Source organism: Fistularia commersonii, chromosome 22 (assembly GCF_037954325.1).
Source record: "Fistularia commersonii isolate RoL2024-O1a breed Wild chromosome 22, RoL_Fcom_v1.0, whole genome shotgun sequence".
Taxonomy (NCBI): domain Eukaryota; kingdom Metazoa; phylum Chordata; class Actinopteri; order Syngnathiformes; family Fistulariidae; genus Fistularia; species Fistularia commersonii.
The window spans coordinates 12,721,895-12,793,983 of record NC_141305.1 but is presented as its reverse complement, the minus strand read 5'-3'; the positions used below and the strand labels follow the sequence as shown (position 1 = coordinate 12,793,983).

The 72,089-nt window shown below is 38.8% G+C and overlaps 2 protein-coding genes across 3 annotated transcripts; both read left to right on the top strand.

The window, feature by feature from the left end:
- The first annotated feature begins 7,981 nt into the window (after positions 1-7,981).
- Positions 7,982-14,583, top strand: cyb561a3a (cytochrome b561 family, member A3a). 2 transcript variants are annotated; one of them, XM_086169638.1, is made up of 7 exons: positions 7,982-8,000; positions 8,186-8,297; positions 9,489-9,686; positions 12,793-13,001; positions 13,111-13,265; positions 14,122-14,278; positions 14,388-14,583. In XM_086169638.1, the coding sequence occupies exons 3-7, from the start codon at positions 9,500-9,502 to the stop codon at positions 14,412-14,414; spliced, it is 735 nt and encodes a 244-aa protein (XP_086025764.1). In that variant the 5' UTR covers positions 7,982-8,000; positions 8,186-8,297; positions 9,489-9,499; the 3' UTR covers positions 14,415-14,583. The 2 variants fall into 2 exon arrangements, with proteins under 2 accessions (XP_086025764.1, XP_086025763.1); XM_086169637.1 differs by lacking the exon at positions 7,982-8,000 and having other exon boundaries at positions 8,086-8,297.
- Positions 14,584-21,022: 6,439 nt separating this feature from the next.
- On the top strand, positions 21,023-68,508 carry loxl2b (lysyl oxidase-like 2b). Its single transcript, XM_086169704.1, has 14 exons — positions 21,023-21,101; positions 25,647-26,000; positions 26,987-27,162; positions 42,606-42,817; positions 47,184-47,400; positions 51,926-52,109; positions 56,671-56,822; positions 59,481-59,648; positions 60,691-60,856; positions 61,966-62,206; positions 63,247-63,362; positions 65,416-65,552; positions 65,663-65,774; positions 66,239-68,508. The coding sequence occupies exons 2-14, from the start codon at positions 25,658-25,660 to the stop codon at positions 66,307-66,309; spliced, it is 2,295 nt and encodes a 764-aa protein (XP_086025830.1). The 5' UTR covers positions 21,023-21,101; positions 25,647-25,657; the 3' UTR covers positions 66,310-68,508.
- Positions 68,509-72,089: the final 3,581 nt, after the last annotated feature.

Genomic DNA, 72,089 nt, shown 5'->3' with positions numbered 1-72,089 from the left:
TCTTCCCTTGGTCCCAATTAAATTTAAGTGCCGAGTACAAAAATATAGAAGTCAAACAGTATAGATCAATTCTGCACAACCACACAATAATTTTAAAAGAATATTGATTTTTTATTTGTCTTTTTCTCACTCTAGTGGCATGTAGGTTTCTCTTGCAACATGGATTAAGGGGAACTAAATGTAAGCTGCCATCTTATCGTGGTGGAGGTGTTTGCATGTCCCAGTGATCCTGGGAGCCAAGTTGTCAGGATCGAGTTTCTGCTTTTTGCAGATGATGTGGTTCTGTTGGATCATCAGGCCATGATCTCCAGCTCTCACTGGAGCAGTTCGCAGCTGAGTGTGAGGATGAGGATCAGTACCTCCAAATCCAAGACCATGGTACTCAACGGATGGAAAGTTCATACCGGGTTGGGTAAGAGGTTCTGCCCCAATTGGAGGAGTTCAAGTATCTTGGGGTCTTGTTCACAAGTAAGGGAAGGATGGAGCGGGAGATTGACAAGCCGATCGGTGCAGCGTCTGCAGTGATGCGAACTCTGTACCAGTCTGTTGTGGTGAAGAAGGAGCTGAGCCAAAAGCCGAATCTCTCAATTTATCGGTCAATCTACATTACCACCGTCATCTATGGTGTCAAGCTGTGGGTAGTGATGGAAAGAAAGAGATGGCGGTTATAAAAGGCCGAAAGGAATTCCCTCCGCAGGGAAGTCATACTCTCCCTAAGAGATAGGGTGAGCAGTTTGGTCATATGGGAGGAGCTTGTAGTTGCAGCGTTTTCTGGCCTTTGCCACCTTCGCCCTGGGGGAGTGGCAGCACTGGCTTGAGGGAACAAAGCAGCCTTTCCTAGTGTGGACAGACCATTATAACCTGAAATACATCCAAACCGTGAAACGACCAAACTCCTTATTTGCACGGGAGTCATTTCTTCATTTAATTCAATTCCTTATAGACCCAGTTCCCGCAACGTCTAACGTGACTCTCTATCAGTAACAATTCCTTAACCCTCATGTTATGTTAAGGGTCAATTTGACCCATTGGGTCAATGGGTGAAAAGGGGCAAATTGACCTTTAACATAATATGAGGGTTAAGGGAAGAGGATGACATCATTGCTTCTGTCCTTGATAATCCTGTCTGCTCTTCTTAACCCCAATGTTTCCCTGCCTGACTTTCTGAGTGTCAGTAAAGTCTTCAAAACTTTTTCTCTGTGATGCAGAGTTGTCATGGTGCAATTGGGTCCATACACAGTGTGTTACATTGTTAGGTCAAATCTCGCCAGAGGGCCCGCCAGAGACGGCTAACTATCAGTGCGTTGGTCAATATGTCGCTCAATAAGCAGGAGCCACCAGAACCCTGGTAGAACGCCACCACAGGATTTTGTTACTGCCAGAAGCCATGTTCAAAACCTAATGCTGACACGGCAGGTTCCTGCTGTCCTCACCATAGGCTACATTTTTCTCCCCCTGCTCATGGTCTGGTATCTGATATATAACAGATCCTTTTTTTCTCTGAAGTAATGAGATTTGGATTCACTTAATCCATAAATATAATCTATTTGGACTAGGGCTTGGCTATGGATTATTTGATAAAGACTTTCTTTAACTTTTTCCTATAAAGATAAGGCAGTTGTAATTTGTCCCTGTATTTGTTTTTAATTGATTTGACACTGGAAACACGAAAACCCCCCATGGAAAATCAAGAGGAGTGCGAGGGCACGCCCTCGCAGAAATAAGCCAACTTGTAAACAACATGAGAAGTCATCATCAAGCATTAATTGGTGCTCTTTATTGAGATGTTGACATTTTTTTGGTTGTTGCACACCCATAATGGTCTTTGACTTTTATTTCATGAATCTTTTTAGGATGAGGAAATCACCACTTAAAGGCCTTCCTTTCATGAAATATTATCACTGTGGTGTAAACATTTTACATTTTACATCAGTTTCACCAGAAAGCCAAATATTCCCAAATTTTTTGTTAGAAGTATAAATTCTCCCCCTCCTTCCCCCGTCCTTTGCACTTAAATTGGAGAGCACAAAGACTAAGGCTCCATTCCTTGTGGCTCCACATCTGCTAGATGTCTCAACTATCTTGAACAGATGTTCCTTCATAAATGGCAAAAAAATGGACATAGAAAATCAATGAGTGCCAATTTGAAATGTGTTTTTGTCTTTCTCTCCCTATGACACCTGGAACATTTTGACTCCTCCAGCATCTTTTCATTTCATCAATCTGTCTGAAATTCTCTGTGATTATTGGTAAGATTTCAAAAAGCCCAAATGCCTCTCCAGAGAATGTATTCCCGTTTCATGAAAACAACATCATTGGCTATCTGCAACATCTGAGGTTTTCACACAGACAAATGCAAGGACCCAAACCCTCCAGTGTGTATGATGATAAACCAAATGGCCTCTGAGATGGCTTCCAGTGGCAAGATAACTATTAAGTTTCTTTGAAAAAAAGCACTCTGCAGTTTGTTCCCTTTGCTGCAGCACAATGCCCATGAAACAGCAAGTTCATTTCATACCCTTCAATTTAAAATCTCCATTTTCATGACCACTGTGCCTATGTTCATGCAAGAATAATAAATCAGACGTCTTATCACAACGCTCCCCGACTCCATTAAGTACTATTTCAAAGAGTATGTTAAGTTCTTGTTAAGTGCAATTTGGATTGAATAAGGCCCTGATTTTGATGAAAACCACAATGATTACTCCATATCAGCAAAGCAAGAGTATTAAACTGGTCTTCAGATCAATGGTTCTGGTAATCAGTGCTGAGAATTAGAAAAAAGACATAACCTGGACAGGTTTGTTTTTTCTTTGTGTTTTGTGCTCTCAACAAGCAGACCTGTAGAGTTGAAACAAAGCAAGACAAAATAAAGCAATGAGAGAAAGCATCATATATACCAGTTTCTTTATGAAAAAAAAAGATTTTCACTTTCCCTCCACCTTCATTTTCTCTGCTGATGTAAAATTCTACAGAGAATAAATTGCAAAATAGCATAAAAGGTCACTGTGACAGAATTCAGGATGAGTTTTGTAGAATATTGGAGTAATTTCTGATTCAAAAAGTCAGCCTTCTATTCACTGTCAGAGTGTGGCTCCAGGCTGTAGATCAGTATGACATCACAGAGTTGAGTCTCGACTCTTCCAATTTGCTTCAGGACAAAATTGTTCATCCCACTAATTCTGCCACACAAAACTTTAAATGTCAGAGTCAGTGGGGTTCCCGGCAAGGATCCTGTATCCAGATCGTGGTGCCTGGGCGTTCTGATCTGCACTTGCCTGCAGGCGCTCAGGTGCAGACAAATGACTAGTTGAATTTGCATATGTAAATATTTGTAAATAACAATTTAATGTCATGACTGGAAAGGACAGTTTTCCCTTGAATCCAAACTAATTCTATATGTCACCTGTCTCTTCACAATATGGAACATCCCATGAGGCTTAGATGCATCCAAACACTGGCTTCAGGACAATGAAAAAGCAACTTGAACATCATACATACTTTTATTATCTATAATAACAGATACAAAACATGCACTTTGTATCGTTCCTGCTCTCAATCACCTGAACGTGATATCAACAGCATTCCGGACCTGTCTAAGGTCACCGGCCTTAGACTCACCTAGTAACCATATTCTCGTAGCCCCATCTTTGTTGTTAACATCGTCATTTTTCGCATTGTCCCTTGTGATACAAAACTTTCTTATTCTATCTTCTGCTGGATCTCCAGGTTCTGATCCTGGAGATCCCGGCTTCATCTGCTCCCCTTGTTGGTTTGAACACTTGGTAACTCACTCTGTGCTTGTTATCTACCGTTATCTACCGTTATGTACCGTCAACCAATAAGATATTGTCAGACAGTGGTCATGATGCAATTGGGTACAGAAAAGCCATACTCGTGACACTTGGTGTGTTGTGGAAAATAAATTTACTCATTACCCTAAATCTCTCAACAAACAATATACTGTAGTCCTTGACTTTATCCTTGATGGTGTTGAGAAGGTTGCTCAAGGCAACAACTTCCTAATTTGTGAACCAACTGCATATTATAATGTTTCATTTAGGACTTGGACATGCAGTCTCAAACCCATCTTTTACTGTAATATAAGAAAACCTCACAATGATGTCCTGGGACTTAAAAGTAACTTAATTTCTCTTCACAATAGAGTATTATTGGTGAGTTTAAAGACAATGTTGGTAATTCAATTAAACTTAAAGACTTTAAATAGCGCAAAATAAAAATTAAAGAAGCTAAATACACATGTTGTAAATGCAGCTCATACAATGATTAAAAACGCAAGTGACAAATGTATAAATGCTTCCAATCCTTTTTCTTTTATGTCTGCGGAGGTTCTCAGCCCTCCAGGTCATGGTTACTTCCTGTCGAAATCTTCTTGTGGCATTTCTTCATTTATTAACGTTTCACCTGGGAGTTTCCAAATATAACTGCCAGGGTTTTGGGCTGATCTAGGTCATGGTGGCTTCTTGGTAAATAGAGTTGATCAGCAGAAACTACGTATAAGGAGGTTGTTATGCTAATGGGGTGTCATTCGTTGAGGACAAAAGAGCAACTTTTATGGAATTACGTGGATAGGAATGTGAAAAAGTAAAGTTAAACAAAGAAGTGAAACCTTGATCACATGAGCTGAGGTCATTACAGGGCCCTGGTTCTGGTGGTGAATCTTTCCTGGTTGTTTGGAGGGTGCAGATGGGCCTGGTCCATGTGTGCTAATCTTTCTTGGTATTGATTTTTCTCTTAATTTCCCCATTTCCCAGGGGTACCAGCATTTCGCAATATTTTTAAGAATCATTTATTTTTATTTAGCTTTTTCATTTCAAATACGTAGAAACCAAAACTGGATACATCATAAATATGAATCAATATTACATAGCTAATTTAATTATTTTCACCATTTTATTCAGTAAAATCAGTTGAAAAAAATCTTTAAAAGCCAAAGTTTTGGAGCTGAATGAAATTTTCAAACAATACATTCTACAACTGAAATGGAAAGAAACTCTCACAGAGATATATATATATATACACTGTGTATTGTATTTCCTTATCAATCTGACAGTAGGAGTAAGAAAAGAAAATGAAAAAGAATTTCTACATGTATATATCTTACTGCAAAATTTTTGAACCAAAATAATTGTTCTGTGATTGAAACTACTGCCTTGACTTTGGGCTACAATGATCATATTGAAAAATCTATAAAACTGGCATGTCCCATTATTTTTTCTTGCTTTTATCATTCCTCCGTAATGAAGGAGGAAACTTAGATGAACTGTCAGAATATCTTTGCAAACGCTGTCTTCAGACAGCAGATGTGTGTGAAGATAAATCCTGCCAGAGGAAAAATCTCACATTAACTAAGATGTCCTTAACAAAAATATGTCTCGCCTATAGACCAACACACAGGCCCATTCTACCCAAATATCTGACACCACTCATATATTTCAATAATGTCTAAGAGACTTTGGTAATAACGTATCAGGCAGGAACTTGCACTGCCTGGCTCCTGGATTCTGATGTGTTTGCAGTGTGTTTTAAAGAGTCATGTCGGAAGTCCATTCTGGGAGAGGAAGTTTACAAACTTGCCTCGGGGCAAGTTTGTAAACCTCAGAGAAATTAGAATGCCGTGCTGAGCCTATTGTTGAAAACTACTGTCTGAAGTATTCCAGTATCTCAATACAGGAGTAAAAACATGTTGACTTAATTTTGGAGGACTGGGAAACGATCAAATTAACGAACTCTATCTATCGATATATAGATAGTTATATTCTACCCAGACTTCTACCCGACTTCTACCCAGACTTTTTGTTGTGTTTTAAGTTATTTACTGTGCCATCTGGCTTATGATTAGGCAACAGACCAAATCCAAGATTACAATTTAGATTAAAATAGACATTCACAAGAAATAAATCACAATTGGCTTCGGTCTTATTTTTGTATTGTGGATACATTTTTCAAAGTTCAATGTCAAACTGAATCAGTACTGAAGAGAGAGAAGAAGAAAGCACTTTATTGCCACATTCAGTTATACATACAGGATAACATTAGTGAACTTTGACTTCTGCATTTAACCTCTCATTGATGAACCATAAGTAGAGGGAAGCTGTATGAGCAGTGCCAGGGGAGCAGTTAGGGGTTCAGTGTCTTGTTCAATAACACTTCGGCAGGCTAGGAGAATCATGGGAACTGCACCAGGAATGTTCGGTACTAAGACGTCGTTTAATCATGACCGCTATTTTCATTAAGAGACTGGTTTTATGATCTAGTTTCGGGAGTTTGATGTCTGTATTATTTAACCTACACTCGGCGAAGGAAATGTGGGCTTAACCATGAAATTAAACAGTTTAGCTGATAATCTGAGTAGGAGGGTTAATCTTGCTATAGGCAACTGAAGAAATTGTTTGGTAAACTGTACGTGGCAACATCAACTCTAATTTCTAGCAGAAAAAAATAGGAAAACTGTCCCAATTGAGTGAGGGAATGGTGTACGTCTGTTTATTTGGTCCTGCGATTGACTGGTGACTGGTGCAGAGTGGGATACCGCTTGCTGACAGCTGCGGTATCCCCCACGAATCTGGGTCAGGATAAGCAGGATGGGTGAATGAATCTGTCTTCAAGTTTGTGTGTTCTTTAATCTGTCCTCAATTCGATATGTATATTTTTTTGGGTGCTAAAAAGAATAAATATGTTTGGATTTCATGCATCGGTCTGAGTTAACAGTAAAAAATAAAATCGGTCACCAAAGAACTCTAGGCTAAGACAACTTATTTGTGTCTTGAAATATGTGTTGCACAAATAAATTATGCAGCATGAAGCTGTTCAAACAGAATGCGGACAAAATACTGTGGAACACTGCCTCCCGGTGGAGCTGAGAGCATGTAGACTAACAGGTTAGCTTTTCTTTGAAAGTAGCTTTAGTGGAGCAGATCTGTTTTCCCAGGTTTTCACCCACACACCCCATGTTGTCACAGGTAGCATCAATCTTTCCATTATTGTTGTCAACACAGGATGGAATTATTGCTTGTGTAAAGATAGAGTGTTAGTGTAGTGTTAGATATTTTGTTTCCTTTTGCTTTATTATTTAATATTGAATAGGTGTGTTTGGATTGTAATTGGGTTTCCTGAGACTGCTTTGAATTGCCACAGACTTATTTCTCCAACTTAATTATTCATTTGTCTTTTTTATGGCTGGATAAAGTAGAATTAGCTGGTTTCCAAATGAGATTATACAGTGGTATAATCAACACTACACATTATTACATTTTATTGTTCCTCAACATTTAATGGGGTATAATGAAGCAATGGTAATGGAGTTATAATTTGTAACACTTCTATTACAAATGTTTCAGGGCATTAGTTGGCAAATTTATAATCGTATTAAACATCTTTTGCAGCTACATTTATTCTGGGGTTGTTTTCATGTGTGTTATTAGTTATCCAGTCAGTCTTTAAAGTTATGCCCATATAATACTACTATTAATAATAATAATCAATTATTTTATTCAGAACGTGCTTTCCATCAAAGTGCTGTGAGAAATAAGAAAACAAAAAAAGAATTCATTTATATGATGGTCTTTCAAAAATGAAGCAAACCCAATATGATTTTTTACAAGTTTTAAATACTAAACAGAATTGTTTATTGTTATACACGTTCAGTACCACAGGAAAATAAAAGCTGACCAAATACACCTATTTATTTGGAATGCAATAGTACCAATAAAAACACAAATTCCCACAATGCTTTGCGCCGACGAACCGGAAACAAAGATCCCTCAAGATTTTACTTACGATTGTGAAGTTTATCGTTGAAACTTTGTTAGTCGTATTTATGAAAATGAAGTGTATTATGCCTACATAAAGTACATACGGTAGACTACCTTATATATTTCGAACACGAAAAATGATTATAGTCAATTCACATGCAATATTACCACAAGCATTTAATAAAACGTCAACTGGAAATCACATAACATGTATTTTGTTGTGAGGTAAAATGATCACTCTGCAAAATTAACATTAAGTGGCTTTTTCTATGTGATTTGGTGTTTGAAATACACGGTGTGTAATGATGTAACTTGGAGTGACCCGCGTCACGCGAGACGGAAGCGTTCGGGGTTATTCCACGGGGTTTCGTTTATCAGACAGTTTTACGGGTCAACTTTCTAACTTGCAGGCCATGTTGTCCTTCACCTCCAACCTGTTCGTCAAAGATCCTTCAAAGGTTGACCAGTGAATAAATCCTGCGTGGATCGAGGCTGTCAGTGCAGGAGCCACTCGTGGAGCAGGTAAGGCAGGAAACACTGCATGTAAACAAACTTTGACATGATGCAGATCCGATTGACGTTTGAGTTGTTTCATAATTCATAGCGTCATTTTGACACGTAGCCAATATTGGTATTTGATATCAGGCTACGACATGTGTGAAGGTTTAGCTTACTATTTTGCATTTCCTTCTATGTCGTTGTAAGGTGAGAAAAGAAGAAAATGTTCATTAATTTCCCCCCTTTCTTGATACAAACCATTTAGAGAAAGGTAGGTATATCAAACTAAATGTTAGACGTCAGAGTGTTTTTGGAAGAAAATAATTACTGTAAATAGACCTTTTGTTTTCCTGGGTATTTACACGTATCCATGCCTTCTACACTGTGGCTTATTTTTAGATTTCATACAGGTTTTGAAAATATAAATGTCCACATATAGTTGAAATACAGCAACATAAGCAAAGAGGTTGACATGGCATCTTTGCCCCTGATACGAAATCTTGTATGTCGGCAAACAGTAGCAACAGTTTGGGTTTAACCAATATATTTAAAACAACCATCTGAAAGTATATGCAAATGCATTCATTATAACATGGAACAGCAAGAGGAAAATATTATAGTTCCAAAAACCTTCTCAGCTCAATATTTACTGCACAAACTTGACCTGTAAGCATATGTTGAGGTACAATGACTCAGCATTTTTTTTACATCTGAAGAGCAAGCCTGTTTTACTCTGCTTTCACAAGCAAAAATTGAAAAGGGACTTTTGTGAAATTATGTTTTTTTTTTCTTTTTTTAACTGCCAGGGATTTAAAAGATTTTGGAATCTGCCAAAATCTAATGATGCCTTTAAATATAAATTACAAAGTGATTAAAAAAAATGCTTACAAGCTCTTTAAAATAGCCTTATGTTTTGTTTTTGTTTTTCAAATTTGCGAGAAAATTATTTAAAAGTAGAATCATATCAGAATAAGGAATGGTCTTAAACTTTTATTTCAAGGATTGGAACCAAAATTGTAGTAGAAATTCCCTGTTAAGGAGTGGAGTTTGATCTTTGTCATTCAATAACAACTGAAATACAGGTGATTTCTATTGGACCTAGATGTTATTATACAAAACGTAGTGATGACAGTATACAGACTAACTCATGTAGGACTGAATCAACATCATTAAAATTGCATGATCCACTCTCCTTTTCATCTCTTGACCATCCAGAACTCCTCAGAATGAGGTCGACGGTGAGCTTCTACTTGCACTACGTGCTTTGCGTGTCCCTGGGTGTTGCCTGCGTACTCTGCGTGTGTTTGTGGAGCAGATTGTGGCGTGGTGGGTTTGCCTGGGATGGCTCGACCTATCAGTTCAACTGGCACCCGGTGTTGATGGTGATTGGTCTTTTGGTTCTGTATGGCTACGGTGAGGATTGTTTTTTTGTTGTTTCTTTTTCTACAATCTTGTCACATACTGGCACTTCACAACTGTCAAGGAGTGTGATCATTTGATGCAACATTGCAGTATCAACCTAGACAGATTGCTAAAATCAGCTAAAATCAACCTTCCTGCTATAGATGTGCATTTTGTTCATTTTAGTAAATCATGCAGTGCAAATATTCATGACCTTTTATGACACCATTGCACCCTGTCTCAGTTGTGGTGCACAGGTTTTCACACACAAAAGGGGCTGTTTGCAAGTATAACTGCCTGACATCACTTCATAGCATCTTTAATGTCTCCTCTTCAATTTACTTGCTGGACCACTATAACAAAAGCTACTGTCAACTTATCAACACAGTTTAAAGGAAATTGTGTTTTTTTTTCAATTAAAAAAAACTCTTCTCAAGAGAGGCCTCATGGTGGTGCAGTGGATAGCGCTTTCGCCACACGCCATGAAGGAACCTGGTTTGATTCCCTTGGGGGGCCTTTGTGAGTGCCGTTTGCATGTTCTCCCTGTGCCTGCTTGGATTTCCTACCACAGTTCAAAAACATGCAGGAGGTTGATTAGAATAAACTGTAAATAATGCCCAAATGTGTGTGTGTGAGAGTAAGTAGTATCTGTCTTTATATGTGGAGCTGCAATTAACAGGTAACTGGTCCGGGGTGTACCACACCTCTCACCCAAAATCAGCTGGGATAGTCTCCAGCATCCCTGTGACCTAACTGCAGGAAAAGTAGTAGATAATGGATGGATGGATTGTCTTTCCAAGGCAAGTAAATTATTAAATAAGTTGTGAAAGAGATCAGGAGTGACCTGCAAAATATTTAAATATCCACATACAGTTTACAATTTCAGGCATTAGAAGTTACGCTCCAATGCTTAGTGTTGAACCAACAACAGGTAACATTAACCAACACAGACAAAACAAGGCAACGGTAAGCCTTGGTTATAACTAATTTTGCCTTTGCTGAATACCTAATAATGAAAATAAAAAAAAATTCTGGTATCCCTGGATCAATTAAAGATATGCTAACTTTAATTATCTTTAAATATATTTATTTTACTATATTTTAACATTATTGTATTTTTAAAATGTGTATGGATTTCAAATTGCGTGGAAAACTGAATTTGTCTGTTAACTCATCATTTGCCGTATAATCAATTTGCTCATAAATCATCCTTTAAACATCCCGCATGTTCGGCATCATACGTCACAATATTTTACAACTAATTAGGCGCTCTGTGAATATTATATCACCTTGGAGAGAATTCACTGATTGCTGGTGATTAAAGTAGACGTTTCAAATTTGAATAATTACTAAATCTTGCACAATTATTCTACATATGATCAATGCTGTCCAGATTCAACAGGCCCATAGACACGCTGTGCGCCAAAACTCATTCACCCTCCTGCAAAGAAATTAGACACCAAGCAAGAATTTAGGTTTCCAAGTTCATAAAACTCATCAAAGATTCTCTTTTGTCTTCAACTGAGAATCGAAAGCTCTCGATGTTCCGCCCAATGACTGCACAAAATCCCCCCTGACCCTCTGCTCATCAGTGGCAATGCTGCTAGACACTAAATCATGTGCCTGATATAGCTGTCAATAAGCTGAATTTGAAAATATATATATGCATAATCCAATTAAGTGGAAAAAGAATATCTGCATGAAAAAAGAATTAATATCGCTGCAGCTGTCTGCCCTACAAAATCTCACCTGGGCCTCTGAACTCGGTCCTGCTGCATGTCAGTGTGGGTAAACATGGCATCACTTTCATTAATTCAAGGAGAAATGTAGGCCAAACTGAAAGGAGGAGTGACAGCTTTGCAGGGAGTTCGGGAGCAGAGAGAGGGATTTGCGCTGCACAACATCCAGCTGGAAGTACTTGTGATTGTGGCTGTTAAACCAGCGAGAAATCAAAAATTTAGCCATCTTTTTTTTTTTTTTTTTTTTTCAATTATTGAATAACTTTTTATAATTTATCTATGATTGGGTTGTTTTTATCTTGAGTGAGCATTCCCTCTGTGTCACTCCAGTTCAAACAACATGGAGAAAGAGATTGATCTTTAAAAAAGCATCACTGTTTGGCATTATTGTATTTCTTATTTGTACTATATATTTGGACATATTTGTACACTATATATTTGTACTGTATTAATCTGTTTATATGAACATATTTGATGAATTGTACACCCCAACCAATATTTTAAATGTATAAAATGTTTTTTAAAAAACGCCCTGTTCATGGTAGATCTTGACAGCTACTTTGTCAAATTTGTAAAAGGGATTTAAACTACACCCCGGGATCCCACAAAACTCAGAGAAAGTGGTGACATCAGTTTCTTAAATTGTGATTTTGAAAGGTTGAAATAAAATTTACTAGTGACAGAATTTTTTTAGAGAGTTTGTCAATCTTAACGCAAGAACCTCACAAGAGTTTTACAATGTTCACTTCATCACTTCATGTTCACAGATTAACTTTATTTGTCATGAATCCTGTCAGCACAGAGTTGTGTGGAATAATCTGGAATCTGAATGACATAAAAACTCTATTAATTCAGCCATCCATATCAAGTTTACTCTGTACCTGTTTCAACACCACATGGAAATATTTAGTGCCATATGGAAGAAACAAGAAAACATGGGAGTTAAAACAATTGCACTAACTTTGGGGTCACTAACTTTGCAAGGATTGATATAAAGAATAGAGAATCATAAGGCAATTATGACGTTGACCCTTATAAAAGACACGGTGCGACTTTGTCATGTATGATTTCCCACCTTTATTTTCTAAATACAATTTTGATCAGGACCAAAGTATTACCGTGTTGTTCTTATTGCCTGGACAGGAAGAGGCTGCTGTGAATAAACCAAAATTTGTGGACCAGTAACTACATAACTGATTGAGGAGTTCAGTAAATTGGGATTATGAAATTTAGTCTGGACTGCTTCAACTTTAATATTTGTTTTTTAATCCCAGTTGAAGTGCTGGCAGGAAATAAATATTGATTTGACCTGAGGTTGTACAGCCATATATGTAATCCGTCATATAAATCACCATATTTTGTGTGCCCCCTCTTTTCAGGCGCTGTCCTGTACCGTCTCCCCCTGACCTGGGGTCAGAATAAATTGCCCTGGAAGCTGCTTCATGCTGCACTGATGCTCCTCGCCTTCATTGCAGCAGTGGTCGGACTTTGCGCTGTGTTCGGCAACCATAATGCTAATCACATCCCCAACCTGTACTCCCTGCACAGCTGGACTGGAATTCTCGCAGTAACTCTCTTTGCACTACAGGTATATAAACAGACACGATCACTCTGTGAGAGACAAGAATTCGATTTCCACCAGGCATGTCTATGTGCATCTGTTAAATAGCTAAGCTGAAATTCATGTGTGTGTGCAGTGGCTGGCAGGTGCGGCTGGCTTCCTCCTGCCATGTTCCCCCTTATCGCTACGGCAATGGATGAAACCTGTCCACGTGTGGATGGGCAGCAGTATACTGGTTCTCAGCGTTGCTGCCTGCATCTCTGGCATTAATGAGAAGCTCTTCTTTGTTCTGTGAGTTTTCACTATCTTAGTTCGCTCTGTTCTTTTTTTTTTTTTAGGAAGAAAAGTAATAAAAAGAAAAAAATCACTCAAAAATAAAAAAAGAAACAGGCAGAGCTCTCACTTTTCCCACCCAGTTAACCTATTTTCTCAGTGATATAAAACCATGAAAGAAAAATTTGAATTTAGTGGAAAACATGTGTTGTCTTTGATACATTTGTGAACTTTGTTTGAAACAACTAAATAACTGATTTCCTTTCTTTTTCGTTCTCATTAGATGGCCAATGAACAAAATAACTATCTGATAATGAACACTACGTGAAGGTCACTACCTTTTAATAAGCATCAAATGACATGAGATTTCCATGCAACAAAACATGTAACACTAAACAAAGACAATAGATTTAACATTGGAAAAATGACATTTTAGATTTTTCTTAATATTCAATTCCATACAAAGAAATACAAAAAGCAGGCTGTCATTATGAAGGTTAGAAATGTGCATTAGCAGGAAGAGGGGGAGAGAAGCATCAGCGCCTGACAAATCAGTTGGGATTTTGATCAGAATGTCCTGTTATTGTCCCAAAAAGGAGGAAACCCTACATTTTCCCTTCATAAAGAAAAAAATGTTCAGCTTCATGTAAATGCTTTTCATACTGACAGAAGGCAGCTATTGTGTGGTCTTGTAGCACCTCAAGCGAATCTGCATTCAGTGCCATTGCGGTAGAGAGAAGACAGAGGTCTTTTAAGATGATGCATTTATATAAAAAAAGCAATATTTCTATCCAAAACAGAGGAAATAAAGACATGGACGGTCCCTTTTAATTTTTTCACATTGAAGCCCAATTTTTTTTTTTTTTCCCCATAGGAACAAAAGCACCAACAGTACGCAGCCATATGCTAACCTTCCATCAGAAGCCCTGATAGGAAATTCGTTAGGCTTGCTGATTGTTGCCTTTGGCTTGGTTGTCCTGAAGATTTTGTCAAATAATAAATGGCAGCGACCTGAAGATTTGGCTTACCGGGTGAGTATATCCCTGCATTGGATTTACTTTAATTAAAACATATAATAATAATAATTATATTAATAATAATAATCTTCCATAAATAATAATTATCTGCACACTTCTACAGCTTTTGCCTCATGAAGAAAATGAATGAGTGAAGTTTCTGCTCACCAAGCAAACCCATCCAAGATTTCCGTCGCTTTAAATATTTAACACTCGCACTTTTTTCCCCAATGTTAATATTTATTTGAGATTATATTTGAGTATGTTTTCCTGTGGAACAATTAAATGTTGTGCAGAATAAAATATAGCTTTCTAGTTTTCCTCACTGTTTATTAATGTGTTTCAAATGTGGTGGTCTTTGTTTGTTTTTAAATAGAGGTGTACCGTTGTTACTGCTAATGAAACAGAAATTAAAAATAAAAGAATAAAAGTAATCAGAGAATACTCTTAAACGGTAATTAAACTAAGCTCACTTAACCATAACGTGTAACACAGTAAACCAGTGATGGTTAAAAAGGTATTAGATTGATTTTAATGAAGCAATATAATAACTAATGACATCAAATATATTAAATATGGTTGGATGCTGGAGCAGTAGCTTGCATAACTACACAGCAACATTGTTTAGGGTTCAATTCCAGTTGTTGACTAATATGTTCTCCTGCTACTTGTGTATGTTCTCTGGATTATCCACCTTCGTCCAAAAACATAGTTAGATTAAATGAACACCAAATAGTCGAGGTGAAATTGGGTTTGTGCGTCTATGAACCCTGATGGGTGACCCGTTTTTAGTTAAACCTCTGGAATATTCTTTGTGGTGGAAATAATTCTTGAAAATTTCACATATTTTAGACTGAACCGGTATTTATATAAGCTGGGCTAGCTTTCAAATTCTGGTGCTGACGCAGTCCTTTATAAAGTGAAAGTTACAAGAAAACATAGTCTCTTCTTGCCGCCTTGGTATTGTCAAACCAGCCATGCACTTTGATGCATAAATCATCTCTATTCATATGAAAGGATGTGTTTTAAAGGCCTCTCATTAGGTTCAGGCCATCTGCTGGAAGTTGATGTTTTTTGGAGGAAAACCATGGGAACCGCTTTCCTCTCCTCAAAAGCGAACAGCAGATAAACTAAGTGTCTGTACAAATTCTTCAACAGTGTTACAGGACAGACTTTAGACATGTTCAAGCTCTCTTTTTTTTCAGTTCTGGTATGTAAAAATCTGCATTCTTTGCACTGTTTATCTGGACTATAAAATGTAATGCGGCTTAAAATGCTTGACAGAAGTGAATATGGTCAGTGTGGTTTCTGAAGAAAATGCACAGAGTCCATGTGAGGAGACAGATTTTGGTTCTTGATGAACCCCTAGACTCCAATGTGTTGGTCTGATTCCTGTATTTAATTGCAAGATCCCTAGGAAACCGTGACTGCCAATTAGTTACCACACTTTCAAAATAATAAAATTAATAATAGAATGAAAAGTAAATATCACTTACAAATGTTGTTCTGTCTTCAGGGAACTTAATTGGAGAAATGTAATTGTGTTTTACATTAAATCAATCGCTATGCTGATCTAACGCCAGGAAAAGGGGAACTTTATCCACGACTGTTTGTATGTTGGCAACTCGAAGGATCAGCGATTGATATTTTACAACTTAATTATTTGGATTTTTGTTAAACTTAATAACTTATATGCATTTAGACTGAGTAGTTGCAAAATAGTGAAAATATTAATAAATTGGCAGTTAACAGTTTTTTTTAAAGTTTTAATCTTTTAATCTAAATACTTCCTTTGGGTTCACCGCCCAAAGGAAGGGCCATGGGGGTCGGGTGTGATCCAATCAGAAGCCGGCTCTAGGAACATGGAACATCACCTGTCAGGCAGGGAAGGAGCCTGAGCGGCTGCAGGAGGCCGAGAGGTTCCGGCAAGATATAGTCGGACTCACCTCGGCCTCTCGAGAGGTGCTGGACTCCTTCCACTCTGGAGTTGCCCCCTCGTGCGAGGCGCCGGGCTGGTTTGGGCATATTAATTGCTCCCGTATGTCAGGATGAGAATCATCAATTCCATATTCGACACTGTGGCTCTCGGCTGGAAACAGTTGAGTGCTCGCTCCGGGCGAGGGAGGAGGTACAGCCAGAAGTTCAGGTATCTCAGGGTCTTGTTCACGAGTGAGGGAAGGATGGAACAGGAGATTGACAGGTGGATTGGTGCGACATCAGCAGGGATGCAAACCCTGCACCGCTCTGTCTGGGGGAACACGGAGCTGAGCCAAAAGGCGAAGCTCTCAATTTACCGGTCAATCTACGTTCCTAGCCGACCTATGTTCACGTGTTGTGGGCCATGACTGACAGAGCAGTCAGGCGGATCCAAGCAGCTGTAATGAGTTTTGAGAAAGGTTGAGGAGCTCAACCATCCAAGAGAGCTGGACCAAGTGGTCAGGGAGAAGGAAGTCTGGGCTCTGCTTTGGCTGCTGCCCCCGTAACCCAGTCCTGGATAATCGGTAGACAATGGATGGGTGGAAAAATACCAGCATTAAGCCACTGAGACTCCTCTATGAAGCCTTATGAGACATGGCTTTGTTTTACTTAATATACACATTTTATGACTCAGCTCATGATTTTCCTATAATCAAACAAGATATAGGCTCTGATTTCATGATGCTCAATTGTCTTCAATTATGTTAATTGTATTTGATGAAGCCCACTCAGATGCTCTATTAAATAATGGCACATAGAAAGACCTTAATAAGGTAATCATTTTTCATCTTTTAATATGAACAAAAGCCATTAATAAATGTAATACTGATGATTAGATCAATTAATTGCTACTAATGCACCAGCAAAGCTCAACTTGACACAATGATTGAAGATTGAGACAATAGAAGTCTTACTTGCTGGGCTTTTTGGGAGGATTTTTTTTGTCTTCTTCTCTCTCGTGTATCCGGGTGCAGCAAGCCTCATCTAGAATTCATTCAGGGGATCAAACTGCCGCTCCCTCTGACATTGACAGTGCCGATATGCCTGACCAGGAAGGGCGTGTAATGGTCAATGTAAGCCCTGACAACAGAAAATTGAGGATGGGAAAATGAGAAGGGAGTATTGATCTGGCTCTGACACTGCTTGAGGTGTCATCTGCGTCTCGACAATGACGGGTCTGGCAGTGGAGGAGTAACTGTATTCATTGATGCAGTAAACAGGTGGAACAGATGCTACCAACCCTCTAAACTCTGATATGAAAATGGTGAGTAAAAATAAACATCACAGTAAGTTGTTTCAATCTATTTCTAGACTCCTGTGAAGCTTAATGTGTCTTCAAGATAGACTACACAGAAACCCAGAGACCCAGTTGATGGTGGCCTTGAACATTAACCCGAACATATTCTACTTGATCGGACCAAGGCTCAATATTAACCATGTTGCCGAACGATTATGTGAAAACATCCTGCACACGGGGGACCAAAGAATTGAATTCAAGCCTGCTGTGACTGAAAAAATGATGCAGTCTTGAACAAGGAGGGTGTTGAGATACTTTAAGGTTTAATTTATTTTTTTAAGGAATTAAGGACAAACGGTTGGCCAGAGACAGTCACATCATTATCTTATTTTATTTCATTTTATTTTGTTTTATTTTATTTTGTTTTATCTTATTTTGCCACCCTGGGGAAAGATTTGTCAATGCAGGACTGTCATTGCTAAATAAAACTGATAAAAGATATAAATAATATTTTAGTTGAACTGAGATAAGATTATCATTTTGTGTAAGAGTGATCTATTTCTTTTTATTTATTCATTTTCAGGAATGTGTCTATAAGAGGAACAGCACATGTTAGATGTTTTGGAGAGAAGGTCAGAGAAGCCAGACTGAGATGGTTTGTTCATGCACAAAGGAGGGATAGAGAATATATTGGTAGACGGATGCTGGAATTGGAGCTGCGAGGAAGGAGGTTTTGAGGAAGATCAAGGAGAAGATTTATGGATGTAGTGAGAGAGGAAATGAAGGTAGTTGGTGTGAGAAAGGAGGATAAAGGGAATATGGTTAGATGGAGAAAGTTGATTTGCTGTGGCGACCCCTGAAGGGAAAAGCCCAAAGGAATAGAAGACAGAAGATTTATTCATTTATTAGTTTAAATTGTTTATTTGTTTTGAACACTGAGATAGATTACAATTCTATACCCATGCAGTGTTTCTCAAATGTTTTCAAGGCTGTTTTCGGTATAGTAAATCAGACATCATCAGGAAATTATCAAGTAAATGTTGAAGAAATGAGACGGAATGGAGCAGAATATTTGTATGAAGTTATAAATTAAATCCCAAAAGGCTCAGAGTGATGTCCCAGATTTTGTTAAATGTTTTAATTCTTCATGTGGTTTTTAAAGTAATTCTCATAAATTCACATGCCTTCCTGTTACGTACTTTTATAAGCAGAACTAATCTGATTCCAAATTCAAAAAGGACACAAACAGCATATGTTTGAATATGGGGGTTATTTCAATAACAAAATAGTATGACAAAAATTGTAAACAAAAAAAATAATGAATAAATAAATGAATACAAAAGCAAGACTTAATTTACCAAGATTTGAGTCCGCAAGGATAGATGGTACAGATGTGGAATGAATGAATGAATCAATCAATAAATCAATAGATAAATACATTAAAAAAATCCTATACTTTCCAGTCATTGATGGGGTTACATTTTCTTTAATATGATATTCTCATTTCTTTTCATAAGTAAATACATTTGTATTGTTTGAACTTTGATTGTGTCTTATTTCTGAAATCAATTAAACCACAAAATAAAAACAAGCCTTTTGAAAAGCGAACTTTACATTTTTTCAACATCTTCTGTATTGAAGGAGCCCGTATTTGTTTTAAATTGATTAAAAAAAGCTGCAACTCTGTGTATTTCCTTCACTCAGAAGCAACTTTATGGACCATTACTTAATGAAGTGAGAAATTAACTGTATCCAAATGTTTTCAAGCAGGAGACTACGCTCTCATGAACCCCCATCTCATTCATTTTTTTTTAATTATAACTTTTTATCATTGGTTTGAAAATGTAGGAACTTAACATTCTTTCTTCTCGAAATTTGTGATTCCCTGTTCTTCTGCTTCTGCCTTTCACATCGTCTGCCAGTGATTGCTCCTCAATTTTTTGCAACCAGAAAACTATAATATTGTAAGACTGAGCCAGAGAGGTATAGGTTTGACTATAACTAAGTAATTATACTGAAAAAAGACGGGACACAGAAGTGTATGGAGTTTAGGTGAACTCTGAGTGAGTTATGGTTTTGTGCTTCCTTTGTAAAAATTCTGCACGGGAAGTAAAGTGGAAAAGTCAGTAGTGAATACTGAAGTGACAGCCCAATAAGGAATTGCAAGAAAACTCAGATTATTTTATTTAATCTGCTGTAATTTACTATATTGTTGCTAGAATTTGCACATCATGGTCAACATGAATATACAGAATTTTGATGCACAGTTATACATAATATTGTAAATCTAACGAAACATCTGTAAGTTATAACATTATTACATCAGTCATCATATGCGTCACCTCCACTTGGAGATCCACTGGTTATGTTTGTAAACTCACAGCACTTTGTACTTTTTTATACCTTTAAACAGCACTTCGTTATGGCACCTTGAGTGGCCAAAACACAACAGGAAACACAAAAACAAAAGAATTCAAGAACAAATTACTACCGTAGTTGACTTTTGAGTTCATTATTTCTGTTGTGATTTAGAAAAGGCCACTTGGTTTGACCATTTTCTTTGCAGGGTCACAGTTGTATTTGTTTGCATGTTGGGTCCAGTCATGAAGTCACACCAGATATCTTTATATCCGTGCACTTTACCAGGTTTAAAGTGGAAAAGACATTGACAAAGCCAGGGGTCTGCAACCCGCAACCCAAAGAGCCATTTGGACCCGGTTTCCTCGGAAAAGAAAATACAGGGAGTCGCAATTACTTTTTGACGTCTAAAATAAAGGTACCACTGTATATATTGCTTTTTATTACCTTCACACTTTGTATCAACAAGTGTGAAGTGTGTTGCTTCTGATATTCACAAAGTATTACAGAGAAAATAAAATTTTATTTATGTAATAAACTCATTTTGAGCTTTGGGCTTTCAGAGCGTTTAGCAGGGCCTTGACCTGAATTTTAAAAATAAATCGGGAAAAAAAATCACTGTGTCAGTAAACAATAAAAAAATAAATATTTGCAAAATATCTTCATAAATATTTGTATTACCTGGTTTATGGGACTTCTGCTCCTGAACTTCTGCGCACAGCATCTGCAAACCGGGACTTTACTGGCTGGCGAATGTGACGTTACTTTGAGCGGCGAAAAATAATAAATACAATTTTATTTAATATTTCAAGATCACAATAATCTTCCAACTTAGAACTAAAAGTGAAAAAAAGGAATCAACACAAATGAAATATACTTCAATGAAATATTTATAATTTATTTTCCCAAGCCACTCGGAGCCTCAGTGTAAAGATGAAAGAGCCGCGGGTTGCGACCCCTGGACAAAACACTTTTTTTTTAAATTTAGCTGTTGGTTTCAATGTTCCCACTCTTTCCATTTTTCAAGGCAGACTTTAAACCCACCTCCCCTGCTTTACTTACTTCCCTCCCTTCCTTCCCCTTTCCTTGACGTCCCGTCTTTCCCGAGCCTGTCAGTCTCCGGTGAGGTCATCGCGAAGGTGGGTGTCGGTGGGCGCGGCCTCTGCGGCTCCGGTCCGAAGCCCGGGTTTCGCATTGACGAGCTGAGAGGCAGCGGAGTTTGGAGTCCGGACTTTCGGGAGGGACGGTCTTCATCGCGGGTGAAAAGTAAGTTTATCCACACCCGAGTTATCTTCACACGTTGCCGTTAAGTCAGGACTGTGTTTTAGGATGTTTGTAAGAGAATCTGTGATGCAGATGTTTGATCGAGCAGAAGTTGCTCATGGTGGCTCTGAAGGGCAGGGCGATTAATGTCAATGTATATAAACTTGCAATGTGCCGATTTGTTGATCGTTAATTAATACAATTAATCAATACAATAACATAACATGTAACAGTTGCAAATATTTGCCTACATCAGTCGAGATGTGTTTATTTTTCAGTACTATTTTTTCTTTATTGGCTGTTATCATGAAACACAAACAAATAAAACAAACAAAAAAAACATTTCCAAAGACACATTTTTAGGCAAAATACATGCTGGGTGATCTAAAGTATTTAGATGGCTGCGATTTACAGCAGTTGACATTCTTATGCAGTGACATTGTGACCTTTGCAACTGATGCATGGATTTCTCTTGTAGCTGCAGGTGGAGATTGTGAGATTTAAAAGCAGGATAACAGTGTATATTTTGGCAGCAGAAGAGCAGGACCGTTGCATTTGTTTGAAATAACCTCGTGCACTTCGGTTCCGATGTCCTAGTATAACATCTGTGAGTGTTTCTGAAGGATAAGGCACCAGGGGTTTTCATGTTTTTGTGTTTTTTTGCATCTCCTGACTTAAAGCATCGAGGGGCCTGGATATTTTCCAGCCTTCGAATCGATGTTGGTAATTAGCTGGTCATCCTTATTCATCACTGATAACGGTGAGGCTTTCCAGAGAGTTGTGACACAATGTTCACGTTTTGGCATTCGGCTGAGTCCGTCTATTTTTTCACTCTTATGCTAACCATATTTTTCATATGACAGCATCGTTGTGTGAACGGACACATTGTAAGCAGACCGTGAGGCAGCCTTCTTCATTCTGTCCGCTCATTCTGTTGTTTTTAGCTTGTGTAACCACTGCCACGTTGGAAGATCATCTGTCTCCCACTCGATTTTTTCTTTTTACATAAAGAGGGCTTTACGCTTGACGGCAAGGGAAAACAAGGTTTCGGAGGAATCAGTGTACAATTTTATGCTTGGTCGATTTGCAGCTGTGCTGCATCTAGTTACGAACTCTTGGTTTTGTCAGACTTTGACTTGGATCTCTAACTTGCTTTTATAGTTATAACATGGATAGTAGTGGACCGGCAATATGTAACTCAGAGTTTGTGGTAAGAGAGACCCAAGATTATGTTTGATGTCTCTTAGTTCTATTTTTCTATTGGTATGATAATAAAAAAAAAGATTCCTTGTGAATATGACAGGATAGCTATAGTGTGGGAAATGTATTTTGCATCAAACTACACATGGATTTGTTTGCCACTAGTATTATTAGGGCGTAGCAGATGCGTCTAACAATGTGAAAATCTGGTCTAAATTTGTGAGAATAGATCACAATGAGCAGGGAAAGCCAAAAAATGATGTCTCATATGAGTGTCCAACATCTACGGAGGATATCGTTGTATCTATCTGAGGGGACTGAACATTAAAATGCTTGATTGGCCCGGGGGACACTTCATTACCAATAAATGCTCAAAATATTTGAATATTTTCTTTTCTTTTAAATTAAAAGATGGAAACCATCTAAGCTGGAATCCAATTAAACAAGTGAAATCTGTCTCACTGAATGCCTAATAACAATAACTGATAATAATAATGCTTTGATAATGAAACCTGTCACAAGGGCCAGATGAACCTCTTGTTACTCAAGATGCGCCATGTGGAAAAAAAGGGCAGACCAGTATGGCAGTGTTAAATGGGTTATATCAAAATTGAAATTAAAATCATCAAATTAGACCTCTGGTCTCACCACTGTCTTGTACACCTTTCCTTTAATTTTGGCTGATCGTCTTCTATCACATAGTACCCCTGACACTTTTCTCCACCCATTCCAACCTGCTTGGACCCGTCTCTTCACCTCTTTTCCACACTCTCCGTTGCTCTGGACTGCTGAGCCCAAGTCCTCCAGCTTCTTGATCTCAACTCCCTGTAGGCTCACTGTTCCACCCGAGTTCCCAGCATAGAGAAATGGCGCGACAAACTTTCATTACTCTCATTTCCAGAGCATACCTAGATTTTCCTCTTCCTGTTTTGTGCTGTCACTACAGATTTCGATGTCATCTGCAAACATCATGGTCCATTGACATTCCTGTCCAACCTCATCTGTCAGCCTGTCCATCACCATTGTGTACAAGAAGGGGCTCAGAGCTGATCCCTGATGGAGTCCCACCTCCACCTTGAACTTCTCTGTTACCCCTATAGCACACCGTACCAGTGTCTCACAGCTAGCATACATGACCTGCACCAGTTTAACATACTTCTCTGCCACTCCAGACTTCCTCATACAATACCAGAGCTCCTCTCTTGGCACTCTGTCATTTGCTTTTTCTAGGTCTACAAAAACACAATGCAGCTCCCTCTGGCGATCTCTGTACTTCTCTATTAGCATTCTCAAAGCAAATACTGCATCTGTAGTACTCGTTCTAGGCATGAAGCCATACTGCTGTTCACAAATGCTGACTTCTGCTCTCAGTCTAGTTTCCACTACTCTTTCCCATAATTTCATTGTATGTCTCATCAACTGTGTCCCTGTATAGTTGCTGCAATTCTGCACATCCCCTTTATTCTTAAAAATAAGTACCGTCACACTTTGTCGCAATTCTTTTGGCATCGTCTCACTCTCTAAGATCCTGTTGAATAATCGAGTCAGAAAATCTACCGCAGCCTCTCCTAGACACCTCCATACCTCCACGGATATATCATCAGGACCAACTGCTTTTCTACTCTTCATCCTCTTCAATGCCATCCTCACTTCACTTTTACTAATTTGTGCTACTTTGTGGTCCACAATAGTCACCTCTTCTACCTTTCCTTCTCTATCCTTAATCACCCGGACCTGTTGTAGATTTTTTCCATCATTATCCCTCTGTTTCGCCAACCTGTATAGATTCTTCTAACCCTCCTTACTATCCAACTGAGCATACAAGTCATCGCACGCCCTTTGTTTTGCCTTTGCTCCCTCTATCTTTACCGCTTTCTCTATATATACTCCTGTACTTCCTCATTCCATCGCCAATTCTCCTTATCTACTTTCCTTCCAGATGAAACACCAAGTACTCTTTTACCTGTCTCCCTGATAACACTAGCTGTTGTTGTCCAATCATCTGTAAGCTCAGCCTGACCACTCAGACCCTTTCTCAACTTCTCCCTGAAAACCATGCAACACTCCTCCCTTTTCAGCTTCCACCACTTTGTCCTCTGCTCTGCCTTCATCCTCTTAATCTTCCTTGTCACCAGAATCACCCTACAAACCAGCCTGGCTACTCTCTCACCTACAACTACTTTGCAGTCACTGATCCCTTTCAGGCTACCTCATCTATGCAAGAAGTAGCCTACCTGCGTGCTCCTTCCTCCGCTCTTATAAGTTACCCTATGTTCCTGATTTTTCTGGAAAAAGGTGTTCACTACAGCCATTTCCATCCTTTTTGCAAAATCCTCTGTGTTCCTATCTTGGATACCAAATCTTCCCATCACTTCTTCATTCCCTCTATTGCCTTCACCAACATGTCCATTGAAGTCTGCACCAATTACTACTCTCTCATTTCTGGGAATATTCTGCATCACTTCATCTAACTCAATCTAGAACTTCTCCTTCTCTTCATATTCGCATACCACGGGGCATAGCCCCTAACAACATTGAGCATAGCACCTTCAATTTCCAGTTTCAGACTCATAAGTCTATCAGACATTCTTTTCACCTCTGGAACATTCCTAACAAACTCTCCCTTCAAGATAACTCCATTTTCTCTTCTTGTCAGTACCATTATAGTACTACTTAAAGGCTGCTCCTAAGCTTCTAGCCTTACTACCTTGCCTCCTGGTCTCCTGGACACACAGTGTATCCACCTTCGTATTATTATCATTATTATTCTCACACAAATTTATACCCTCATTTAAACCTCAACAGCCACTTCAGTTAAACATCCATCCATCTTCTATCCCAGCTGTCATCCGGCGAGGGGCAGGGTACACCCTGGACTGGTCACAAGTCAATTGCAACATATATAGACAAACAACCATTCACTCACTCATTCATTCATGGCAATTTTCCCAATTTTTTCCAATTAACATGGGAGAGAACATTCAAACTCCACAAAGAAAGGTCCCCTGGTTGGATTTGAACCAGGGTCCCGCCCAGGACCCTGTAATATACCATGTCATTTCTATGCTGGGAAAATTGTTTTCTGGAAACTTGTGGAATATTTTTTGAACCCATTATTCAAATACTTTAGGTCATTTGATGCAGGTTTTCAATACTGAAAGCCAATGTAATCACAACATATTCACAGGTGGTTCAATTGATTGAGAAATACTAAGAAATAAAGTACAAGAAATAAAAAAAAAACATTTATCATCTGCAAAGAGAACAAATATTAAGCCCTCTCAGTGTTGTAATCGCCAATAGCCGGCTTTACCCTGAGGAATGATCTGATCTTTGTCTTCTCTCCAGCTTTGACAAAAATGCTGCCCACCCAATACCTGTCCTGCTGTGGTCTATTAGTGCTGATAAAACTGGCTATTGCCCAGTATGACCAGATTGGTTACCCACCTGGTTACCCAGAACCAGAGCAGGAGCAGTACTCTGCACCTCAGCTACTGCCAGACACTCCCAGGATCCAGCTCCGATTAGCTGGGGATAAGAGAAAACACAACGAGGGTCGAGTGGAGGTGTTCTACGATGGCCAGTGGGGAACTGTCTGCGATGACGACTTCAATATCCACGCTGCCCAGGTGGTGTGCCGTGAGTTGGGATACGTGGAGGCCATTTCATGGTCGCCGTCTTCGAAATATGGCAAAGGAGAAGGTACACTCAAATCTTATTGATCTATGGGGTGTTTTCCCTTTGTCAGTAATGAAATTGTGTTACCGTACATGCTGCGAGAATATTAGTAATCTGTCATAATTATAAAAATGATCACTTGATGTTTAAGATCTAGATCTTGATCCTTTGATTTACATAAATTGTTGATAAACTTAGAATGCAGTTTGGGGTTGGATGCTGATGAGGATTATACTGATGAGTAAACAACAATTGCCAGATAGGGGAATCTATTATTGGTGTGAAAATACGTTTTTAGTAATTTACAGCTATGCATCTGAAGAAGTCAAAGCACTGATCAATACATCCAATTTCTATGAACTTGATATCAGCAGATTCTCAAAGTTTAATGAGTCAGTTTGGATTGATGGAAAATCAACTTTAATCCATCACCTGGTTAGCATTTCAAACACGAAGAAGTAATACCAGTCACCCTTGCAGACAGATTAATCCGTTGACCTAATGTTTTGGTCTTTGGGATGAAACTTGATGAGAATTCAAACAGCCACAGGGATAAAGTGCAAACTCTGGAGAGAGAGAACCAAACCAGAAATGCTAACTTGCTCACTGCCCCACCAAAGATCAGTGTGACCAAATTACGCCACATCTTACTCTCAATCTATCAGTAATTTGGTTTAAAGCCAACAAAACATCCCACACTACAAAGTAAAGGCATATACTTTGTGGAATGGGTTCTAGATAGCTTCAGTAGTAAATATGTATTGATAATGTTTTTTCAATCTATTTCAGTTAACCCTATTTGGCCGAACATTCAGTACTTTTATTAAATGTTTGGCCTTTTAATTCATGACTTATTTATACCATTACTAATAGGAAAAAGGTACATTTTCCACATTATTGAAAGAACCCAGAATGGCCAACAAGACATTCTCCCTCTTTTCGTTTCCATAACTACAGGGGAAAATGTCTTCCCATGAAATCACAGCTGAAACCTGACTTGTTTTCTTCAGGACCCATCTGGTTCGACAATCTCCACTGCACCGGCAAAGAAAAGACCTTGGCGTTGTGTCCTTCCAATGGGATTGGCGTGTCAGACTGCAAACACACTGAAGATGTAGGCGTGGTGTGCAGTGACAAGAGGATTCCCGGATTTAAATTTGTCAACACACTGCCCAACCATGTCGAGGTAAACATAAACACAGCATCCACCCATATGTTTGCAATAGCCAGAGTTCAGTTAGTATCTCACTCTTGATCGAATTGTGTTTTGCTGATGCTTGGGTTTGTTCTGATAATTGACATGTGATCATTTCGTGTTCTTTTTTTTGTGGACAGGTTTCATTTAACATGGAGTTTTAGTAATTGTTTGAACTGAGTCAGTGATCAACAAGGATAATTACTTGTTATTTAAGCAACTGCCTGGGTGGTTTTAACATTACGTCGATAAATGAAGGCATTTTATAGCTGGTTCTTCGTTATATGAGATTTATTGGTCTGCCTTCGTTTGATCTTTGAACACTCATTCAACAAAACTAAAGAAACACTGGCTTCTCTAGAGACATTATAAGGATAAACGGTATTTAAAACTTAAAGACATTTTCTCTGAATATTAGATGCAGAGACGGTCTACAGTATATTCTTCATTAATTTAAAACAGACTTAAAGTGATTCTCTGGAGAAGAAAACAGTTGGAAGCATTTAAAATTCATTGAATGTAACTACTTTGTGTATTAAATCTCTGTTTTAAGTGATTAAAAAATGACATTTTAAACAACAATAACTGTAAAAAAAGGTTTGACCAGCACAGAGTCAACCAATAATCAATGTCATCACCTCTCTATGTGGAGATACAGGGTAAACTAGATGCAAACATTAAATTTCAGTAGATGCTACTTTGAAACTGAAAAGCAATTGTACCATGTATTCAGTGTACATGCATATGTGTGTCTTGGTCTGTGTGTGTTTCAGTGTGTGTGTGTGTGTATGAGAGTGTGTATTTGTATTTGCCCTCCTCTTTTGCATTAGCAGTAATGGAAAGCTACTGTAAAATGAACCCACTGCGTGACCCTACAGAGCGCTGCCAAATGTAGTGGATGGAAAAGTCTAAAATGTCAGATTCCAGATGCTGAACATTCATCTGAAATGTTCACTACATCTGTGTAGAAAACCTATAAGTGGTGAGAAAAACCTCCTCTTAAATAGGAAGTAACCTAAATGTACAACCAGGCTTGATGTGGTTGTTAAAAATGCCATGACGTTGTCTATTTCAAAAGAAAAATCTTTCCTGCTTCTTTCCTTCTAGTGGTTCTTCTCACTTAAAGCGAGTAAACCAACCTAATACTTTAATAACAGCCCTTTTTAAATAGCCTGCAGTAAGAGCATGTCAGTGAAAGTGACATGAAAGTGGTAATTGTAAGGTACCGCGCTTATAACTGTCAAGGTTGTCTGGCCTGACGTTTTAAGGCCCCAGTGATCATCACTTTCTGGGTCTTTCAATAAGCAGCACAATAATTGGCCACCAGAAGCTGAATGTTATCTCTGCTCACCGTGGGCCTCATGAATCCACATTCCAATGTTATTAGCAAACTACGGCTAATGTCGGAAACCCAGCAGAGCTGTCTCTTTTTAGCCAGTGTCAGGATTCAGGGTTGTCACGCTTGGCTCGATCTGAGATTCACATCTATTGAGCCCCGGAGCTTGTCTGAACTCTCTCTGACTTTTAAGTTTGTTAAAGTTTAAATATATTCAATGTGTTCAAGTGGCGACGTAGGAACGTGCATGTGGTTGATTTCCTGTGCGGAGGTTCTCTGACAAAAGTCAACATAATGGTCCTCCAGAGAGTTCTAGACTTCTGGAGGCAAGCAGAAATAGTAGCAGAAAATTCCACTCAGTTTTTCCACCGTAAAACACAGCCGGGTCTGGCCTTATCGTCTGGAGAGTCACCCAGACATTTTCTGGTGTGTAATGGCAGCAATGATGACATACCCCAAGGGGTTTTGTGGCATCAGATGATTAGTAGGCTACTGGACCACAAGGGAGTCGGTATGTGGAAGCATCCCTGTCTTCACAAGTAATGCGACCTTAGTGTGACGTCCGCCCCGAAAGCCACAAAGGAAATGCTCAGTGAGTGAGCTAAGAGGGAGGTGAAACGTGAGCCCTTGCATTCACGTGTTACCGACCTTTGACATCTGCGTTGAGATTCTTCCTTGGAAGTGCTTTGCTTTTCCCAGTTTGGAAAATCAATGAGAGGTCTTGGCAGAAACATCTTGTCATGTCTTTTCCGCATAGCGGACATTTTAAAAACACTTTTGAAACGAGTGTTTTACGGCGAAGTTGAGGTAGATACCTGACGCTCTGAAAGTCATATATCTGAACTTCTCTTGAGATAGGAGCTGAGATGAGCAGCAGGATACATTGTTTACATGGCCAAATTAAATCTTTGACAATCCCAATACACATTATGATTACCTCAAAACTTGGAAAGTCCTGAAACTGTTTAGTATTGAGTCTCAGAGAGCTGGACAGTAAACAAAACTGTGTTTGGTTCATCTCCTCTTGGAGATGTTTATCTCTGGTCCCATGTTTATTTTCTTTTCTGCGGTGATTTGTGGAAGTCTAATGCATTGCCTCGACATTTCACTTCATGCACAAATAGCAACAGCAAATCACGTGCACATGCATTCCATTTCAAACCGAGTTCAACATGAAGAAATACCAAGGCTTTATGAGATGTGATCCTTGGCAGTGCCCGAATCCCTGCCGCTTCATTCATTCAAATGGTATGAACAAGCCTGCAGTCAGGTTTTTCTCTCTGATTTATTCAAGTTAACACTGGGAAGGGGGCGAGAAACAGCGGGCATATTCCCAGCCGTATAATATCACCGGGTAATGTCAACGGATGTGGTGACAGGATGCACAGGGAGTTTTATTGAATGTCTGTTGGCAGTGAAGCAAGTCTAGGGGATGTAATTGAGGCTGAGGGTTGTAATGATATGTTACAATTAGGCGATTAACATCCACTTGTGCTGTGTGCTGTGTGCTTGTGTAAAAATACAGCACATACATGTACCAGTGAGGAAAGGCTACTGTCATTAAATAATGTTGGACATTTTCTCTAATGATCTTTCATAGTATATTTTTCGGTGATTCAGTTTTATTTTTGATCTATTTTGATTTATTTTTATCTCATTATTTGTAGTTACATAGTACCTGGATGTGTTATTTTAAAACTACAGCTAGAACATATTATTTGTTATCTTTGTACATGAGTAATAAGCATACAACTTCTTATTTTAGGAAACAACATTAAATGTGTAATGTGTGTAAGAGGCTTAAGTTGAGTGCCAAGGCTGCATTGATAAACAATATAGCACCTTTGGAAATATTGCGAAGCTGAAAGCATAGAGAAGATCCGTATTCGCTTATTTCCCGGTTGTCCTTAATGGGCCATCCACCCAAAGGTTCCCCAGATAGAATTAGTAATGGAAAACAAAAAATGTTAATTTATCTCAGACAAAAGAAACATTGGAAAACAGCAAGAAATTGCCTGTCAACATGAAAAATGCCTCAGTGAATACTGACAAAATATCACCTATCATTGTGTTCAGATGCATACATGTACGCATATGAATGCCTGCATCCATTATAAATAAATAGAATTGGGGATAAAGAGTAACTGAAAGTCGTCTTAATTTGGTAAAAGAATACCTTGCAAAAAAGGTATGAAAAAAATATGGTATAAAAAAAATAAAATAAAAATAGTAATATTTGGTATTTGTTAAAATATTTTACAAAATAGGGAAGCCTATAATCAAACGAAATCCAGGAACTGGCACTATTATTAAATGTACAGGAAGGCATTAACCCAAAGTCTTTTTTATAACTGTCTTTTGTGAATGTATCAACAAGTGTATCAACGAGTGAGGTTGAGTGTATTTTTAAGGAGCCTGAGTCAGTCGATGCTGGATGTAATTGGGCCTTTTTAAAGTCAAATTACAGTCACACAGAGTGATATAATACCATGTCTTTAGTGAATAAACCAGTCATTACGATGATGAACATACATAGAAATGTTAAACTCATATGCATGCGGATAAAAACATCTGCACTGCTCTTCAACGATGTGGAAAAATGGATCTGGTCAAACGAGTCATCCTTCATATTCCGGAGAGGTGGGCGAGTGCGGTGTCTGCCAAAAACTAACTTGTATCCTAACTTGCACCTCGAGTGCTGGAGCCTGCTAGATGTTTTACACTGTAATGTGATGATTTGTATCCTAATTAATGGGCGTGGTCTTTTCCAAGGTTGCGGTGCTTCGATCTCCAGGACCCTAAAAGGCTGATCAGGAATAAAATGATATACTTTCATACCATAGCTGGCCTTACGCCTAAAGAAGATCCTGAACAGATGTGGAAGCTGGTGCTCTCTTCCACCATAACTATAACATTTAATTCTGTAAAGTGTTCCTATTTGAATGTGTGTAATCTTGTACCTAGTGATGACTTATCGCGGATTTACAGTGGGGAGCACAAGTATTTGATACACTGCTGATTTTTCAGCTTTTCACGCTTGCAAAGCATGTTGAGATCTGTCATTTTTATCATAGGTACTCTTCAACTGTGAGTGATGGAATCTCAAACAAAAATTCAGAAAAACTCTGTATGATTTTTGAGTTATTAATTTGCATTTTATTACATGACATACCTTTTTGATCACCTACCAACCAGTAAGAATTGCATCTCTCAGAGACCTTTTAGTTCTTCTTTAAGAAGCCCTCCTGTTCTCCACTCATTACCTGGATTAATTGCACCAGTTTGAACTCCTTGCCTGTATGAAAGATACCTGTCAACACACTCAATCAAAAAAACTCCAACCTCTCCATAATGGCCAAGACCAGAGAGCCATGTAAGGACATCAGGGATAAAATAAAAGGCTGGAATGGGCTACAGGACAATATGCAAGCAGCTTGATGAGAAAGCAACAACTGTTGGCACAATTATTAGAAAATGGAAGAAGTTCAAGATGACGGTCGATATCCCTAGGTCTTGGGCTCCATGCAAGATCTCCCCTCGCGGGGCATCCATGATCATGAGGAAGGTGAGGGATCAGCCAGGAACTACACGGCTGGTCTTGGTCAATGACCCGAAGAGAGCTCGGACCACAGTCTCAAAGAAAAACATTAGTAACACACTACGCAGTCATGGATTAAAATCCTGCAGCGCACGCAAGGTCCTCCTGCTCAAGCCAGCACGTGTCCAGGCCTGTCTGAAGTTTGCCAATCTGGATGATCCAGAGGAGGAATGTAAGAAGGCCATGTGGTCTGATGAGACAAAAATAGAGCTTTTCGATCTAAACTCCACTCGCCGTATTTGGAGGAAGAAGAAGGGTAAGTGAAAGCTCCATCCCAACTGTGAAGCATGGAGGTGGAAACATCATTCTTTAAGGATGCTTTTCTGCAAATGGGACAGGACGACTGCACCGTATTGAGGGGAGGATGGATGGGGGCATGTATCGCAAGATCTTGGCTAACAACCTCCTTCCCTCAGGAAGAGCCTCGAAGATTGGTCGTGGCTTGGTCTTCCAGCATGAGAACGACCCAAAGCACACAGCCAGGCAACTAAGGAGTGACTCTGGTAGAAGCATCTCAAGGTCCTGGAGTTGCCTTGCCAGTCTCCAGACCTGAACCTAATGGAAAATCTTTGGAGGAAGCTGAAAGTCTGTATTGCCCAGTGACTGCCCCGAAACATGAAGGATCTGGAGAAGCTCTGCCTGGAGGAGTAGGCCACAATCCCTGGTGCAGTGTGTGCAAAACCTGGTCAAGAACTACAGGAAATGTCTGATCTCTGTAATTGCCAACAAAGGTTTCTGTATCAAGTATTAAGTTCCGTTTTTCTCATGTATCAAATACTGATATCATGCAATAAAAAGCAACTAAACTACTTAAAAATTATACAATGTGTTTTTCCGGTTTTTCGTTTTAGATTCCATCACTCACAGTTGAAGAGTATCCATGATATAAATTACAGATCTCTACATGCTTTGCAAGTGGGAAAAGCTGAAAAATCAGCAGTGTATCAAATACTTGTTCACCCCACTGTATATTCTTCTTCCCCCATAATAGTTTTCCTTAGCAGCAACCATAACACATTGTGATGGCTTTGTGTGGATGTTCTGGCCCAGAGGAGGATTGTTTACAGGTGAAATCTGTAATACCTCATGTCTTTCCCTTAAGCAGCCTTGGCACCACAATTCTCTCTTCCCCAGGCATCGCTGCTTCAGACTCTCTGACTGGGCATTTTAAATTACCCAGGGCATGTTCAGTCTCTCGGCTGTATCACGATTCTTCATTCCTTTCTTGTTTTCACCCAAAACTCAGATAAACCAGCTTAGGAATACTTTTGTCCTAACCAATCCACCGTCCACTGTGGATTTCCACTGTCTGGCTGGTTCAGACAGTGGAAAAAGCAGGGTGGTCTTATATAGTGATGCTTGCCACATCAGAATTACCTCCAGAAACACCAATCTATCTTCCATTTACTGATGGAACCCATTTTGTCTGGGAAAATGACCAATGTCATTTCTTTTTGGAATTACTGAAATTCTGCACAAAAAACATTACATAAGCTTGTACTTGCAGTTTATTTGTGACCTGATAACCTGATGAATCCAAGCAAGAAGCTTAACTAGGATGCAGATCCTTTCATTTTGAAAGAGTCATATACAGGAATGAGATTATTAGGGAACACGGCAACGCTATTCCTGTTCATATCAAAGACTCAAAAAAAACTGAGGTACAAAAAAATTGTACAATTTAGCGCTTTCACCAAATATATCTATTAATTATAATATCAAGGATATCAATTAAAAGCAGATTGCTGATTATTTGTTTAGTTTTATGTAGATGCTTGTCAAAAATAGCACACAACAGAAATGATTGAAAACCTGAGCAAAATCCAACACTTGGCCTCCCTCTCCATTTACACCAGGGGTGGGCAAACTTTTTGGCTCAGGGGCTGCATTGACGTTTAAAATTTGACAGACGGGCCGGGTCAGCACAAGATACGATACATATAAAAAAAAAAATAACGCATTTGTTTATAGAACATATCAAACTCGTCAGACATTCGCTTTGAAAATAAAGCCAGCTTGGTTTTGAAGGCTCTGACGTTAGCTTGCATTTCATGCACAAACCAGTTTTTTCCTTGTAACTTCACGTCCAGCTCACGTGTGTCAGTATGTCCACAGTAAAGACTTAATTACAAAGCCAATCTGTCAGTCAGCTCTGGAAAATTCTCAAGTAGCTCCAAAAATGAAATAATCTCCTGTTTAAGCTCCCACATTCATTGATCCAATCATTCAATCATTCAATCAGTCATATCAAGTCTGCACCAATTTTTGGCAGGCCGGCTTGAAAAGCCCAACGGGCCAGATGTGGCCCACAGGCCGTAGTTTGTCAACCCCTGATTTACACCAAAGATGTGCCGTTTGCAAAACATAACATCATTATTCAACAAGGGCTGCAACACCTTTGATATGTTTAAAAAAAAACAACTGCAACTCATATATAACATGCTGAAAAATGCGCAACTACGTGCAATCGGAAGCTGTGATTGTGGACACAAGTCAAAACTTGTATATGCAAAGATGATTTTCATGGTTGCCATACCAATGTTATCATGATTCATTAACTGCTTAGTTCATGTGTATTACTGAGTTACTCAGTGACATCAAACCTCTCTTCTAGACATCTTTATTAACTCTGATTCAAAGTCAGTATTGGTTCTCTAATTGAACTGTGTGTTTTGTAAAATCAAGAGTTGTGATAGCACATGCCCACAGGGCACATCCCAACATGCCTGGTTTAGTTTACCTTCATTAGTCTGCTATCCTGCTTGGATAGTTCTTGGAGGGCTGCAAGCTGGAACAGGTTTCAGGGAAATCCAACTGTGGGGATTTTGCTTTTTGTAGATTTTTGCTTTTTTCCCCTCCTTTCTTTCTACTCTAGATCTCTATTGGACATTACAAGCAACCATTGAGTCACCCCTTAGTAAATGTTCCCCCTTTGAGACCTTAAGGTCAAGCCTTCCACTTTCATCCCAGTAAACCTCAAACCTGTGTCCTGGTAGGGTCCCACAAATTGCTTAGCAGCCCTTCAACATTGCGCTATAAACGCACATTATTATAATCTTCAGATGCTTTTAACTATTCAATTATTTTCCACATTATTGGCAGAAGTTTCTGGAGCAATGTAGAAGTTTTCAACCAAGACATTGCATTCCTAGAATTGCGTAGGCGGATGTTTAGACACCAGAGAGTTGCTCTCCAAATAAATGTTTGAGCGAAGGATCTCATGTAGAGAAGAGCTGGTTTCTCATAAATTATATTTATTTTTGAAGACATAGGGATTTCTTTCAGGGGTTTGGGTCTGCCCTGCAATAATGAATTGCATCATTGCAAACATAAGTTATTCTCATGTGCAGCACAGATTCTTGTCATTTAGGTCGTTTTTATAATAAGCACTCCTTTTTTCCATCTTCAGGCTTCCTCAGTCTTCTGCAAAAATACCTACTTACATGCTCACATATAGTTTAAAATCATAATTTGGTCGTTTACCTGCACCAGACACTCTAGATGCTGATTCTTGTCGAGACTCACATTATGACTGCAATTGTTACTAAAAGTATACATATCAAGTTAATAAATGATAAAATGTTGAATGAAAGGGTTTTCGTTGTTTTGGGAAAAGGAATACAGTCATTATTATTTCAGGGCATCAGTAAGGTGACACTAAATAGTGTCCAGAAAAGTGTTGGTGCACAACATTATGGTGTATTAGTGTCAGCCATTGACCGTTTTGATGAAGTTGAGGCCGACATTGGCCACTAGAACAGGAGAGTGAGGGTAATGGGCTCATTGGTGAAATCATTACAAATACAGCTCTGTCACAAAAACATGCATGTACGCACACACACATGCGCACACACACGCACGCATGCACTCACACTCAGCAATTACTGGTCCTTCTGACTTTCAAAAAAGAAAATGGCAACACTTAAAAGGCCCTTATGACATCACTGAAGCCATATCATCATTATTACTAATTATAACATACATCACCATTACTAAAAAGTTTTTTTTTTTTAACACTTTTGGGGTTAGGGTAAACATGACGGGGTTAGGGGCAGTTATCTTTTGGTAGAGATGATTACAAAATCCTTAACACAACTATCAAACCTATCAATATTGGCTTTGATAACAATACAAGAAGATTTAGAGTATCTTTTTATACTTGTCTGGTTTCATACTCTTTAAGATGTAAGTATAATAAACTCTTATTACAGTCATGGCCAAAAGTTTTGAGAATGACGCAACCTTAGAAACATCTGGCAAACACCTAAAAACCCTGAAGGAACAGACTTTGTGAAAGTGTCATTCTCAAAACTTTTGGCCATGACTGTATATCTAGTAAAAGTAGTGTTTTATTTATTTTTTAAGCAATATCTTGTGCGGTGTTCTCAGAAATACTAGTCATCTTAGTTCCCGAGGTTTCTAGCTCAAAGCCCTGGCTTAAAAAGTAATAACAAACATATAAGTTTGCCTGATGACGTGTGTGTGCTATCAATCAAGAAGTGTTCCATTGAATTCTAAGCTTGCCTGAATTAAATGTCATTATAACATACTAATCATGTATGATTATGTGATAAGAAAGTCCTAATAATGATTGTTATCATTCTGGACAAAATTATATTATGTCATCCACAGATCAGCTTCGTTTTTTATTTGAAAAAAAAACCATTTCTCCACCGGTGGTTATCTACAACATCTTTGGTTCTGGGGACCTAAAATCATAGATGATATTATCCTCCATAGCTCAGAGGCACCATCACTTAAGGAATCACTGAAAAGCGGATCACAGCTGGGTCTGGTGTTGGTGAAAGATGTCTCACTTTGTTTCTGCTAAAATAAATATTTTTTGCCATGCATAACTGTTTGTAAGTTGATATAATACAAGCCATATGCTGTAGCCAATAACTTGTTTGGTATAATTTTGGCTCTTCTAAATTTACAGATTTAATTGTTTTTTTCTTTATCATTATTACTTTGTCTTTTTTTTTTTTTTTTTACTAAGTAAAGTCAGAACACCAGTCATTCCAGAATCACCTTTATATTTAAATGCCAAAAGAGATGGGCTTTACCACCTGGCTTTATTTTGAAAGAAATCCCATGTGTCTTTGCTTTCGTGTTGCAGCAACATCTCAGTATCACCCACCACATGATAAAGGCTAACTTCCATTCAATCATCATCATTTGGGCTTCACATCATGGCTGTGCGGAACATCTGTTTCCACTTTGTAAAGTTTTTTTTTTCAATGGATTTTAAAGGAGGAACTGCACACTGAGAAACTGGAAACATTCTTGTGCTTTAATGAGCGTCATCCTTGAAAAGGTATTATCCTCAATTTTATCACACCTGGTAATATAATGATCCTCAAGAATCAAAATAATATTTTGATTCATGAAAACGGATATTAGATCTTGATGACTAGGACGTATCTGAGACAACACTCTCAGCTAACAAAACATTTCAGGAAAATGCATATATTCAGGGAGGTTTTTGGACTTAATTTCACTGGCCTGTTTTTTACTATACATGAAGTGAAAACCTGTGTTCCCAAGCTCTGTGTACTTTGTGTGTGCTGGTCTTTTTTCAGCGGCAGACTGTGGAGGGCTTATGTACCATTGTTAAAGAAAATAAATAAGCAAATTAAAAAAAAATCCAAAAACTGAAGCACTAAATCTTGACTTTTGTAGAATGTGGTGACCTTACAGCTCGATTCCCTAGTTACAATTCCCTAGTCATAGAGTTGGTCTGGAAGCTAAACAGAAACACATTAAGTCAATAGCATGTATTGAAATGCATGTGCTCTGCAGACTTTGCTCATGTTGAAAAGATGTAAGGATAGCCGTCTTTCTGCATATAAAGAGACACTTTCCCTGAGCTGCAACACTGCAGTGGCTGCATTCAGAAACACTAAGCTCAAATTACAAAGAAAAATGAACCGACTCTATCACTTTGTTTTTGCCTCATTCCTCGTAACAAGATGACAGCCTGTTGAACAAAGCTGAATATTTTGCTTTTTCTCTGCCTTTGTGTGTTCACCTAATGACTGCATCCTCAAAGCGACTGGATTCAGAAACACATCATATTTCCACTCATCTTGCACCCCCCCGTAGATGACTGACAGTTAAAGGCTTCATTTAACAGACTTGTTGCAGTTGCAGCTCATGTTCGGATTATACATTACCTCTGAGCATCAAGTCTGCTTATATCCATCCATCCATGCATCTTCCACCACTTATCTGTAGTCAGGTCACGGGGCAGTAGACGGAGCAGTGAGGCCCAGACCTCCCTCTCCCCAGCCACATGGTCCAGCTCTTCCGGGGCGTTCCCAAGCCTGCTTAGAGACATGGTCTCTCCAGCGTTGATCTCCTACTCCATCCTTCCTTCATTTGTGAACAAAACCCCGAGATACCTGATCCCCTCCACTTGAGGCAGGGTCTTTTCCCCGACTTAGAGTGGGCACTCAAGCCATTGCCAGTTGAACACCATGGTCTTGGATTTGGAGGTGCTGATCCTTATCCCGGCTGCTTCACATTCAGCTGTGAACCGTTCCAGTGAGAGCTGGAGATCATGGCCTGATGAAGCCAACAGAACCACATCAACTGCAAAAAGCAGATACTTGATCTGGTCACAAAACCAGATCCCCACAATTTATGTGGCTGTTCCTAGAAATTCTGTCCATTTCCCGCAGGACACATTCACATGCCTTCTCAAGATCAACAAAACACATGTAAACTGGGTTGGGCAAACTCCCATGCCCCCCTGGAGGACCCTGCTGAAGGTATGGAGCTGGTTTACTGTTCCACTACCAGAACAAAAACCACACTGCTCCTCCTGGATCCGGGTTTCAATGACCCAGCGGACTCTTTTCTCCAGCACCGCTGAATAGACCTTACCAGGGAGGCTGAGGAGTGTGATCCCCTGTAGTTGGTGGACACCCTCCGGGGGATCGCCCACGCCGTCTGCCAGTCCAGCGGCACTGTCCCCGACATCCACACAATGCTGCTGAGGCGTGTCAGCCAGGACAGCCCTACGGCATTCAGAGCCTTGAGGAACCCAGGGTAGATCTCATCCCCTGGGGCCCTGCTACTGAAGAGCCTTTTGATTGCTTCAGCAACTTCAGCCCCGGAAATTGGTGTGTCCACTCTAGAGTCCCCTGGTTCTGTTTTCTCACACTGGGGTCCACCAGCGGGTTCGAGGTTTGCTGCCCCGACAGGCACCAACTGAGGGTCTTCCGTTCCCAGAAGACCCTCAGGTTACATTTTGGTCTGCCAGGTCTGACCGGGATCCTCCCCCACCATCGACGCCACCTCACCACCAGGTGGTGATCAGTTGACAGCTCTGCCCCTCTCTTCACCCGGTGTCCAGGACATGCGTCCGCAAGTCCAATGACAGGACTACAAGGTCTATCAAAGAACTGTGGCCTTGGGTGCAATGGTGCCAAGTGCACATATGGACACCTTTATGCTTGAACATGGTGTCATAGAAGTCCAATGACAAAACAACGGGGGGCCATACCTTGGGGGGCCATTCCTCCCAATGACGCTCTTCCAAGTCACACTGTTGTTGCCCACGTGAGCATTAAGGTCTCTCAGTAGAACGTGGGCGTCCCCAGTAGAAGCACCCTCTAGCAGCCCCTCTAGGGACCCCAAGAACGGTGGGTAAACTGATCTGCCATTGCGTGCATAGCCACAAACACCGGTCAGAACCTGTCTCCCCACCTGAAGGCAGAGGAAGGCGACCCTCCTGTCCACCGGGTTGAACTCCAACGTATTATTTTATTCTTTTTTTATTCTTTTTTTGATTTTTGCTTGTTTGTTTCTTGCAGTCTACCTTACAGTCATTATGATTCTCCAGCATTGTTAAACTCTTAATTCTTTAATTCCAGTCATTATTATTATTTATACTATTCCTCAGGCATTGCTCTCTTTATACTTATGATCTGTGGTACTTATTCAATGAAAATCATATAACATAAGAAATACAATGCAGGCTGCCAGAAAACCTTGTGGGCTTGTTCAAAGTATCCACCAATAGAGAATTTTAAAAGCCAGAATGTTAGAGTTGATTGCATTTTGTTACAAAGTGTTGCTTCCTGGTTTTCATAATAACCACATTTTGTTATAATGTCTGACTCTTCAAAGCCACATTAATCGGTGAATTTAAAGTTGGGGATTTAACAGCTATTATTTACCTTTTTCTCAGCAAAAGCCGTATAATTGCTTGCTGTCCTTGCCAGTTTCTCTAAAATGTATTGGTTTTCCTTTGTCGAGCACTGAACAAGAGTCATTGCAGATGGCTGGTGTTTAAGGTAGCAGAACATAAAACTGACACACACACAAAATTCATGTCACACTTATTTGTAATTTATTGCTTCATTGTTTTTATTTCCTGTTTTATTTTGAAGGCGATTTCTTTCTGTAGTACTGACTGTTCATGTTCTGGTTTTGTTGAGCTTGTATTTTGGGCTGGACCAGATCAATATTTTGTTTTGAGGCCTTTGTTTTATAATTTTTCGAGTGGAGTTGGATTCTATCAGAACTCCTAGCTCAGTTTTCAAGTTCCAAATCAATGAAGAGGTAATTACGTTTTAATATAGAACCGTAAACTTCATTTGTCTGAAAGCTAAAACGTACATTTTGCTCAACACATTGACTGATTATTTTATGCAGTTTAATTTGGTAGATTTCACTGCGCCTTAATTCCTCATAGAACAGATTGCAGCCATTAATGCTTGGGACTCTTACATAAATCTGTGAGTTGTGCTTTCTGTTTTCAGTTTGTAAACTGATAGCTGTAGAGTACTAAGAAAAAAGTGCCAACTTATTCTGTTATTGTGAGATGGTCAGAGGTTTTATTTTCCACCTCATTATTACAATTACAGTATTTTTCTGCTGTACTGAACTCCTTTGGTTACATTTTGAAACAATCCCAATGAAAAAAGAAGGTGCGGTTCACCACTGACTCACAGCTTATTCCACTAATGCCTTTCCCATATGTGCCAGATCCCCTGAAGCAAAGACATAGGAAAGACCCCCTTTGCTTGCACTAACCAACACAATACACACATGATAAAATCTGTTTATTTCTGCACATGGATGAAAGTTTTATCTATTTATTTTGGTTAGCAAAGAAACGCATCAGATCTTGGGACAAGAAGTCAATTAGGATACACTGAAATGGAGTAGGACTAAGAGGGCCATGTGAGCCAAGTGTCAACCTGGATATAAATTAGAAAATAAAAATAGCTTCCAATTATATAGTTACTCACATGTATGCAGAGGACTGTGAGGCTTGACTTGAACATTTGTTCTTCATTATTTGCAGGGTGTTGAGTATTTAGATTCTATGGAGTTCCATGGTCACTCTGTCATGTATGCAGACAGAAGTCACCATTACTATATTTGTCATTATCATGTTTCCCGATTTTGGCTTTAGCACAGCTGTATAGTTTCTATACTCCAGACCAAACAGCCTCAGACCAGAGGAGTTTGTGTGGTTATCACGGGGAGAAAATAGATGTGAATGTTGATTTGTACTTTACATTCCCTGGCATCTGCCCTTCCCTTGAGGCCTGTGCAAATTTAGGAAACCACCCCTTCTCATTATTTGATGTCATATCATTCGCGTTCTTTTTCTACAATAAAGCAGCCTTCAAACTTAAAACGAGGGAGCCAAAATCTTAAGCTCACAAAGACATTGCTCTCGCTGTTTATTTCTTACAGAAACGTTTGACACACCGCAGTTTTACACAGATTTGCCTTGAGAATCCAATTACATGTATAAGCTGGACATCCTTGTATAAAGTATAGCGCTGTTTCTCTATCTATCTATCTATCTATCTATCTATCTATCTATCTATCTATCTATCTATCTATCTATCTATCTATCTATCTATCTATCTATCTATCTATCTATCTATCTATCTATCTATCTATCTATCTATCTATCTATCTATCTATCTATCTATCTATCTATCTATCTACCTACCTACCTACCTACCTACCTACCTACCTACCTACCTACCTACCTACCTACCTATCTACCTACCTACCTATCTATCTATCTAATCTTAAAGTAGAGTGAATGCATGGACAAACTGAAATTCGTAAGGAGATCGTCATCAGTCTGGTAGCCACATCTCCATTATCTCGCGCAGCGAACATGCATGTACAGTTTTTACTTTCCTGCTACGAACCAAAGTGAGCTGCATTTGTAACTATGGTAACACTGGCATTTTAGCTTTTGAAGCCAGAACCCTTGAGGGCGGCCTGTTGCGGCGTCTGGCCTTAGCGAGGTGATTTACTCTTAAAATATTTCAGTGATCTGCGGAAAATTTACAAGCACCACGCAGAGTGGAAAGAAGTGCTGATGTGGAAGGAGGAGCAAGATGTTATGTAAGACAGGAAAGTGTTTTGTGTAACATGTAAAGATGTAATTTAACACCAAAACACAGTTATTCTAGTTACATGGTTAATATTTGCATTCCTCCAATTTTTCCCCCACAGAATCTTGATATTCAAGTTGAGGATGTGCGTGTCCGAGCCATCCTGTCGTCATACCGTAAAAGGATCCCCGTTACGGAGGGCTACGTGGAGGTGAAAGATGGAGGAAAATGGAAGCAGATTTGCAACGCGGAGTGGACGCAGTTTAACAGCAGAGTTATCTGTGGCATGTTTGGCTTCCCCGGGGAGAGAAAGTACAACGCCAGAGTCTACAAGTGAGTCTTCCTCTAAAGTGTGTGTGGTCCTGTGTGGTTCACAGAGCAGGAGATCCTGCCTATTGTTCACTCGTGGTCACTTTAGTAAATGGTTTGAAAAATGTTTTCAATTGCAGCTTATTGAAATGCTCTTCGTCAGCTTCAATCCTAATGGCCCTCTTTTTCTCACAGGCATGCCAATAGTGGTAGTTTATCACTGATTTGCTTCAAAATACTAATGGGTATTCATATGATGGGGAAAAATGTGAGTTAAATTTGGGAAAATACCGCTTCAGTATAGATTCAAACTTACCAATTCCCTTCCAAACTTATATCTTTTCAAAAGAATACTACCCCTTACAACACTAGAACAAAGCTTCAGTTATGTTCTTTAGCATCACAAAGTGTATTGGAAACATTGAGATCTCGATGGCTTGAGGCAATATATTAAATATTGATACCCACTATTCATTAAATACATGAATAAAGGGTTTTATTTGTTCATATATAATTTTACTGAATATTCTTCATCCCTAGATTTAATACTAAGAGGCTGGTTTTAGTTAAGGACATTATTGTAAGGACACTTAACATACCCTATTTGTAACGTATTTGTCGCCCCTCTTTGCGGTAATATGAATTTATTAGTACCAGTTTGTGCTATTAATGACTAGTGAAACTTTGAATGGGTAACAAGTACAGCATCAGCTAAATAAGTAAGTTTGTAAAATTGGTATTTGCCAATGAAAGCTTCCCACATGACGTTATACATGCAGTTTGAATAATGATATTTTCCATTTTTTTTTTTTTTATTTCTTATTTATATTTTGTTTATTTTTTTATCTTTGAAAGATTAAGTAAAGACATGGGGATGACCATAGAGCGCGCTGTTCAATGTGTGTGTGCTTGATGTTGTGTAGCTGCATTTCATAAAGCGTTCATAATTTGGCTGTGAAATTCAGGAGCCAAATGACCACAGGTTAATCACAGCGTTCTAAAATCTCAAGTTAACCTTGAATTTACTGCCTGCTCGTCTGGAAGCCAGGTAACCACAGAGCCCTTTAACTTTCCGTCTACGCATCATCCCACTAGGTGCGGTCCTACCACAGAACATGTGCTTTTACAGGCAACGTAAAGCCAAGGGAGTCTTTCATAATTCTGAGTTTAACTGTTCCGACGCGCTTTTGTAACTTCTAATTTAGAAGCATCCAGGGTCACTTTAGGTCATTTTTTTCTTCTGGGTTCAAAGACGAGCCTTAGAAATGCAGCAGCTGTAGAGACATGTCGCAAGAGCTGTGTTGAGGAAACATTATCTTAACAAATAATAAAGAACCAACAATTAGACTACTTTTAAACAACTTAATAAACGGCCTGTTCAACTGAGAGGAAGATCTGGTCTGATATGACCTCATGCCTGTTTCAGTTTGAATTTTTACTGGCTCTTTATGTACAGTATTTATTAGTAAACATACAATCAATTTGTTCTGTTTTTGTATCTTTGGGCTGGTTGCTAAGTAGCTCTCATAAATCCCCTCTATTAAAACTGTAACTGACAGAGGCCAAATACATTTTGTTATTGAATTTGCTTTGTGATATCTGAGAACAGTAGAGCCTACATTTGTCATTCCATAACTTAATCAGAGTAAATGATACTTAAACAGCCAGTCAATAAAAACAGTGTACAGTACAAATACAATAAAGACCTACGTCTGTATATGTGTGTGTGTGTATGTGTGTGTGAGTGTGTTTGAGGTTAGAACGAGATAGGGATGATGAATAAGTGATTCCGCTACCATGGAGCAGTCTCTGGATTTCAATGTGGATACTTATCTCTAAATTGAAGGATGAAATCAAAGGTCAAGATAACTGTGGTGTCACAGAACACACTCGGGGATAAAATAATTGGTACAGTTCTTCGCAACATACATTATTTGAGTCAAAATATTAACCGTTAAGCCTTACTCATTGAAACCTTGCAAGACAAGATCATTTTGATTGGTCACAGGAGCAAAGGACTAAATTACCTTTATCAAGAGAAGAAAAATATGTCATTAATATTATCATGCATTTATTGATTTATGCTGATATATGTGGAAATGAAAGAGAGGTAAGGGTCGAAGAGATGACTTTTGTAGACCACAAAGTAGCAGAGATTAACAAAAGTGAGGTGAGGAAGGCATTGAAGAGGATGAAGAGTGGAATGGCAGTTGGTTCTGATTATACACCTGTGCCTGGTGATATACCTGTGGAGGTATGGAAGTGCCCAGAAGAGGCAATGAAAGAGTTTCTGACTAGATTATTCAACAGGATCTTAGAGCGTGAGAAGATGCCTGAGGAATGGAGACGGAGTGTGATGGGGGCAATTTTTAAGAATAAGGTGGATGTGCAGCAATTATAGAGGGATAAAGTCGATGAGCCATCCAATGAAGTTATGGTAAAGAGTAGTGGGAACTAGACTGAGAGCAGAAGTCACCATTTTTGAACAGCGGTATGTCTTCATTCCTAGAAAGACTGCAACAGATGCAGTATTTGCTTTGAGAATACTAATAGAGAAGTACAAAGAAGGTCAGAGGGAGCTGCATTGTGTTTTTGTAGACCTAGAAAAAGCATATGACCGGTTGCCAAGAGAGGAGCTCTGATATTGTATGAGGAAGTCTGGAGTGGCAGAGAAGTATGTTAAAGTGGTGCAGGACATGTATGCTAGCTGTGAGACACTGGTACGGTGTGCTGTAGGGGTAACAGGGAAGTTAATAGTGGAGGTGGGACTCCATCAGAGATCAGCTCTGAACCCCTTCTTGTTTGCAATGGTGATGGACAGGCTGACAGATGAGGTTAGAAAGGGAATCCACATGGACCATGATGTTTGCAAATGACATTGTGATCTGTAGTGAGAGCAGACAACAGGAAGAGAGAGGTGGAGGTATGCTCTGAAAAGAGAGGCATGAGGTACATGCTGCACATGCTGTATGTTAATGTTGAAAAGACAGGAGGCAGAGCTGGAGGTCACAGAGATGAACATGCTAAGGTTCTCTTTAGGAGTGATCAGGATGGATAGGATCAGGAATGAGTCTATCAGAGGAACAGCACATGTTAGATGTTTTGGAGAGAAGATCAGTAAAGCCAGACTGAGATGGTTCGGTCATGTGAAGAGGAGGGATAGTGAATATATTGGTAGACGGATGCTGGAATTGGAGCCACCAGGCAGGAGGTCTAGAGGAAGACCAAAGCAAGATTTATGGACGTAGTGAGAGAAGATATGAAGGTTGTTGGTGTGAGAGAGGAGGATACAGAGAATCGGGTTAGATGGAGATGATTGATTCTCTGCTGCAACCCCTGAAGCGAAAAGCTGAAAGGGGAAGATTCATTTGGTGTTTAGATGCATATTTTACAATGTTCTGAACCTGAAGCAGCTTTCAAAGAGATTTCAGAGCCTTTATTTTGATAAGTGCAGGGCATCCTTGGAACAGTCTACCCCCTCCCCAGGGAGAAAGCAATACAGTCTGACCCAATTTAATCACACAGTTTCAGACTTGGGACACATGGATCAAATATTCCCTCCTGCTAATGAGTGAAATTAAATTCATAATGGGAAGCGATTAAAGTCTTGTTTGCCTGAAGGATCGTCATCAGCCTACATTTGCTGAAATGCATCTGGAAGACACACGAACTTTCCAGCTGTCAGCAGAGCTTTATTTTTTTTCCCCATTTTTTTGTATTAATTACAAAGTAAATATGTTGTGTCATCCTTTTGACAATGCAAATTTTACATTTGCGTTGAAATAACTTCATAAAAACTTTGATTTACTTTGATTGTCACTGCTGTTTCTGAATGGCCCCCACAAATGTGATAAACTTCATACATATTTTGAATATAAGAATATACATTTCTTAGAGGTGCCACCTATATCTTTATTGTCTCTTGAAAATGACCTGATTATATGAATAGTACTGTTTCAATTGATAATTTTATATAACTTCGTCATGATAGAGTTGAATAATTGTTTGGAGAGAGGGATTGTGATTTAATTCGCAGAATAAGGCTAAAAGGACAGTAATCAAAATATGTTGTCAACTGTTTGGGGTTTAGTACAAAATAGAGCGAGAGGCAGGGTACACCCTGGACTGGTCAGCTGTCAATCGCAGAGCCACATATATAGACAAACAACCTTTCACTCTCTCATTATTCATCCGGGCAATTTTCCCAATTGAAAATATGAGGAATATGAGGCAGAAGCGCTAACCAATGCGTCACCCTGCCGGCCTCATTAATAACTTAAGAATATGAAATAATTTCCCCAGAATAGGTGAATAGGAAATGTGACGATAAAAGGTCTGTCTTTCTTTCCCTCTTTCTTTCTTTCATTTATGTACTTCTGTATCTGTGCAGGATGTTTGCTCGCAGGAGAAAGCCCACATACTGGGACTTTTCTGTCAACTGCACTGGCATCGAGGCCCACTTGTCCAGCTGTAAACTGGGACAGACTGTATCCCTGAAGTCCAATGAGACGTGCGCTGGAGGGCTGCCTGTAGTGGTTAGCTGTGTCCCTGGCAGAGCCTTCGCCCCGACAGCTGCGCATGGTTTCAGGAAGGCCTTCAGATCAGAGGTAACATCCAAACGGGCTGAAAACTATCCTGTTCCTTCCATCCAAACACATAAATGTCCCATTTAAAGGCCGCCTGTTATATATGACAGCCGATATCAGCCTTGTATAAACGTACCAGTGTGTGTAATAACTGATATGGATACAGTAGATCAATAATGATCTGATTTATTTCTTGGATCTACACATCCACACATACACTCTTGTTCTTAAGTTGATTACTTGTGTTTGAATTTTTTTTTGTTATTTTGTCATAAAATTACTGTCTTTCCTGACCGTAATTGCATGCTTATCATATCAGGCAATGTGTCAGTATTGATAACGTGGGCAAAAAACCCTGTATCGGTCGATCTATAATCACCTTTACCGATGCTTCAGCAGTTCAGCTCAGGTCGTGGCTTAGCGGTTTGAGGGTTGGTGATTAAACATACTGATTGTTCATCAAGCTGCTGTAGACGTTTGCTCCTCTGTAACTCCCAGGGCTGCAGACAGAGCTTTCCTGCTGCAATGAATAACCATTATGTTGGGCTTTATCATAGTTGACAGGCAGAGTAATACTTGGGACTATGCAAGGAAAAACATGCGTTTCCAAAACAGAGAGAAACTTTCAAAGAAGTTAGAAATCCAGAGTGGTTTGTAATAAGAAACCTGATGAAGTCCAATTTTATTTGGGGGTTTGCGTGGGTTATTCATGCCTCAGAATTCCATTGTTCACTGGAACCCAGCTCTGACAGTTTTCAAGGTTCATTTTTGAACAGAATAGGCCTTGACAAAGTCACTTAACTTGAAGTTTGCATTTTGAATGAAGAAAATAGTAAAAAATAGTTTTACTATCTAGATTTAGACACGACTCCTTATCTTGTATTGATATCTGATTTCTTTATTTTTTTCTTCATGATATTTGATTGGTTAACTCAAAATTATGGTACAAATTTAAGTGCAAGATAACAAGAGGTGAAAGAATGGTACAGTTTATATCTTTATACTAATGTTGGGGAAAAAGATAAATCAATTAACTAGTATTGTGTGTTCTACATTATTAAATTATTATTATTATTATTATTGTTACAGTCCATTATTTTGGTATATATACAAATATCATATCATATCATATCATATCATATCATATCATATCATATCATATCATATCATATCATATCATATCATATCATGATATATTACATTACATTTGGCAGATGCTTTTATCCAAAGCGACTTACAATAGAGGACATAAGCACTGCAAATATCATATCATATCATATCATATCATATCATATCATATCATATCATATCATATCATATCATATCATATCATATCACAGAATATTAATCACTATGTGCTACTGGGGAAGTTTTCCCCTCATACAGGCAGCTCCCTTCCACAGCTAGATATGAACAGTCATTTTTTCAGTGTTTGTGGGGTTGTGTCAAACAATCATCTCAAAAAAGAAGTCCAAAAGCAAAAGGAACACCAACCATTCCAGGATTTATATCATCATCCACATTTGCACTCACACATGTGAAGAGCTTGCCTGCTCCTTGTCACGTCGCTCCGCTCGCTGCCAGACTGTGACTCCACGGCATGTAATCCAAAAATTCATTTTTTTCCCTTTTCTTTTTTTTTCTAAACCTTTGGTCCTATCGTGTTATAGACATTGTTTTCTGTAGCATTTTAACATATCAATCACAAATACAATTTTTCAGTTTATTAATCACATAATGTCTGAATATAGACTTTTGATGGAGTTTGATACAGTTGTGTCTTAATACAGATCAAGATGTAGAATTAGTTGCTTCTCCTTTTCATTTTTTTAATACTACTTTTAGTCAATCAACTTTCTTTTATATGCCTTTTCTGTAACCTTCTAGTAATGTAAGTGTTTATTTATTTATTTATTTATTCTCTATAGTGATCAACATCTCTGTGGAAGCATAAGAATCAAAGCTGGGAGGATGGAAAAATAATTTTAAATATTTACTTATTGCAGATATTCCCTCTAAACCTCTCGACTAAATGTTTTTCACAGGGACATTAATACAAAATGAATTTTTGTTCGATCATCGTGGGTCTTAACCCAGTCTCCCATGGCCTCGTAGTTCTGCTGATGAGTGGAACATTTAAATTCAGTTTACTGGATCTGGTTTTGCAAACACTTCAATTTTGGTAAAAGCTCAAAGCAGAGAAATGTATTTTGATGAGAAATCAGAATTTGAAGTGTGGTTTGGGCTACATTTTTCCCCATGGATTTTTTTAATTTTTAAAACAATTTTCAGAAATGGTTTATTCAAGGAATATTGGAAAGATGAAAATCTGATGACGCTTGAATAGCTTCTGGCTGTGATAAGTGGTGTGACTCTGGGAATGTTGATTTCATATTTATGTATTTTAAGAAAAATGATTAAGCAGGGAATTGGCACAAGTTTTCAGACTTAGAAAGTAACATTTAACCATATTAGTATCCTGGTGAACCCATCCTCTCTCCAAATGTGTCAACCGCCTCACAAAAATGTCACGAAATGTCACTTATGGAGCCATTAGAACCTTTTTTGTCATTTTGTGACAAACTTGAAATGTGATGTCTACATCAGCATCAGTGTTTATTTCTAAACCTAACCTAAATACAAGCAGAATTTGTTTTTTTCAGTATATTTTTGCTCTAAATTGTGAAATCGTTTTCCTCCACTGATGCTGGACTTCGACAGTAGACGCCTCTCTGGGTGTGTCTAAAAATGAAGCTCCAAGTTTGTCGAAAAATTACAAAAAAGGGTGTTTCTAATGTGTTAGGATGTGACGCTAAGGGAACGTTCACATTTTGTCAAGTGGTTGATGCATTGGGATTGAGGATGTGTTGTCCTGGTAGCCTTACCGACAATTTCCTTTAGTATTTTCTACTAATCAGAGTAGATTCGGCAAAACTGGCTTTGGGTAATCATGCTTTAACTTCCTGGGGTGAAAAAAGATGTGTCTGCCATTTTAGAGCAATGTGTGTTTATGAAACTTGAAACTGCTATCATTTGTGATCAGCATTTGTGGTGGGAACAGTATGTTTATCAATTTGTGATAACAACAATAGCAGAACGCAAACGGTGAGAATTTTTTTTTATTTTTATAACTATAGATATATGACTAGCATACTAATGGATACAGTCCAACACCCTTCAAGTCTCCATATTACCTGCAATGAAAATTAAATTTGCTTTTCAGTCATGGATTAGAAAGTCTGTATCAGTTTTGTTCAATATTTGAGGCTTATTTAAGTTCTTTGACTCAGAATTTCACCATAAAAACACTGGTCTCTGACAATATATTGCACGATTTTGCACTTTGCACTATTGCTATTTTCGTACAGCCACAGTGAAATCCATCATGTTGCAATTATATTGTATATTATATACTGACTTTTTATGACTTCATTTTCTTACCTGCTATCATCATGCAGCTATTGTATGGTAATACTTACTGACTGTTTTTGCACTCAACTATACAGAAAACTCCTACTCTCTATAAAGCTACTACCCTCTATATTTAAAGTACATATATTTATACATTTCAGGTTTTATGGTGTGAAATCTCTGTCATCTTCCCCCTCACTAACAGTACATTGTTTCTGCTAGCACTTTATACTTAGTTAGTTAATGTTATACTTGTGTATGATGTTTATTGCACACTTTAATGCTAATGTGCACTTTATTGTTATTATTTTGTTAATTTCATGTCCCCATTGGAAAGGGAGAAACCTATTCTCGAATTCTCTGCATGTCTATTACATGTAGAGAAATTGACAATAAAGCTGACTTTGAATTTGACTTTGACTAAAAAGCGATGTGATGTCAAATATTGTTGCACCATGACACTGTTATAGAAACTTTTCTTTCCAAATTGAAATTTGGATATTAAATCCAGCCAATTACTATTTTTGTTCAAATTTAAAAGTATATGAATCTGTTGATGGGTTAAAAAATCTCTTATGTTCTATTAAGTAGAACAAAGAAAAAGGTTCAGCGAACGCAAAATGTAATGACCTTATGATGAGACTTATAGTAGATAATATCTTTGAGATGATTTTTCTCATTTCATTCTTTTTTTTTGTGAGTGATGACTTTTGTGTAAAGTGTAAAAATGAAATGTCATCCAACTGAAGACACTCTAGGAAGTTATAATGACATGTTACAGAGACACGAAAAGATTTAACACTATTGTGTTATTGTGTTAAGGTGACTGTTTGGCAAAAAAAAAACATGCAGTAAACTCGATTAAACCATGTGTTTAATTTAGTAAAATAAAACGCTTCCAGTTTGTTTAAACAGTTAACGGGAGAAGTGCATTACAGCAGTGTTCCATCAATTTGAGGCTACCCTGTCTGCGGACTCTGTCTGTTGACTCAGCACACACACGCACAGTGATCTAAACCCTTAGCTGAATCATTTTATTTTGAAAGGAGCAGAATAAACTAAATATACAATTTTCTTTTTTGGGAATGTGGCCGTTGACATTGATGGTTTTACAAGGTCTGTTTTCCCTCCTCAGCAACCGTTGGTGCGTCTGCGAGGCGGAGCCATCATAGGTGAGGGCCGAGTGGAGGTGCTGAAAAACGGCGAGTGGGGAACCATATGCGATGACAACTGGAATCTGCTGTCTGCCACGGTGGTGTGTCGAGAGCTGGGCTATGGCACAGCAAAGGAGGCCCTGTCTGGAGGGCGCCTTGGACAAGGTATGCTTGAAAAGACTCACCTCCTTGTTTTTCCTTTCAGATCTGGGCCTATGAAATATTGTTAAACTCCAACCACTTTAGGTCTCTTCCTGGTCATAGAGTGCAACAAATGTATGCAAAAGTTCCATACCTTGGTCAGTTGACTGAGAATTCAAAGAAGTCATTTGGGATATTGCCTATAAAAGACACGCTCTAGGCCACGGGTATCAAACTAATTTTGGTCCGGGGGCCACATTTGATGTCAAGGGGGGCGGACCAGTCAAATCATTACCTAGAAGTAACACTAAGTCCAAATTTTTCCTTTGTTTCAACCCTCATATTATGTTAAGGGTCAATTTGACCCATTTCACCCATTGACCCAATGGGTCAAATTGACCCTTAACATAATATGAGGGTTAATGTAAAGGAGGTAAACAGGTATATAGTGAAAATCTTTATATGTCATGAACTGTTCCTCTAAAAAATATATGACGAATTAATATTATAAATGAATATTAAAAAAGAATTGATGAAATTACAAAAGTGCACCTTAAAAATATTGTTGAGTTGAGAGAAAATCTTGTCACAGTGGGAAAATTTGCCACTAGAATTTATTAGAAAATGTATTGGTAGCATGTACAAGAGGAGGTATAATGTTTACAAGGCTATTCTGGTTATTAAATCAATCTTTTTAATTTTGGCCGTTTTTTTTTTTGCTATTGTTTTTGGGCTTTTTATCCAAATAAGAAAAGAAAAGATCATTTTAACAATGTCACTAGATGTTTTTCTTAGCAAAAAGTCATTTAGTTTTTCAAATTTTGAAGTTAAAAATACATTCCAAAGTTACTTTTTCATTTTTTCCTTGCCCGTTTTTTTTAAACCCACTGTATAAAAACCCCGGATGCATGTGACAATGCAGGCTGCATTAATATAAAGATTTGATTTCAGGCAGGGGGCCACAAATTATTGTTCAGAGGGTCGCGTCTAGGCTTTTTCTTGAAGACATCCTCCCTTTCCTACTTGCAGTACTCAAGGATTTAATCCAACCTACATGGCAGTTCTTCATGCTGCACTGAAGTTGCCAAAGTAATCTTTTTGTTGATAAGAAAGGGCTTTTGCTCATATTTTTTCCCTGTCAAACTAAATCACATCTAAATGCCTAGCAATTTCAACCAATTAGGAAACAAGCCTTGTCAACAAAATAGGGTTTAGCTAAATACTAAATTACTTACCCCATTATGACCAGATTGGCGTCATATGTCCCCCACTCCCCACGGGGAAGCCCAAGTTGCCCTCATCAACCTGGGTACCAACCTGGGTGAGAAATCAAGCCAATGCATATTCTCATGTCCCCTTTTCTCCATTTATATTTTTTATTTTATCATCCATTCATCCATCCTTCCATCTATCCATCTTTTACCGCTTATCCTGTACTCAGGGTCACAGGGGATGCTGGAGCTTATCATAGCTGTCATTGGGTGAGAGAGGGGATACAACCCGGACCGGTTGCCAGTCAACTGCGGGCAACATTTGTAGTAAAGAAAAAACAAAAACTCTCTCTTTCAGACATTTGGGCAATTTTTCAATTTTTTTTCCATGCTGCCATGTTTTTGGAACATGGTAGGAAACCGGAGCAGAAGCAGGAATATGCAAACACCACACAAAAAGGCCCTCTTGTCAGAATTGAACCAGGGACCTTCTTGTTGTGAGGTGGTTTCACAGTTTCATCAACAAAAAGCACAAACAAACAAACAAATAAAAAAAAAACCTAAATCAAAGAAAGATAACAAGGAAGATGAAGAAGACATAAAATGTCAATTTGAAACATTCAATAATTAAATAACAAATCATTTTGACAGGATTACACTTTATGTACATTCATTATTTCACAATCAGATAGTCAAAGGAATTTCTATTTATAAAGGTCTTATTTATTTCTCATGAAGCACAACACTGGAAAAATAAATGGGGGTTTTAATTCCATTTCCATGTAACTACTGTAACTACAGTGCTAAAATTACACACTGTTGAAGTCAAATTGCTACTTAAAGACTTAAAGAACATATTTAAATAAGAATAATCAATTTTCTGTATTAACAAGCTGTGTCATACACTGAATAGGAAAAGCACGAATAAATTAAATATACGAGGCGCAATCATGCTCAGTAAAACACCAAGAGCAGTTGGAACAGCATTTTGCTGTCCAGCTCTGAATGATAGTTTTCAATTTTGTAAGGACGGCCTGTTTTCCCCGCGGAGGAGACGAAAACCCACATATTCAAAACATTTTCAGGCTGTTCTGCCCTGGAAGCGTTCCTCTTCACCTTAAAGGTGATTCAGTCAACTGGAACTGGATTTATTACATTGTTAGGTAGCAAAAGGCAAATTCAGCCCTGAGCTGTGTGAACCCAGTTGTCTCTCACAAAAAGGGTTTATGGAAATCCCTGTGTGGACATTTTGAAGCGAGGCGGAAAAAAATGTCCAACTGAAAGTTCAAAGAAGAGAATAATAATAGTACTCTTCTCTGCATTTAACCCATCATGAATGAAGCATGAGCAGTTGGCTGCCGTCTGGCAGCAGCCGGGTTCAGTGTTTTGCTCGACAACACTTCGACACCCTCGGAGGAGCCAGGAATCAAAACAAGAATGTTCTGGTCCAAAGACAGTCGCTCTCCCTCTTGTGCCACATCACCCCTAAATCCATAAAAGTGCAACTCATGCCTCTTGTTGAGCTTTTACTCAACAATTGAACATATCTATGAAGCCACTTATTGCTGTAGAAAAAAATAAACAACTAAAAAGCATAGCTAGTATGACAAACTTAAGCTTAAATTAAACTTAATAAAACCAACAATTTTCAGGCCAGGAAGGGTCAGAGGCTACACTTGTCTTATCTTTTCTATTTGTTTAAAACAGATATTTAGGTTTCAGCTGTGTTGCCGAGTTTTATTGTCAAAAATCAAATACCATTAATTGCCCAGTGAAGTTTTAATTTACTTTAATATTTTTAATTCATTCATCCATCACCTACTGCCCAGGGTCACAGGGGTCCGATTCTATCCCGGCTGTCATTCGGCAGAAGGCGGGTTCACCGCCAGTGGATCACATAGCCACATATAGAGACAAACAACCATTCACTCTTTCACATGTCTTGGCAGTAGTGGGTCTCCAGTGAACCCTCTGCACGTTTTTGGATTGTGGAATTAAACGCTGAAAGGAGCAGCTGAAATTAAAAGAAGAAGCGCAGCGTTTCTTACCATGTTAAAGCATTTCAGAAAGACTCATCCTCTCAAACATGCTGACGTAAAGTGGGTTAAGAGTAGGATTAATTGCAGGTACCACAGGTTCCCCCCTGACAACCTAAATTAGTTATTCCACTGACCCATTTCTACATGCTCACTCAGCAGATGTGTACCATGTTGTAAAGGCCACGCTCACCTGTTTTCAGTGCATGGAAAACCCTCATCATACCAATAATATCCAGCTGCTTTGAACTAGAAATAGTTCTATTTCCAAGGCGAGACGTGCTTTGTGTCACCGCTGCACATACCAACCACGTGTAGCGTGACTAATGTTCACTTTTCACAAGTCATTTTACATTATTTTACATTATACATTTACATTATTACTGGCCATCATTTACCAGAGGGAGAAAAAAACAATCCCAGTTGAGAACAGTCTCATAAGAGAGAGAAAGATGCTGGTATTGAAGATGGATAGAAATGTGTGAATGAGGGAGTGAATGTTTGTTTCTGTATGTGACCCTGCAATCGACTGGTAACTGATCCAGCAAATACCCTGCCTCTGATGGATATCTCAAACATGCTTTCAGACAATTAAACAATTTGCTACAGTTTGTTGCATTGTGGGAAATGTATTTCTTTCAATGTAAAAGTTCATCCCATCAAATTTCTCATCATTAAAACAGTAAAATAACATCTTTTTTTGCGCTGCTGACATATCCCAGCCCAGTCAAAACGACTCAACACCCTACTTTGAAATCCATTCTATTTGTTTAGTACCAGTTTTAGATGATCAACAGATTCACCCTTAGGTTTTTCTTCTTTAAGACTTACACTTTTTTCTATATCTTTGATTTTCACTTACTGTATAGACCGTTTGTGCAGTCAGTCTGAATATGTTGAGAATGATAAAAACCAAAAAAGCAACTAACATACAACTTAACAAGTCATTTACTTAGTCATGCTTCAGAATTATTTACTTATGTATTACTTATGTGTGAAGTCAGTCTGAATATGTTGAGAATGATAAAAACCAAAAAAGCAACTAACATACAACTTAACAAGTCATTTACTTAGTCATGCTTCAGAATTATTTACTTATGTATTCATTTATCTATGTCTATAATTTTAGTGTGTTTAGTGTTTTAACATTTGGCATCTGTATTGCACCTGATAAAGACAGCATCAATTAGTGGCTGTTGTAATAAGTGAAGAAAAGGAACAGTAGTTGTGTATTCGTATACTGGTTTATATTGTGTACTCCTCCGAGTAGGTGCAAAAATGTTAAACTATTGCCAGTTAAACTTTGATTATATGGTCCCTACTTTTTTTTTTTCCCAGGTATGGGTCCTGTGCACATGAACGAGGTGGAGTGTTCCGGATTTGAGAAGTCCATCACAGAGTGTGCCTTCAACAAGGAGGCTCTGGGCTGCAGCCATGAGGAGGACGCAGCTGTCAGGTGTAACATCCCTGCTATGGGCTTCCAAGAGAGAGTGAGTCGAAAAGGACTTTTTGATAATAAAGCTGACTTTGAATTTGACTTTGACTTAAAAAGTGATATGATGTCAAATATTGTTACGCCATGATACTGTTATAGAAACCCGTTTTTTGTTTCATTTGTCCGATTGTGCTTTGTTGTGTAGTGCAAGTGTTGACATGAATGATGACCACATTTGTAAAATGTGTTAATTAAATAGAATTTTACAACACTCTCAATAAGATCACTGCATAGGCATTTCAATTAACTAATCTACTTTTCCTTGGCTACTCCCTTCAGGGGTCACCACGGCAAACCAACCTCCTCCATCGATCCCTATTCTCTGTATCACCTTCTCTCGCACCAACTTACTTCATTGTCCTCTTTCACTACATCCATGAGTCTTCTCTTCGGTCTTCCTCTAGACCTCATGACTGGCAGTTCCAATCCCAGGATTCTACTACCAGTATAATCACTTTCCCGACTGAACCATCTCAGTCTGGCTTCTCTGACCTTCTCTCTAAAACATCTAATATGTGCTGTTCCTCTGATGGACTCATTCCTGATTCTATCCATCCTGGTCACTCCTAAAGAAAACCTCAACATATTCAGCTCTGCCTCCTGTTTTGTCTTCAATGCCACTGCCTCAAACCGTACAGCATCACTGGTCTCACTACTGTCTTTTACACTTTTCTTTTCTTTCTGGGCGATACTATTTTATCACACAATACCGCTGACAAGTTTCTCCACCTGTTCCAATCTGCTCTAACCCACTTCCCCACCTCTTTTCCACACTCCATTGTTCTGGACTGTTGACCCCAGGTACTCAAAGTCCTCCTCCTTTATCTCCAATCCCTCAGCTTTCCACTTGGGTCTGTCTCATTCACACAAATACATTCTTTCTTGCTACTGCAAACCTTCATTCCTCCTTTCCAGAGCATACCTTGCTGAGTTCTCAGCTCCCAGTCTAGTTTCCACTACTCTTTCCCATAACTTCATTGTATGGCTTTATCCCTCTATAGTTGCCGCAATTCTGCACACCCTTCTTATTCTTAAAAATGCCCTTCAAACTTCTCCATTCCTCTCTCTAAGATCCTGTTGAGTAATCTCAACCAGGAACTTGACTGTCACTTCACCTAAATACTTCCATACCTCCAGGTATCATCAGGACCAACTTCCTTCCCACTCTTCATCCTCTTCAACGCCCTCTCTCACCTTAACTTAACTAATCTCGTCACTTTTATTTTTCTCATTCATCAACTCTTGAAAGTACTCTTTCCATCTTACCGTCGCTCGTCTTACACCTGTCAAATACGTTTCCCTCTCTATCCTTAATCATCCGAGCCTTCTGTACGTCCTTTCCATCTCTATCTCTCTGTTTTGCCAACCAGTAAAAATCATTTTCTCCCTCCTTACTGTCCAACCTACCATACAAGTTTTCACATTTGTTTCGTCTTTGTTATCAAACAGATACCTTGTGCTGTATCTCCCTGTGCTGCTGTCTGTTCTCCTCAGTCTCCTGAGTGTCCCACTTCTTCTTTGTGAACCTCTATACTCTTATACTTCCTTATTCCATCACCAAGTGTCCTTATCTACTTTTCTTCCAGACAAGACCAGTTCTGTTATTGTTCTCTTCATGTGTCGAATCATCCTACAAACCACCATCATTTTCTGTCTGGCTTCACACTCCTGAGGCTGAATTCTTTAAAGAAACCATTTTTTTTTTTCAGATAAATTCAATAGATTTTCCTTCTTTTCTCCTAAATTTCATTCAAAGAGCCAAAATAAAAAAATTAAAAAAGCATTTTTCTAAAAGTAATGTAATGTGAATGAGTACTACTGCATATTAGTAGTACTGCTACTACTAACAATAAAGATTCTTATGATAATAATAATAAAAAAACTAATAATTAGTCAACCCTTAACCTATTTGCAGTATTACAGAGCAGAATTTACCGCCTCAAAATGAATATTTTAAATACTATCCGAGAGAAACAAAGAAATTTGGATTTTATATACAGGCAAATGAACGGTCAGCTGATGGTCACATTTTGCCTTGTAGTCGAAAATACTGACATCATTTCCAGGTGAGTCGCAGAAGCTGCCAGATAATAGTTATTTCTACCATCCTAATAATGATGCTCGGGGTTTAGTTAACTCAGGGTCTGAGCAATTCTCAACATTCTCACGCTGGCTCTGCAGGATACTGGAATCTATCTTTATTTGGAGTTCTTTCAAGCTTTCCAGCGCTGGACATAGACATTAAATTGCTGCTGATGCCTTTATTTAAACACACCCAGAATGGATGACTAAAGTTCAACATGTGGAATCTCTTTAGTCCGCAGACTGAACTTAAGTGAACCTGGGTTTTAAGAGATTAATTTCTAGTTTACCATTTCAACAGGAGTGGAAAGTTATCAGATGACCTATCACAATATCACAACTGAGCAAAAAGGTGTGAGAGGAAAACACTAAATGTTGATATCAAGCAGAAGGACACGAGATATCATCCCACATGCTATGGGTTTGAGATCCCTGCAACACAACTGCTGCGAGTTTCTGTGTCCTGCGAGACACTTTTTGTTAAAGTAAACACATGTGAGCACATTAAGCACAGGCATAGCTGAGCTACACTGTCTGCCTGACCTCTATCTCTTTCTGTCTGTTCCCAAAGCTCCGTCTGAATGGCGGCCGCAACCCCTTTGAGGGTCGTGTGGAGGTGTTGGTGGAGAGAAATGGCTCCTTTGTGTGGGGGACGGTGTGCAGTGAGGGCTGGGGGACCATGGAGGCCATGGTGGTTTGCAGACAGCTGGGCCTGGGCTTTGCCAGCAACGCTTTCCAGGTATAAGAGCCAGAATGGAACAACATTTTGCTCTTAATAGTACTTCACAAATAGTATGTAGTGTTTACCCGATTTCTTTCATCTACGGCATATGTTCGTTTTGTCATTTATTTGATATGGGACAATTTAGATTCTTGTAGTTTAAAAGGTTTGTTTACTGGGCAATGATGTGTACACCTTGTGTATTGGTAAAAAGTGACTGCAGAGAAAACCATTCTTCAAAAAGTCATTTTTGTATCAATCAAGGATCATCGTTAGGTTGATCGCCAATTGACGATTTTAAACATGATGAAAACCTAACATGTCATAAATACAGAAATGGGTATTTCTATTTAACTTGACCATCGGGCTGAAGCAATACAGACATGACATTCAAGGAGCAGGGTGTCCCTCTAGTGGTTAGTCTGGAATATGACAGAGAACGTAATGCTTTTACACTTAAATTTAATATGTTCCCAAAGTGAATGTTGGAACTACCAAGGGGGTTGTAATAATTTTCAAGTTTTAAAAACTTAAAGGGAATATTTGATATGTCTCTGTTATTAATAAATGCTTCAATTGAGTTATATAAATAAATTGTTGTTCACAGTTCTGTATATTCATACATAGAAGAGGGTTAGATGGAAGAAAATAATTATCTGCGGGGAACACCAGGAAGGACGAGAGGTTCTTAGGGCAACATGATGTTCTACTAGAATCATTTAATCACAAGATCTTCAAGACTTTTTTTTTTTCTTTTCATCTGTCAATATTCCATGTCAGACATGGGTGTGAATAGTAATGTTTATTTGACTAATATATATAGGGAGGCACATGGGGACACAAAAACAAGTAACAACTAATATTGACAACTTTTACTCGTTTTACTTCGATAAAAAAAAAAAAAAAAAAAGTCAAAATGCTATGTACAAAAAAACATGTTGCATGATGCAATGAAGGCTACAGTTTCCACAGATCTTTGGTCAAGCAAGTAATTCCTACCTCAAGAGCAATTTGATATGTATATGTATTAAACTTATGGACAATTCCTTATCCCCCCCAGGAGACATGGTACTGGCCAGGACAAGTAGGCAACGACCCCGTGGTAATGAGTGGCGTACGCTGCTCGGGGACAGAAATGAGTCTGTCCCACTGCTTACATCATGGAGAACACCTCAGCTGCTCCAGGGGAGGGGGGCGCCACGCGGCTGGGGTCTCCTGCTCTGAGAGTAAGATGCACATGATCTCTGAATATTAATCGGTTAAAACTCCAAATGTTTTCCAGCTAATAAAAAAAATGAAAATAAATTGAAGAAAAAGCGCATTCTCTTTTTGAAAGTTATCAGTAGAGGCATCAGTCAAAGGATCCCTGGTCTTGTGGTTAATATATCAGTTTGTGCAAACATTTTTTTTCTTTGTTTATTATTCATTTAAATGACTTATGCAGTTGGTATGTTTGAAAAATTTAGACCTCCAGGTTCCTTCAGGGTTCGAGGGAAGCTTCTAGAGGCCAGGAAATGAATATATCAGGAAAATCATTTATTAATTTTCGATGAACTATAAACAATCAATAAATTGTATACATATCATGAAAATTAACCTGAAAATCATTTCAAGTTGGCTAAAAATGTGTGAAAATTGCAAAGATATAACAGAAATTAAAAGATACACAATAAAGTATTCCTTCCTTCGTTTCATGTTTAATCTATATCTGTTAAGAAAAGAAAATCAAACTGTCTTTCTTTTTTTAATGAAAATGTTCATTATTTCTTTCTCTTTTCTGTAGAGTATTTTGGTGAACCTTGGCCCTCAAATTTTGGACCGTGTCCATACAAGCATGTACAATTCATGCACTGACCCTTAAATATCCCAAACATGGCTATTTTGGGAATCTATATTTTTTTGGTATCTTTCATTTATTTATTTCTCTGATCATTCATTAATTTAATTCATAATCCAAACTGTTTACCCTGCAGTCAGGGTTTTGTGTAGGCTGGAGCCCATGCGAGAAATCATTGGGCAGAGACAGAAAACAATTCACTCTTATTCACATTTCTAGGCAATTAAGGGTCTCCAGTGACGCTTCTGCATGTAGCATTTTGGACTTTGGGGGAAACCAAGAGAGCTCGGAGGAAAGCACTGAGCATTGTGAAACCGTACCTCCCGTGATTGATTTAATTTGATTTTGACATATCCTGTTACAGCTTTCACTCTGGTGGTCTGCATTGTGAAATAAGCAAAATAGCTCTGCATGTGGAAAAGTTCAACTTGTTTTTTTCACTAAAGGTGTATGTTTATAAGAGATTCACTCATCCCTATCTGGTCCCTGTCTTACCAGCGGCCCCTGACCTGGTGCTGAACCCTCAGGTGGTTGAGCAGACCACCTACATGGAAGACCGGCCAATGTTCATGCTGCAGTGCGCATACGAGGAGAACTGTCTCTCCACCACCTCCAGTCAGACACCAGCCAACTCCTACCGCCGCCTCCTGCGCTTCTCCTCCCAGATCCACAACAACGGCCAGTCCGACTTCCGGCCCAAAGCCAGCAGAGAATCCTGGGTGTGGCACGACTGCCACAGGTTAGTGTCAGCAGAAAATGCAAAAGGTTAAACTGATTAATCAAAGTGTATCCTAGTGCCGTTAATGAGATAAACTTGAAAATTAAATGTTATATAAATAATATTACAGTATTTAGCATGGTAGTAATGTGGAATATGCCTAGAGCATTTGGTATTAACTAGCAGCAGAGTTTTCTGGTTCATCAAAAAAAATAAAATAAACAAAGCCAAATGCTGGCAGGAGGTTTGAGTAAAGTGAAACAAGGTTGTTTTTTTTATTTTTTGTTTTGACAAGAATGCCACAGGCCAAACTGTACCACGGTGGATAAAGTTGCTGCAATTTTCCAAAAATAAAACATTTCCATTTTATCGCAGTCCTGTAAAATTATATATATAAAAGATAAATATGTGGAAATAAAGATTTAAACGCTAGGATCCAGTCTTAACTTGGGGTTATGTAAACTTTTCTGAATGCTAAATCAATATAAAAATAGTGTTTTTAAGATGTTGAAAAGGTATGTTAGTATTCATGGTGCTTTTGAACTGACTGAAATCTTGTTTCAAGATTGTAAGTGATTGCAACTATATATACAAACACTAATCAAATATTTCTTGTAAAAGTAACAATCATTTTGGTGATGAATGTGCAGTTTTGTCTTCTCCATTGTGGACAAATGGCCAGTTAATCAGACCATAACTTTTGTAGTACATGTTCTCGACGGAGCTGTTAACACCTCATAATCCAGACGTTAGTTTGTTATTTAATAATCTTACCACATCATTGAAAAAATGACTCCCAGCGGAATGCGAAGGTTGACCTCCTCCCCTCCTCCTCCGTTTCTAGCAGCCAAAGCTGCCGTCCATCACACCACAGAAAGTCCCTCATTCTTGTGGTTCTTGCGGATCTAGAGGTTTTGCTCATGTCTAGCAGCTCCGTGTTCCATACGTTACATACTTGACAGCATCACTTTGCTCTATTTCATAACAGGGCACTGAGTTCTCTATGCACTTTTATGCTACATGTCCAGTTTGAGTGAATGTTTGTGTGTCTGTGTGTGTAGACATTATCACAGCATGGAGGTCTTCACTATCTATGACCTGTTCAGTCACAATGGCACCAAAGTGGCGGAAGGACACAAAGCCAGTTTTTGCCTGGAGGACTCAGAGTGTGATGAAGGTGAGGATGACACCACGACTCATTATATCGTCATATGTTGTTTGTTTTGTATCACATTATAGTTGCATTTAAGCCTCAGCTCATCTAACTGGGTCATTGTTAAGCACTTGCCTGTATTAAACCTTAAGGGCTATATTGTGTGGTTTAATATTTACTGTTTACCCAATTGTGAACCTGACAGATCAATGCCAGTCTCCCTGAATTTCCTGGAAAACACACTGTAAAGATCCAAGATTGTGAAAATAGCCAGGTCGTAAAGCTTCTTCTTCTTCTACTTTCGGCTTTTCCCTTCAGGGGTCGCCACAGCGAATCACCCTTCTCCATCTCACCCTATTCTCTGTATCCTCAATCTTCTCTGTGGGCTTCCTCAAGACCTCCTGCCTGGCAGCTCCAATTCCAACATCCGCCTACCAATATATTCACTATCCCTCCTCTGTACATGACCCAACCATCCCAGTCTGGCTTCTCTGACCTTCTCGCCAAAACATATAATATGTGCTGTTCCTTTGATAGACTCATTCCTGATCCTATCCATCCTGGTCGCTCCCAAAGAGAACCTTAGCATCTTCATCTCTGCGACCTCTAGCTCTTCCCTCCTGTCTTTTCGTCATTGTAACTGTTTCTAGTCCATATAGCATTGCTGGTCTCACCACTGTCTTGTACACCTTTCCTTTTATTCTAGCTGATAGTCTTCTATCACATTGTATCCCTGACACTTTTCTTCAGCTACTTGAACCCGTCTCTTCACCTCTTTTCCACACTCTCTGCTGCTCTGGACTGTTGACCCCAAGTACCTGAAATCCTCCAGCTGCTTGATATCCACTCCCTGTAGCCTCGCTGCTCCACCTGGGTTATACTCTGTCTTGCTGCGAGTAACTTTCTTTCCTCTCCTTTCCAAAGAATATCTCCACCTCTCTAGATTTTCCTCAACCTGTTCTCTGCTCTCACTACAGATCACAATGTTATCTGCAAACATCATGGTTCATGGTGATTCCTGTCTAACCTCATCTGTCAGCCTGTCCATCACCACTGCAAACAAGAAGGGGCTCAGAGCTTCTACATACAACACTCCTCCCTTTGCAGCCTCCACCACTTTGTCCTCTGCTCTGCCTTTGTCCTCTTCATCTTCCTTGTCACCAGAGTCATCCCACAAACTAGCATGCTATGCTGTCTGACTACACTCACCAAGAACTACTTTGCAGTCACTGATCTCTTTCAGGTTACCTCGTCTATACAAGATGTAGTCCACCTGCGTGCTCCTACCTCCGCTCTTATAAGTTACCCTATGTTCCTGTCTTTTCTAAGCTTCTAGCCTTACTACCTTTCCCCCTGGTCTCCTGGACACACAGCATATCCACCCCGAGTATAGTCCCTGCTCTCAGTCCCAGGATCTTACCTTTCCTCATATCTTTGCTTCCGAACACGCCTTCCTCCTCTCCTTCTTTGACTAATGGTAGCCCAGTTTCCATTGGTTCCCTGTAGGTCATTAGTACCAATGGCGGTGGTTGTTAACCCGGGTCTTGGACAATCGGGTATGATCTGGTTATTATGATTGATTCACATGTTTGGTTTTGACAAAAGTTTTTCGCTGGATGCCCTTTCCGACGCAACCCTCAGTATTTTGCCGGCCTTGAGACTGGCTCAAGGAGACACTGGCCTGTGCCCTCCCTGAGGCTGCATTATTATTTATTATTATGTTTATTATTATTTATTATTATTTTTATTCTAGTGCAGAATTAATTAACTGTAAAACCAGAACTTTGGCTGCTATAGTCAGGTAATTTGCAGGTCAAAGATACCTAAAATAAATACATAAAAACATTAAAAAAAGGAACATTACATCACAGTCACATATTCAAAATGTCCCAAAACAACCTTTCCAGAAACTACACTTCCACACGGACACTCCATCCCTCTTAAACAGCTCTGACTGTTTTCAGGTAACACAGCAGGATTAGATGTGAATACACACCGACAGAGTACCTTAACTAAGTGATGGTGAGCCAAGAATTGACAGCGATTGCTGACCCGTAGTGTCCTCGTATGACCCCAGGCATTGAGAAGAGGTACGAATGTGCTAATTTCGGGGAGCAGGGAATCACCGTCGGCTGCTGGGACACTTATAGACATGACATTGATTGCCAGTGGATTGACATCACTGAAGTCCAGCCTGGGGATTATATCTTCCAGGTGAGGGTCTTCTTCTGCTGTGTCGTTCTTTTTTAATACCCATTACTGATAATGCATAAATGATACACCCTTTTTACTTATTTATTTGATTTATTTTTGTTCTGTTCCAGATAATAATTAACCCCAACTATGAGGTTCCCGAGTCAGACTACAGCAATAACATTTTGAAGTGCAGATGTAGATATGATGGGCATCGTGTGTGGATGTACAGCTGCCACAACGGTAAGATATCTTAAATTTGCAACCCCCCCCCACCGGCTTTATTATTTACAAATGAGAAAAAAAAAAAAACATGAGGGTTTTGTTTTATTTTAAAAAACAGCAAAATGAATGCCTACTATTGCCTACAACAATTGCCTGCAACATTCCTACTATTTTTCTACATTTCTACTATATCTACTACTACATTTCTACTATTTTTTTTTTTAACTTTCCTACAACATTCCATTACAACTATTATCTATTACTGTTATGTTTTTGCTTGAAACTCTGGCACAACAATTTCCTTTGAGATAAATAAAGTTGTTCTCATCTCATCTCATCTCATCTCATCTCATCTCATCTCTCATGACATGAACTATAAAGTGACTTTTAGAGGCAGAGGAGCAGAGTTTTGGTGTTAACTTTATGTGTGTGTGTGTGTGTGTGTGTGTGTGTGTGTGTGTATGTGTGTGTTGACATGTCAGGAGGCTCATTAAGCACCGAGACAGAGCAGACATTCCCAGGCCTCCTCAACAACCAGCTGACCCACAGGTAAAAGAAGAGGCAGTTGAGGAATCGACAGCGTGCAGATTCCTCCTGCCTGTGTCAACTTCAACCACGCGGCAGGAGCTTCCTCTGACCTTCTCCTTTTTATCCCCCTCTACGGAAATAAGAAAATTTGATTCCCCCTTTGCACCCAACTAAAGCCTCCTGGTGAAACTCTCCTCCTGCATTAAATAAATGAGTGATGATTGAGGCTGCTTGGAAGCGGCAGGTGTTTCATCAGTAGAGTCGACAGATCGGCAGAGGAGGACGAGGATTTGTAAATAATCCTCCCTTGAGCTTAATTGACGCACACACACACACACACACACACACGCGCATACACGCAAACACACGTACACACACACTGAAGTCTAGACACACTGAGGTTTTGTCAAGAAGTCATGCCTTAATGCACATTGAGGCCTTAAAAGGAACATACAAAATTAGCCCCAAACTCCCTGAGGTGCCTTCAAGCTATTTTTTTTTTTTTTTTTGATAAACAAACTGCAGTATTTAATCTCTGATCCTCCCCGGAAACATTGAGAGGCCTTTAACATAAATCTGTCACATGCTGAGGAGAAGATGAAAAAAATTTTTTTGGAGCAGTTAATCCAGGAATACGTTTTACATTTTTTGTGTCCGGTGTAGGTGTTACCACTCTTTCTGTCTAATTTACTTCTGATACAGAAGTAGAAATAATTAGGACCTCATATGTTTTATTTTAGTTAATCATTTTATATGAAATATGTTGTGTTAAATCACATCATATTTGTAATGCTTGTTGAAACACTGTTTGATAAAAAAAGAAAAAGTCTAGTATTTAAAAGAATTTTCTGGAGGTTTCCACTCCATTGCAGTCCTTGTTGGTTGTCATGGAAATATTCCAATAAGTTGAATTGTTCAGATTACAACTGCAGCCCAAGTGATACACAGATGCTGTTTAATCCTCTTTAGGGTTCATCAGCTTACATTTAGCTAAACAGAACATCTTTATTTCAGATATAAAATATATTGGGTGGTATAGAAACATTAGCACTACATTATCTACATTATGTTTTGAATTAAATCATGTGACCAAAATTCGGTGGCAGGCATCTAATAACAACAATGTTATGAACAAACCCAATCTGATTTTAATTTTCAACGACACTGTAAAGAGTCCAACGTCATTCTGACTTAACATCATTTCACACCGTGTGTTGATATTAACTTGATTTTCACAAATGTGCCACTTAAATTTCTATAATGTTATTGATAAAAGAGAACGACAACGCTGGTTTGGCCATTTTGAATAATAAGTACTTTTCTTATATTTGATAAATTTTCCTAACAGTAATATACTTGATCTTACTTCATAAAGGAGACCGAGCAAACATTCTGCTCTGGTCTGGCTCTTGAATCTGAGCAGTTTCGAGCAAATATAAAAACCCACTTTGGGACACCTCTGTCTTTTCGTTTTGCTTTACTTTTTTTCCGACGTGAACAATTTTCACTTTCAGTTTCCCTGAAACATTTGAGGAAAGCTGTGGGACAACTTTACTCTTAAAGTATGGAAACTTACAACTTGTACGTGACCAAAAAAAAAAAGAGCATATATTAAATCATCACATCTAACCAACCTCCCTGCCCCCTTTTTTTTCTCTCTTTGGAAACTCATGAAACACGGGCCTTAGAATATCCCCAGTGACTAAATGTTTTAAGGCCTCATGCAGGAGCAAGACTGTGACCAAGTAGCCGAATATTAGCTTCCAACCTCATCTAAAAGTGCCTGAGCTCATTTCTGGGCAGATTCATGTTGTAGAGGAGGCATTCAGCCATTTCCTTCTCTCTGGTTATGTATAAACAGGAGATTTCCATCCTGCACAGCAGAGATCGATCAAGCCAGAGGAAGAGCATGCTTTTCAGTTTAGATGTGTTTTTACACTCTAAGTTATAAGAAAAAAATAATTATTAGTGCCTTGAAATGTTATCAACCACTAAACTATTGGTTTAGTCAGGTTTAGCTTTATGTCTTGTCTAAAAACTCAATTTGCACAAAAATGTGTGTGAATCCAGTGTTCTAGTACTTTGTATAATGGTGCTATAGAGCTGGCCCTCTGTTTTCTGAGGGAGCAGCTTATGTTAAAGCTACATTATGTATACGGACCGTATACTTGAACTGAGTGCTTTGTGTGTTAAACTCTAATAAAGGATTGAGTTATGGAGCAAATTTATCCGTCCGTCTATTTTTTTCTGTCCCTCTTAATTAATTGATTCATTGATTTATTATCTATACCGATTTCCCGATATCCAGACTCATGGCGGGAGGTGGCAGTTGATCGTAGTGTCATATATAGAGACCTACGTTCACACATCTGGGCAATTTATTCTCCTATATGCTAACTGCACGTTTTTGGATGGGGATGAAACCTGCACAGACACCAGGAGAACATGTTAATCCACACGGAGAGGCTCCTTGTCAAGATCAAAACCAATTACCTTCTTGAGGCTATGCAGTGTGTTTGTGTGTGTGTGTGTGTGTGTGTATGTCTTTGTCAAAAAAAAAAAAAAAGAAAAAAAAAACTCACTAACCCAAGCTTACTGTACTGTATATTTCCTGTGCATCTTGTATTTGCAAGTGTTATTTGCAGTCCTTATGTCCTCTATTGTAAGTCGCTTTGGATAAAAGAGTCTGCCAAATGTAATGTAATGTAATGTAATGTAATGATGTGAGGTGGAAGCATTAAGCACTGCGCCATCGTGCTCCCCTTTGCTTATCAAAGAAAATCGATTTAGGTGAAAGGCTTTCACTTGCAGTTAGGCCCAGAAATATTTGGACATTGACACGATCTTCATGATTCGGCCTCTGCATGCCAGCACATTGGATTTGAAATAAACAATTACAATGGAATTTAAGTGCAGACTTAAAGGTTTAATTCAAGGGGTTGAACAAAAATATATGATTTAACATGTAAGGATTGCAGCTATTTTCATACAAATGCTTTTCATTACGGGGGCTCAAAAGTAATTGGACAAATAAACATAACCCGAAGTAAAATGTTATTTTTTTTTATGTTTTGTGGAGAATCCTGGCACAATGGTTAGCATCAGGTTGCTTTTGCAGTATGTTTTGGATCATTGTCCATCTACTGTGAAGCGCCGTCCAATCAACTTTGCTGCATTTGGCTGAATCTGAGCAGAAAGTAAATCCTTATACACTTCAGAATTCATCCATCCGCTTCTGTCTTTTGTCACATCATCAATAAACACAAGTGATCCAGTTCCATTGGAAGCCATGCATGCCATCACACTGCCTCCACCATGTTTTACAGAAGATGTGATGCTTTGGATCATGAGCTCTCCCAATTCTTCTCCAAACATTCTTCTTCCCATCATTCTGGTGCAGCTTGATCTTAGTCTCATCTGTCCAAAGAATGCTGTTCCAGAACTGGGCTGGCTTCTTCAGGTGTATTTTGGCAAAGTCAATTCTGGCCTCCCTTTTTTTTGAGGCAGATGAATGGTTTGCATCTTGTGGTGAATCCTTTGTATTTACTCTCATGAAGTATTCTATTTATGGCAGACTTAGATACTCATACATCTACTTCCTGGAGAGTGTTCTTCACTTGAGTGGATGTTGTGAAGGGGTTTTTCTTCACCATTCTGTGATCATCCACCAATGCTGTCTTCTGTGGACGTCCAGGCCTTTTTGAGTTCCCAAGCTCACAAGTTCACTCTTTTCTTTCTCATGATGTACCAAGCTTTTGATTTGGCCACTCCTAACATTTCTGTTATCTCTCTAATGGATTTCTTTTTTTTTCAGCCTCAGGATGGTCTGCTTCACCTCCATTTAGAGCTCCTTAGACCGACCGTTGCAAACGCCACACCTGGAATCTAGACCTTTTATTGATGACAGGTTACCGAGGGGAGAGTCCATGCTGCCTTGTTGTTTTTTTGCAGCCTTCTGAGTCAATTGTCCAATTACTTTTGGTCCCTTGAAAAAGAGACGGCTACGTATTAAAGAGCTGTCATTCCTAAAGCCTTGCTCCTATTTGGATGTGTATACTCTCAAATTACAGCTATGAGTCTGCACTTTAAGCCTATATTGATTATATCATTGTATCCTGAACATGTTATTGTAAACAGCTAAAATAAGTCGTGTCACCGTCCAAATACTTCTGAGCCTAACTATCTTTTTTCCATGGTGGCAACTATTCCTCCAGGCATTTATATCATTGCATTATATTTATTTGAAGTAAAGATACAGTGTCAGATTTCTAAAAGAGATACTGATTTTTATGTGATTTTTATTTCAATATTAGTATTTATCACTTTCTATGTATAAGGGAAAGCGCAACTTTGTGATCTTGAAAACATATCTCTCTCTCTTTCTCTCCCACCCTCTCTCTTGGCCAAAATAAACATACATTTTTCAATTATTCATCCTGGCAGATGGTAATATGCAAAGACACATAAGCAGCTGTCATGCAGCAGTTGGTGGTTATAGCTAATGTTTCAATTATGAATGTTCAAGGGAAGTGTTGAAATTTCTCACTGACATAAACAAAAAAACGCTGTCTCCTGGTAATATTGAGTATTACAATGACAAAACCTTCTAAGAAAATCCATAAAAGAAGGAAAAAAAAATCAGTGTCTGCTCACTGCCATTTGTTTCAGATTTTTTAAACAGTCAAAAGATAGTTGGAAATTATTACTTTGTCATGATAAAGGCATTCATTCCATCGATAAACCATCAGCTGATATTCTTTAGCATTGACAGCTGTAAAATAGATGTGATAACAACAATGCATGCATTACTCCCTTAAAACAGTCAAATAACGGAATATAAGTATGAACATTAAAATCTTCATAACATTCATTTGGTCCATGTTGAACTGAAAATATTCCAAGACTGACCCCCTGTGGTCAAATTTAGACATCACACCAATTCTCTGTTAAATCACATTCATTTTGTGTTTTCCACTTTTTCATCCATCCATCCACTATGAACGTTATATTTTTTTTTTCAGAATTTCCTGGTTGACTGGGGTTGAGGAGCATATCCCGACAGGCGCTGTGTGTCTACCTCAGCTGAAACAAGCATCACACTTCCATAAGATTATATTTGTGTACAGAGGGAGCATCTTCAACCAAACAATGGCTACTTCTCCACAGAGGACCATCCTGTGTTTGCAGCAGACATTTCAAAAGCCCAGTGGCAGACGGGAGGATTGTTTACAGTGAAGCCAAATTATACAAATTATACAAAATGTCCAGCCAATGAACCATAAAGCTGATAAATTACAGTTGTCATAAGCGTCCTTCAGTAAGTCTTAACAGTAAGCTTCCCCAAATCATTATGTGGTGTTTAGGTAATGTCTGTTTGCTCTGTAGGAGAACGCTGAACTGGGAATGTTGGAGAGGAGCCAGAGTTTGCTTTACTGCCTTTGCCGATGTGTTGGGCTGGATCTCAGCAGGAGGAGCTGCAAAGTTTGACTCTGGATTTATAAGGTGGGATCTGATGTTCAAGGATCATTAATGATGTCATCATCAATATATGTGTTATAAATCAGCCTCAGGAACATTCTCTACATTCCTACGTACAGACACCCAAGAGTAACTATTTCAAGAAATGTTGGCGGTCATCCACTGTTACACAGATAGAATATCTTTTTTTTTTTCTTCTTAGATTGGCATCACTGGTATCAAGGTAAGACATATATCTATTTGAGTCGAACACAGAGGTGAGGTTTTCTATCCAGAATGGTGGAGAAAGTGCAAAAGAGGTGAGGAAACATGTTCACGCAGGTTGGA

Excerpts from the sequence above, each read along its gene's own strand:
- cyb561a3a (XM_086169638.1), top strand. The coding sequence starts at position 9,500 with ATGAGGTCGACGGTGAGCTTCTACTTGCACTACGTGCTTTGCGTGTCC. Across the intron at positions 13,002-13,110 it reads TAACTCTCTTTGCACTACAG|TGGCTGGCAGGTGCGGCTGG; the intron begins GTATATAAACAG and ends GTGTGTGTGCAG. Across the intron at positions 14,279-14,387 it reads CTGAAGATTTGGCTTACCGG|CTTTTGCCTCATGAAGAAAA; the intron begins GTGAGTATATCC and ends ACACTTCTACAG.
- loxl2b (XM_086169704.1), top strand. The coding sequence starts at position 25,658 with ATGCTGCCCACCCAATACCTGTCCTGCTGTGGTCTATTAGTGCTGATA. Across the intron at positions 52,110-56,670 it reads TGGAGGGCGCCTTGGACAAG|GTATGGGTCCTGTGCACATG; the intron begins GTATGCTTGAAA and ends TTTTTTTCCCAG. Across the intron at positions 63,363-65,415 it reads GGACTCAGAGTGTGATGAAG|GCATTGAGAAGAGGTACGAA; the intron begins GTGAGGATGACA and ends GTATGACCCCAG.